This window comes from Manis pentadactyla, chromosome 13 (assembly GCF_030020395.1).
Source record: "Manis pentadactyla isolate mManPen7 chromosome 13, mManPen7.hap1, whole genome shotgun sequence".
Classification (NCBI taxonomy): Eukaryota; Metazoa; Chordata; class Mammalia; order Pholidota; family Manidae; genus Manis; species Manis pentadactyla.
Genome location: NC_080031.1, coordinates 54,210,856 through 54,282,944, shown reverse-complemented (window position 1 = coordinate 54,282,944; position 72,089 = coordinate 54,210,856). Strand labels below are relative to the sequence as shown.

Genomic DNA, 72,089 nt, shown 5'->3' with positions numbered 1-72,089 from the left:
TTATTTCTGAATTCTCCTTCCTTAGTTCTTGCATATTTCTCTGCAAGTCCATCAGCATGGTTATGACTTTTGTTTTGAATTCTTTTTCAGGAAGACTGGCTAAATCTATCTCCCCAGATTCCTTCTCAGGGGAAGATGTAGCAGATGCCGAAGCTGTCTGGGTTAGTCTTGTCTGAATCATATTTTTTTGCCTTTTCATGTTGACAGGTGCTATTGACTGTCAGCTGGGAGGGCCAAAATTTTCACTTGCTACTGGCCTTTCTTTACTGGGACAACTGCGACCCCTAGTGGCTTGTGTTGGGTAATTGCGTGTAGAGTGGGTCTTTGTGTCTTACCTGGCCGGAAGGGAGAAATTTCCCTTTCTGTGGGCGGAATTTGTCTCAGGCTGCTTCTCTGCTTTCGCAGCGCTTGGTGGGGTAATGGATGGGGGGGCTGCTTGACTGTTTACCTCCGTGAGGGGTCTCAGAGCTGTTGCCCAGGGGGTTAGTGCACCCAGTTTTCCCTGTAATTTCCAGCTGCTGTACTGTGACCTGTGTTGTTTCCGTCAAGCTTTTAAGTCCCTGTCCCTTTTAGACTTTCAAAAAGCCCCCGCTTTGCTTTGTTACATTGGCATCAGCTTCAGTACCGGCTCAGAGGTCTTACTCTCTGTTCCCCCAGTATGGAGGGCCCTCTGCCCACACACTGTGTCTGTGCTCTTTTGGGGGTGGCTGGGGCTGGGTGTTCAGCAGCCCTGTGCTCCGTCTCCCTCCCGCTCTGCCTATTCTTCTCCCACCGGGGGCTGGGGGGATGGGCGCTCGGGTCCCGCAGGGCTGGGGTTTGTATCTTACCCCTTTCACCAGTCGCTGGTGGTGTAGCTGCAGTCTGGCCACTGTCCTGTGTCTTCTGGTCTCTCTTTTAGGGCTAGTTGTGTTTGTTGTATTTTCAAAAGTATATATGTTTTTGGGAGGAGATTCCCACTGTCCTACTCACACCGCCATGTTGGCTCCGCCCGCACCTCCATAATTATCTTTTTAAAATAATTGCATCACTAGTAAAAAGGATGTCTCATTGGTACACATTGGTAAACAGGCAAGAACATTTAGCAACCTTACATTATCCTTTCCAGAGCATAAGCATTTACAGAAGATACTTTCTAAGTATATACCCAGTGTCATTAAGACTATAATATGCGAAACACCCAAGGAAGTCAGGCTCTGTCTTTATTTGAAATTTAATAGATCTACTGTTCATTTCATTACTCATTTTAGAAAATGTTCTTTACCCATGGAAATATTGCTGTTTAGAATATTCATTACTGGAGGAATTTCAAAATGTAGGATATGAAGAGCCAGAACCCAAGCTCCTACACACACATACACCAAATCTACTCCTACACACAGAGCAAATCATCATTAGGATGAAATGAGGCCTGTGTAGACACTTGAGCAATGTGGGATAAATGACCAAATAAAAAATGGCAGGAGAGATGGAGATACTACTAAGGGAGACCTATCTCCAAGGAAGCCCCTCAGTAAGGAGGCACAACACTGAGGGACTGGAGCACAGACTGGCCTTCCCTGGGCCAGGAAAAACTCACCATTTAGAGGGTTTAAGAGGCTAACACACTACTAGTGAAGGTAACAGATTTTTTATTAGAGTACGTGCCAAACGGTGGGGACCTGATAGAACGCTCCTCAGGACCAGAGGCTCTGGTGAGTGCCAGTGTTCATGTCACCCACACACATCATTGTTCTATCTCCAACACTCACTTGCTATTTTCTCTTAAATCCATTCTGAGCAGTCAATGTCCCAAATACTGCACCATACGTCTCTCATCAAGGCAGTTAATGACCTCCAAATTGTTAATTCTAGTAGTTGAGTTTCAGTCCACATCTTACCTGGTCAGCCACCATGAGAATATCAGCACCTCAGTTACTCCTATCACATTGAAATAGCTTCAGAAATTGTCTCCCAGAAAAACACATTCCTGATTTGTGAGACCTTGAAACCTTCAAATCACTTGCACTTAAATACTTGCAACTCAGGAATAGACAAATATCCAAATAAAGGTGGGAAAGGACTGGAAAACTCATCACAAAAAATAAGATGAGCAAAGCCTAATATGACAATAATCCCCCCAAAACTATAATTACATAATTAAAAATAAGATCAAGAATGCTGAATCTGGCAAGGGTGTGCTGCAATAAGAACTCTTATTTCCCTTTGGTGGCATTGTGAGAAGATGCCACAATATCTCTTTATATTAATGGCAGTTACTTACCAAATAAACATGCAGAGCAATTCTATTCTCAGGTATTGAGCAATGGAAAGGAGCCCATTTGAATACAAGGCTTCTAAAAGAATATTCATTAAATACTATTTTTTTGGTATCATTAATCTACAGTTACATGAAGAACATTATGTTTACTAGGCTCTCCCCTTCACCAAGTTCCCCACACAAACCCCATTACAGTCACTGTTTATCAGTGTAGTAAGATGCTGTAGAATCACCACCTGTCTTCTCTGTGTTGCACAGCCCTCCCTGTGCGCCACACGCACATTACACATGCTAATTGTAATTCCCGCTTTCTTTTTCCCTGCCCTTATCCATCCTTTCCCACCCATCCTCCTCAGTCTCTTTCCCTTTGGTAACTGTTAGTCCATTCTTGGATTCTGTGAGTCTGCTACTGTTTTGTTCCTTTAGATTTTCTTTTTTCGTATACTCCACATATGAGTGGAATAATTTGCTACTTGTCTCTCTCCACCTGGCTATTTCACAGAGCATAATACCCTCTAGCTCCATCTATGTTGTTGCAAATGGAAGGATTTGTTTTTTTCTTATGATTGAATAATATTCCATTGTGTATATGTACTACATCTTCTTTATCCATTCATCTACTGATGGGCACTTAGGTTTCTTCCATTTATTTGCTATTGTAAATAGTGCTGCTATAAACATAGGGGTGCATCTGTCTTTTTCAAACTGGGCTGCTGCAATCATAGGGTAAATTCCTAGAAGTGGAATTCCTGGGCCAATGGTATTTCTATTTTGAGCATTTTGAGGAATCTCCATACTGCTTACCACAATGGTTGAACTAATTTACTTTCCCACAAGCACTGTAGGACGGTTCCCTTTTCTGCCAACATTTGTTGTTGTTTGTCTTTTGGATGTTGGCCATCCTAAGTGGTGTGAGGAGATACCTCTTTGTGGTTTTAATTTGAATTTCTCTGATAATTAGTGATGTGGAGCATCTTTTCATGTGTCTGTTGGCCATCTGAATTTCTTCTTTAGAGAACTGTATATTCAGCTCCTCTGCCCATTTTTTAATTGGATTATTTGCTTTCTGTTTGTTGAGGTGCATGAGCTCTTTATATATTTTGGATGTCAGCCCTTTATCAGATCTGTCATTTATGAATATATTCTCCCATACTGTAGGATACCTTTTTGTTCTATTGATGGTGTCCTTTGCTGTACATAAGCTTTTCAGCTTGATATAGTCCCATTTGTTCATTTTTGCTTTTGTTTCGCTTGCTCAGGGAGATATGTTCATGAAGAAATTGGTCATGTTTATGTCCATGAAATTTTTGCCTATGTTTTTTCTAAGAGGTTTATGGTTTCATGACTTACATTCAGGTCTTTGATCCATTTTGAATTTACTATTGTGTATGGGGTTAGACAGTGCTCTAGTTTCTTTCTCTTACATGTAGCTGTATAGTTTTGCAAGCACCATCTGTTGAAGAGACTGTCATTTCCCAATTGTATATCCATGGCTCCTTTATCGTATATTAATTGGCCATATATGTTTGGTTTAATGTCTGGAGTCTCTATTCTGTTCCACTGGTCTGTGGCTCTGTTCTTGTGCCAGTACCAAATTGTCTTGATTACTGTGGCTTTGTAGTAGAGCTTGAAGTTCGGGACGAGATCCCCCGCACTTTTTTCTTACTTCTCAGGATTGCTTTGGCCATTCGGGGTCTTTGGTGGTTCCATATGAATTTTAGAACTATTTGTTGCAGTTTGTCGAAGAATGCTGTTGGTAATTTGATAGGGATTACATCAAATCTGTATATTGTTTTGAGCAGGATGGCCATTTTTATATTAATTCTTCCTAGTCAAGAGCATGGGATGACTTTCCATTTGCTAGTGTCCTCTTTAATTTCTCTGAAGAGTGTCTTGTAGTTTTCACGGTATAGGTCTTTCACTTCCTTCGTTAGGTCTATTCCTAGCTATTTTATTCTTTTTGATGCTATAGTGAATGGAATTGTTTTCCGGATTTCTCTTTCTATTAGTTCTTTGTTATTGTATAGGAAAGCCACAGATTTCTGTGTGTTAATTTTGTATCCTGCAACTTTGCTGTATTCCAATATCAGTTCTAGTAGTTTTGGATTGGAGTCTTTAGGTTTTTTTGTACAGTATCATGTCATCTGCAAATAGTGACAGTTTAACTTCTTCTTTACCAATTTGGATTCCTTGTACTTCTTTGTTTTGTCTAATTGCCATAGCTAGGACCTCCAGTACTATGTTGAATAACAGTGGGGAGAGTGGGCATCCCTGTCTTGTTCCTGAACCGCATCTCAGTGGTCAGTATGATGTTGGCTGTGGTTTTATAATATATGGCCTTTATTATGTTGAGGTACTTGCCCTCTATACTCATTTTGTTGAGAGTTTTTATTACGAATGGATGTTGAATTTTGTCAAATGCTTTTTCAGCATCTATGGAGATGATCATGAGGTTTTTGTCCTTCTTTTTGTTGATGTGGTGGATGATGTTGATGGATTTTTGAATGTTGTATCATCCTTGCATCCCTGGAATGAATCCTGCTTGGTCATGGTGTATGATCCTTTTGATGTATTTTTGAATTCGGTTTGCTAATATTTTGTTGAGTATTTTTTGCATCTACTTTCATCAGGGATATTGGTCTGTAATTTTCTTTATTGGTGGGGTCTTTGCCTGGTTTTATTATTATGGTGATGTTGGCTTCATAGAATGAATTTGGGAATATTCCCTCCTCTCCTATTTTTTTGGAAAACATTAAGATGGGTATTATATCTTCTCTGTATGTCTGATAAAATTCCAAGGTAAATCCATTTGGTCCAGGCGTTTTGTTCTTGGGTAGTTTATTTATTATTGATTCAATTTCTTTGCTGATAATTGGTTTGATTAGATTTTATGTTTCTTCCTTGGTCAGTCTTAGAAGGTTGTATTTCTCTAGGAAGTTGTCCATTTCTCCTAGGTTTTCCAGCTTGTTAGCATATAGGTTTCCATAGTATTCTCTAATAATTCTTTGTATTTCTGTGGGGTCCGTTCTGATGTTTCCTTTCTCATTTCTGATTCTGTTGATGTGTGTTGACTCTCTTTTATTCTTAATAAGTCTGTCTAGAGGCTTACCTATTTTGTTTATTTTCTCAAAGAACCAGCTCTTCATTTCATCGATTTTTTCTAATGTTTTATTCCTCTCAATTTTATTTATTTTTTCTCTGTTCTTTATTATGTCCCTCCTTCTGCTGACTTTTGGCCTCATTTGTTCTTCTTTTTCCAATTTCGACAATAGTGACCTTAGACCATTCATTTGAGATTGTTCTTCCTTCTTTAAATATGCCTAGATTGCTATATACTTTCCTCTTAAGACTGCTTTCACTGCATCCCACAGAAGTTGGGGCTTTGTGTTGTTGCCATTTGTTTCCATATATTGCTTGATCTTTTTTTTAATTTGGTCATTAATCCATTGATTTTTTAGGAGCATGTTGTTAAGGCTCCATGTGTTTGTGAGCCTTTTTGCTTTCTTTGTACAATTTAATTCTAATTTTATACCGTTGTGGTATGAAAAGTTGGTTGGTAGAATTTCAATCTTTTGGAATTTACTGAAGCTGTTTTTGTGTCCTAGTATGTGGTCTATTCTGGAGAATGTTCCATGTGAACTTGAAATGAATGTATATCCTTTTGCTTTTTCATGTAGAGTTCTATAGATGTCTATTAGGACCATTTGTTCTGTGTGTTGTTCAGTGCCTCTGTGTCCTTACTCATTTTCTGTCCTGTGGATCTATCCTTTGGAGTGAGTGGCATGTTGAAGTCTCCTAAAATGAATGCATTGCATTCTATTTCCTCCTTTAGTTCTATTAGTATTAGTTTCACATATGTTGGTGTTCCTGTGTTGGATGCATACATATTTATAATGGTTGTATCCTCTTGTTGGACTGAGCCCTATATCATTATGTAATTTCCTTCTTTACCTCATTACTTTCTTTGTTTTGAAGTAAATTTTGTCTGATTCTAGTACTGCAACACCTGCTTTTTTCTCCCTGTTTTTTGCATGAAATATCTTTTTCCATCCCTTGACTTTTAGTCTATGCATGTCTTTGGGTTTGAGATGTGTCTCTTGTAAGGAGCATATAGATAGGCCTTGCTTTTTTATCCATTCTATTACTCTGTGTCTTTTGATTGGTGCATTCAGTCTATATACATTTAGGGTGATTATTGAAAGATATGTACTTATTGCCATTGCAGGATTTAGATTCGTGGTTACCAAAGGTTCAAGGTTAGCTTCTTTAATATCTTACTGTCCAACTTAACTTGCTTATTGAGCTATTATAAACACTGTGTGATGATTCTTTATTTCTCTCCCTTCTTATTCCTCCTCCTCCATTCTTTATATGTTGGTTGTTTTATTATGTGCTCTTTTGTGTTTTCTTTGACTGCTTTTGTGGGTAGTTGATTTCATTTTCTGCCTTTAATTAGTATTTGGTTGGTCTGCGTACTTTGCTGTGATTTTATTTTCTCTGGTGACATCTATTTAGCCTTAGGAGTGCTTCCATCTAGAGCAGTCCCTCTAAAATATGCTGTAGAGGTGGTTTGTGGGAGGCAAATTCCCTCAACTTTTCCTTGTCTGAGAATTGTTTAATCCCTCCTTCATATTTAAATGGTAATACAGTATACTGGATACAGTATTCTTGATTCAAGGCCCTTCTGTTTCATTATATTAAATATATCATGCCATTCTCTTCTGGCCTGTAAGGTTTCTTTTGAGAAGTCTGATGATAGCCTGATGGGTTTTCCTATGTAGGTGACCTTTTCCTTCTCTCTAGTTTCCTTTAAAATTCTGTCTTTGTCCTTGAGGTTTTCCATTTTAATTTAATGTGTCTTTGTGTTGTCCTCTTTGGGTTCCTTCTGTTGGGGATTCTGTTTATGTGGTCTGAGTGACTATTTCCTCCCCCAGTCTCGGGAAGTTTTCAACAATTACTTGTTCAAATATACTTTCCATCCATTTCTCTCTCTCTTCTTCTTCTGGTACTCCTATAATGTGGATATTGCTCCTTTTGGATTGGTCACACAGTTCTCTTAATGTTGTTTCAATCCTGGAGTTCCTTTTGCCTCTCTCTGCATCAGTTTCTATGCATTCCTCTTCTCAGTTTCTATGCATTCCTGTTCTCTGGTTTCTAGTCCATCAATGGCCTCTTGTGTCTCATCCACTCTACTTTTAAATCCTTCCAGAGATTGTTTTATTTCTGTATTCTCCCTCCTTAGCTCCTGCATATTTCTCTGCAAGTCCATCAGCATGTTTATGACCTTACTTTTAAATTCCTTTTAAGGTAGTTTAGTTAGGTCTGTCACCCCAGATTCTTTTTCAGGGGAGACTGTCTGTCTTAATCTGGTCTGTATCAAGTTCTTCTGCCTTTTCATGGAGATAGAGATAATCACTTGTAGTTGGCACCTGTCAGCTGGGAGATCCACTCTTCTTGCTAGTTTGTGGCCTTCCTCTTCTGGGAGAACAGCAACCTCTAGTAGCTTATGCTGGGCATCTGCAGGCAGATGGAACCTCTACGTCTGGCCCTGGTGGCTGCTGTGGGCATGCCTGGCCTCAGGTTCCTGCTGTGCTATGGTGGAGGCATGCCAGAGGGGGAACCAGCAGGAGGCTCTTTATCACCGTGAGGGGCCTCAGAGCTGCTCTGCCACCCAAGGGGTTAGGGCACCCAGAGTTCCTTGGATTCACAGTTACTAAGCTGATTGAGCCCAGGTGCCTCTGTCCAGCTGTTGGGTCTCTGTCCCTTTAAGATTTTCAAAGGGCACTCACTTTTCTTTGTCCCAGGGGTGCCAGCTGCAGGGACCCACTCGCAGGTTTTACTGTCCTGTTTCCCTAGCATCCAGCACACCACGCACTGTGTGTCTGTGCTCCAGTGCAGATGGCTGGGCCTGGGTGTTAGCAGTCCTGGGCTTCTTCTGTCTCCCCACTCTGACTCCTTTTCTCCTGCTGGGAGATGGGGTGAGGGGCGCTTGGGTCCCGCTGGGCAGTGGTTTGTATCTTACCCCCTTCACGAGGCACTGGGTTTTCCCAGGTGTCGATGTAGTCTGGCTGTTGTCCTGTGTCTTCTGGTCTCTCTTTTAGGAATAGTTGTATTTGTTGTATTTTCATAAATATATATGTTTTTGGGAGATTTCCACTGCTCTACTCAAGGCACCATCTTGGCTCCACCCCCAAAATACTATTTTTTATAACCCCAAAATGTAAGCATCCCATGTGTCTTTTCTCAAAGAATCAACAAATTCTGGCAAATTCCCTCAGTGTCTTCCTACCAGCCACATTAACTAGGGAAACAAAAAGAAAACTCTACTGCCATCGGCAACAGTATCTGAGTATCAAAATGTTATTTGGACTAAAAAATCATATGGTGAAGCTCACATATATGAAAATAAGTTTAAACTATTCTGGAAAAGAATCCCTAACAGTTGTTGCTTATAAAGGGAAGATACAGAGGGTGACTGAGTTAGAGCATCAGGAATGATTTGTGAAACAATTTCCTAACATGGATTTGCACGGAAGATGTGTATATATTTTTAAAAATCCATCAAAAGTTAAACTTTTACTGTATGAAAATTAAATATTAATACAAAATTGGTGTTATACCAAATGTAAAACACAAGCTATAAATCTCCTGGAAGGTGTTTCATGATGACAGAGTAGGAAGAACTTAAGTTCACCTCCTCCCATATATATAGCAAATTCAGAGCTTCATATGGAATAATTATATACTGATAAAGACCTTAGAACTATATGAACCGCACCTCCACAGCAAAAGACAAAAGGGAGACATCAAGGTTAGGCGAGGCACAGACAAGACTTTTATGGAACCCCACTCAGATGCACAGACCCTGCACACCAAAGGGGTCCCAAATATGGCACTTTCAGTTGAAGGGATTGTGTTCCACATCAGACATCTTGACTCTGCAGATTACACCAGAAGGAGAAGTCCCTCATCTGTCTGGTTTTCTAAATCAACATGTATTGAGTCGAGGAAAATCATAGATCTATAGGAAAAAAGGATACTACCCCTAAAGGATTCATAAGCAGACCCTATCACCCTGAGGTCCAATGCCAACCAACAGAGTGAAAACTGTCAAGACAAAAATGCAAGGGAGATTCACTTACTCATTTTAAAGGCACTTTCAGAGAGGCAGGGAACTGCAGGATCTTCATCCAGGGATAGAATCCCTAGTAAACAATATATTCTCAGTCTCATTCCATAGATGGAGCTTACAGACACCAAAGTTACTAAAATAAAGGTTATAATAAAATCAGAGTGGAAATAAATGAAAACAGAGTAAAAAGATCAATGGGATGAGTTTCCACTTATTGGTATCTTCTTTAATTTCTCTCATGAGTGCCTTGTAGTTTTCTGAGTATAAGTGTTTCACTTTCTTGGTTAGGTTTATTCCTAGGTATTTTATTCTTTTTGATGCAATTGCAAATGGAATTGTTTTCCTGATTTCTCTCCCTGCTAGTTCATTGTTAGTGTATAGGAATGCCACAGATTTTTGTGTATTAATTTTGTATCCTGCAACTTTGCTGAATTCAGATATTAGATCTAGTCATTTTGGAGGGGATTCTTTAGGGTTTTTTAGTACAATATGATGTCATCTGTAAACAGACTGTTTGACTTCTTCCTTGCCAATCTGGATGCCTTTTATTTCTTTGTGTTGTCTGATTGCTGTGGCTAGGACCTCCAGTACTACGTTGAATAAAAGTGGGGAGAGTGGGCATCCTTGTCTTGTTCCCAATCTTAAAGGAAAAGCTTTCAGCTTCTTGCTGTTAAGTATAATGCTGGCTGTGGGTTTATCATATATGGCCTTTATGATGTTGAGGTTCTTGCTCTCTATACCCATTTTGTTGAGATTTTTTATCATAAATGGATAATGAATTTTGTCAAATGCTTTTTCAGCATCCATGGTGATGATTATGTGGTTTTTGTCCTTTTTATTGATGTGGTGGATGATATTGATGGATTTTTGAATGTTGTACCATCCTTGCAGCCCTGGCATAAATCCAACTTGATCATGATGGATGATCTTTCTGATAAATATTTTAATTTGGTGTGCTAATATTTTGTTGAGTACTTTTGCATCTATGTTCATCAGGGATATTGGTCTGTAATTTTCTTTATTTTGTGGTGTCTTTTCCTGGCTTTGCTATTAGAGTGATGCTGGCCTTATAGAATGAGTTTGGGAGAATTCCCTCCTCTTTTATTTTTAGAAAACTTTAAGGAGAATGGATATTAGGTGTTCACTAAATGTTTGATAAAATTCAGCAGTGAAGCCATCTCATACAGGAGTTTTGTTCTTAGGTAGGTTTCTGATTACCAGTTCAATTTCATTGCTGGTGATTGGTCTGTTAAGATTTTCTTTTCTTCCTTGGTCATCCTTGGAAGGTTGTATTTTTCTAGAAAGTTGTCCATTTCTTCAAGGTTCTCCAGTTTGTTTGCATATAATTTTTTATAGTATTCTCTAATAATTCTTTGCATTTCTGTGGTGTCTGTAGTGATTTTTCCATTCTCATTTTTGATTCTGTTTATGTGAGTAGACTCTCTTTTTCTCTTGATACGTCTGGCTAGGGGTTTATGTATTTTGTTTATTTTCTCAAAGAACCAGCTCTTGCTTTCATTGATTCTTTCTATTGTTTATTCTTCTCAATTTTATTTATTTCTGCTCTAACCTTAATTATATCCCTGTTTCTACTGACTTTGGACCTCACTTGCTCTTCTTTTTCTAGTTTCATTAATTGTGAGTTTAGACTGTTTATATGGGATTGTTCTTTCTTGACGTTGGCCTGTATTGCAACATACTTTCCTCTTAGCAAAGCCTTGCTGAGTCCCACAAATTTTGTGGTGTTGAATTATTGTTGTCATTTGTCTCCATATATTTCTTGATTTCTGTTTTTTATTTGGTCATTGATCCATTGGTTATTTAGGATCATGTTGTGAAGCCTCCATGTGTTTGGGGTATTTTTCATTTTCTTTGTGTAATTTATTTCTAGTTTCTTAGCTTGGTGATCTGAGAAACTGTTTGGTACAATTTCAATATTTTTGAATTTACTGAAGCTGTTTTTGTGGCCTAGTATATGATTTATTCTTGAAAATGTTCCATGTGCACTTGAGAATAATATGTATTCTGTTGTTTTTGGGTGTAGAGTTCTGTAGATTTCTGTTAGGTCCATCTGTTCTAGTGTGTTGTTCAGTGCCTCTGTCTCCTTACTTATCTTCTATCTGGTTGATCTGCCCTTCAGAGTGAGTGGAGTGTCAAAGTCTCCTAGAATGAAAGCATTACATTCTATTTCCCCTTTTAATTGTGTTAGTATTTGTTTCACATATGTGGGTTCTCTTGTGTTGAAAGCATAGATATTTATAATGATTATATCTTCTTGTTGGATTGATCATTATGTAATGTCCTTCTTTGTCTCTTGTTACTTTCTGTGTTTTGAAGTCTATTTTGTCTGATACAAGTATTGCAACTCCTGCTTTTTTCTCTCTGTTAGTTGCATGAAATATCTTTTTCCATCCCTTCACTTTTAGTCTGTGTATGTATTTGGGTTTAAAGTGAGACTATTGCAGGCAGCATATAGATTGTTCTTGTTTTTTTATCCATTCAGGGACTCTATGTCTTTTGATCGGTACATTCAGTCCCTTTACATTTAGGGTGATTATTGATAGGTATGTACTTATTGCCATTGCAGACTTTAGATTCGTAGTTACCAAAGGATCAAGGTTAATTTCCTTACTATCTAAGAATCTAATTTAACTCACTTAATATGCTGTTACAAAGACAATCTAAAGGTTATTCTCTTTTTCTCCTCCTTTTTCTTCCTCCTCCATTCTTTATATATTAGGTATCATTTTCTATATTATTTGTCCCTTGAATGTCTTTGGGGATAGTTGATTTAATTTTGCATTTGCTTAGTAATTAGTGGTTCTACTTTCTTTACTGTGGTTTTATTTCCTTTGGTGACAGCTATTAAACCTTAGGAACACTTCCATCTATAGCAGTCCCTCCAAAATAGACTGTAGAGATGGTTTGTGGGAGGTAAATTCTCTCAGCTTTTGCTTATCTGGAAATTGTTTAATCCCACCTTCAAATTCAAATGGTAATCTTGCTGGATAAAGTAATCTTGGTTCCAGGCCCTTCTGCTTCATTGCATTAAATACATCATGCCACTCCTTCCTGGCCTGTAAGATTTCTGCTGAGAAGTCTGATGTTAACCTGATGGGCTTTCCTTTGTATGTGATCTTATTTCTTTCTCTGGCTGTTTTTAATAGTCTGCCCTAATCCTTGATCTTTTCCAATTTTATTACTATATATCTTGGTGTTGTCTTCCTTGGGTCTCTTGTGTTGGGAGATCTGTGGATGTGCCATGGCCATCCACAGATCTCCCAACAGAGACTATCTCCTTCCCAAGCTGGGGAAGTTTTCAGCCACTACCTTCTCAAAGACACTTTCTATCACTTTCTCTTTCTCTTCTTCTGGTACCCCTATCATGCAAATATTGTTCCATTTGGATTAGTCAGACAATTCTCTCAGTACTCTTTCATTCTTAGAGATCCTTTTTTCTCTGTGCCTCAGCTTCTTCGTATTCCTCTTCTCTAGTTTCTATGTCATTTATCACCTTCTCCACGGTATCCAACCTAATTTTATTACCCTCCACCGTGCTCTTCAGTGATTGGATCTCTGAACTGAATTCATTCCTGAGTTCTTGGATATCTTTCTGTACCTCCATTAGCATGTTGATGCTTTTTATTTTGAACTCCCTTTAAGGAAGATTCATAAGGTCCATGTCATTTATATTTTTCTCTAGAATTATATTAATTTTACTCTGGTCCAGGTTTCTTTGGCATTTCATATTTGTATATGGCGCCCTCTAGTGTCCAGAAGTTCTACTTTGGAGCTGCTCAGCCCCTGAAGCAATGTCAGGGGTCTCAGGGGAGCGGTATTGTTGCCTGTGGGGAGGAATGAGCTGTTCCATGGTTTCCAGCTGCTATGCCTGTTTTCACTGCTTTTATCAGTGGGCCAAGCACACAGTTATAGCTTTTTTCCCAGAGCAGACGGATATGGATCCCTGCTTTCCACAAGCAGCTGGAATCTCAGTCTCTCCAGGAATTCTGCCTGTATTAACTTTCCAACCCAGCAGTCGTGTGAGTATCATGAAAGCAACATGAAATACAGGTTTGTGCTCCCACAGCAAATCTCCTGAGCTGGGTATTCAGCAGTTCCAGGCCTTCTACTCCCTCCCTGTTCCATTTCTCTTCCTCCTGCCAGTGAGCTGGGGTGGGGGAAGGGCTTGGTTCCTGTCAAGCCACAGCTTTGGTACGTTACCCTGTTCTTTGAGGTCTGCTCTTTTCTCCAGGTGCATGCAGTCTTTCGCCATCCTCTTTCCTGTTGCTCTCTCAGGATTAGTTGCTCCATCTATATTTTCTAATTATATCCAGTTTTAGGAGGAAGCCTCTGTCTCTTCTTTCACGCCACCATCTTTAATCCAGAGTCCTGATTCAGGCAGTTTTATAAGCATTTCCTACTCATTACTTATTTGCAATTACTACTCATTTTTCATCATGTTAAACAAAAGAAAACAGAAGATAACATGTAAAATAATAATAAGCACATCTATTCCAGCAGGAGGAAATAAAAATTACATCAAATTAATTATCCTTGCAGAAAACCTATGTCAATTTTCTCAGATTTTTAATATCAGTTCCTGTAACTATCACTACATCCCAATTTTAAAATATTAATATCTGTTTTTAATATAAATAAGTAGTCTTCTTAAAAACCCTACATAATATAATTTTTACTATAAATCCAAAGAAACATGCAGAATGAAGGCAGAAATTAGCTCAATGAATATATGTTGTGTAAGATAGACATTTTAAAGACCTAATATTTAACTTTTAATTATTCAAATTCTTATTCTAGACAACAGCTTTTTATAATGGCTCCTAGAAAAGGTTTTGCATTTATGGTACTGAGAAAATTAGTTTGTTAGATCAGCACTAGGCATTTTAATTCTCTCAGGGGTTTCCTAGCTTCATGCTGAACTGCTTTGCTAAGCTGGTCTTCTTTCACCAAGCAGCACCACCAAAGAAATGCTTTCCCCTGAAGCAGACCTGTGAGTTTATTCCCTGGTCTGATTCCCCAGGTCCCTGACTGTCAATTGCCCCTCCTGGTCTGCTCCCTCCTCCTCCCCTCCTGGGAGTTCCTGGAAGGACTCAGGGGAGACCCCAGAGCCTCAGAGCTGCAACCATATGCCATTTCTTAAGGATCCACAAGGTATTCAGTGAGAGGATAAGTGAGTTCCCCCTGTTCTGGGTGGGATGGAGGCCTAATACTACTTTTTATTACAAGAGGTTAGAAGAAATCTTCCTGGATGAAGAGAATATCTGAACATTGGAGAGTTCAAGTCACACATAAAATTGCTCTAATAAGGAAACTGTCTCTTTTATAGCAAATTTTTTCAGAGATTAATGCATGATCAAAATGTAAGTAACCTTTATTTATCACTTTTGGATAGGATAAAATACTCATTGTCTATAAAAAGGATTATTTTTCTAACATATTGTCCAATTGAATGGTTAGGTGTGATCCTTTCATCTGATATGTAGATATGTAGGCCCTGGTTCAAAACCTAATTTTACTCTAAAATGATGAGTTTCATTGAAAATTTCAAGTTTTCTTTTGTCTCAGATACAGTTAAAAGAGAAAAATCCCAGAATCAGAAACAAGACAGTTGTGAGCATAAGTAAAAGCAGACACACATGCATACACATGCGGGCTTGCTAAGGCACGCTCATATACACACCAATAGGAAAGTACACTTAAGATTGTGGTGTTTGGATGAAGCCATTTTTCAAAACATACACAGAAATAGAGTAAGTAGATTTCTCTGTCCCAATGATTTCAAAAATATAACAAAATATCACAAAGTTAAAAACCAGCACACCACTTACATCCTGCAGGAACCTATAGTTTTTGTACCTTTGCCTATGTATTCTTAAAACCATCTTCCAATTTCATTTTTGAGAATGAATTCTGTCAATATATTGCATTTAATTTATGATAAAGATAGTGAACATTTTAAATGAATATTATATATTCAAAGTATATTCTGATAAGTATTTTTTATTTGCATATTAAGTAACCCTACACATCGTTCTGTAAGCCAGAAAGGACAATGACTCATGAGCTCTTGCCAGTCATGATTAAATAATGATTAGAAGCATTTATCAAAATCATAATACAGGGGAAAGGGTTGCTCTGTGATTATTTATTTATCCAAGGCTCTCTTTAAAATAGATTTTGAGAGAAATATCTTGCTGTTCTAGAAATATGTTATAAAAGAATGTATCTGCCAAATGCATCCATATCTGAGGGATTTTCTCATGTGTGTTTTACAGCACCATCTCCATTACCAGAATATTATTCCTCTTTATCAGTGAGCAGTTGTGATATTTTAGCTCTGAAATTAGTTTTACATACAGAATTGCAGTGTGGCAGCTAAAACCTAGTGGTTTTATGTAGAGATGCCTCAGTATTTCTTCTGCCACCAAGAGGAGTGGTGCTCAGGACCCACTGAAAAGGGCAACAGCATTTTCACATCTCAGCACTCAGATGCTCCGGATCAGGCAGCTTCCAACCCCAGTAGACCACACAGACTGAGAGCGGCTGACCTGGGAGTGAGCCTGCCCACGATCTTCGGCAAATTCTGCATGACAGGACCGTCATGGTCTGGACCCCAGACCCAGTACAGTTTTCTAAGCCACAGAACAGTTGGTGCTGATGCATCAGACTAGGAGACTGAGTTACATATGCTGATTCATATACACATGCAGTCCAGGCTCAGATGGGATTTGGAAATCTATAAATGTCCTCAGGCCTTATCAGAAATGTTTCCAGCACTTTCTTCACTGGCTCCATTTCATGGCTGAATCCTTTGTTATTTGTTTGGACTTTATAAAGCCAGTTAAAGATGAGGAAACAATTGCTGTATTGTATCTTAGATAATTAAAACCGAGACACTGAACGAAAGTCAGGAACATCATCTTTCAATAATAGGCACTGGTATTTAAGGCCATGGCCAGAGGGGGAGGAAATGTAATTTTTGTTGAATCCTAGAATTTTGAATTAGAAGTTTTGCCATTCTTCCTATTGAATTCATAAAACTTCTTATTCATTGGAAAAAGCTGAAATTAGAGGTGGAGGATTCCATCATCTAGACCCAGGGTGAAGTATACAAATAATATGGGAAGAATATATCCTGAAAGTGTAAACACAAGTAGTCTGGGATGCATAACTAATTCTTATTAAAAAGCAGAACTGGAAGATTTAAAGATGCTCTAATTGAGACAATGTTCTCATTGCCGGCCCTTTATGCACCAGTATGTAAGTGTCCCAGCCACACGCACATATAAACACCCTTTCCATCAGCGAGGCTGGCAGTATCTAGGGGACGGAGTTGTTTGCACCACTCGAATGGCCTGGCTCTCATTTTCTGTTGGGTTAAAATTAAACTTATCTTTTATTGTTTTCTAAACTACATCTATTGCCTCCAGCCTGCCAAGATCTGCCTATTCTGTGTCTCTTCAAAGAACAGGGATCATAGAAATCAGTGAAAAACCTTCCTGTCTCATCTCTGCCATGTTACTTGCTGTGTGCCTTGGCCCTGGGGTGGGAGGTGGGGGAGCAATCAACCTGTCTGTGTCTTACTATCCTCAGTTGTGAAATGACAGTAGTATTGGCACCTTACTCTCTTGTTCACCGTGAAGACTAAAATTATTAAGAAATAACAACTTCAACATCTTCAACAATTCATTAGTGGTGATGACCATCACCTTTTCCAAAGTCATTTTATTTGTAAAATGCTTCAGAGATGTCTAAATATGTATTAAATAATTTAATACCTGAAACAGTCCTGCATCAAATCGATGACTTATGCACAGAGGGTTTAAATAACTTGAAATACATATAATGAGTAAGGAAAAATAAGGGACACACTCAAAAATGTGGGGAGCCCTGCTTGCAACCTCTACATTTGATTTTGCCTGATGCACAGTAAACACTAAATAAATGCCTATTATCAATGCCTAATAATAAATTATGATAATAAATAATAAATATATAATAATAAATACCTATCTTTTTCACTCTCATTTAGTAGCTGCTTATAGACATTGATGTTTACCTCATTCCAAACACTGTATAAACAATATGCCTATTCCTCTTAATAAACTTCTATGGGCTCCACATGTAATGTCTTGTTAGCTGTCATCAGACTTACTCACCCATAATGTCAAGCCAGTACTACAAGGTAATCCACCCCCTACATGGCAGACTCAGACTGAAAACAGGAAATTTTCTGATCCCTGTTCTGTCCTTTCTCCTATATTATAAGAACCTAACAGTCCTCATTATAAACTTATAAAGAATTCCCATTTTTTCCCCAAAATGAGCTGGCTAAAATTTAGAAATGGATTAAATTAATTTATTACCATCTGCACAAATCAGAAGTGTTCAACAAAATATCTGAGAAATGCTGAAAATTTGGCATATTTTTTTCTGCTGTGACTTTACAATAAGTCTAACATTTACCTTTCTTCAAACATTCACATCACAGGAATCCTTTTTAAGTGTTAGAAAACTTTTGTCCATCAATGTTAAATTATTTTTAACTGTTGTAAAACACAGGTAACAAATTTTCCATCTTGTCCACTGTTAAGTGTACAGTCAAGTGGTGGCAACTACAGTCACACACTTGGGCCACTATCCTCACACCCATCTCCAGAACTGTCTCTTTCTGCAAAACCAAAACACAGCATCCAAGAAGCAATAGCTCCAAGGCCCTCATCCCCTGGCCCTTCACACCATCAGTTAGTCTCTGTCTACATGACATGTTCCAGGCACCCTGTGCAAATGCAAACATACAGCATTTCTCATTTTGTGTCTGCATTATTTCAATGATCATAATGCACTCAAGGCTGACTTGTGTTTAAAGATAACAAATAAAACCAAGAAGCAATATTAAATATGTATGCACCTAATGAGAATGTTAAAATAAGTCTCCAGGAAGACCTTGGTCTTTGTTTGCAGTTGGGTTTTCTTCAGAACTCATTGATGCTCTGAGACAGTTTCCTGTAACAGCTTCAAGAGAAATTTGGGACATTCCTTCCTAGCTCAGTGTTACATATGGCACACTGGTGACTTATTGCAGCCATAATGGTGATAATAGCACCACTAGCTTCAGCAAACATTAAATGGACAATCCATCCAGCAATGCCAGTCACTTCTTAAACATTTAAGTGCCCATCACTATAATAGAAAATCAATGTATCTCTGAAGCTTGGATCCACTAAAGTTAATTACATTGCTAAAATTACAACCTTATCATCTTAACATTTTATTGAAATTATTCCCTTTATTTTGATTTCCTATTTTTTGACATTCTCAAATAAAATATATGTTTAATGTGTACAACTTATATAGAGATATACATAGTCATTATATATATAATTATACAAAGATTGTGAACTAATGACCACAAATAAGATACTTAATACACCCTTGAGCACAGCTAGATATTATTTTCCTTTGTCCAGATGATTTTCATTACAAAACACAGTTAATCTTGGGGACACTGAAACTGGATGAGATGTTCTATGGGCTTTCTGAGTTCCTTCTCCTGGGATTCTCTGAGGAACCAGCGATGCAGACCCTGAAGGGTGTCCTGTTCCTCATGGCATTCCTGGCAGCCCTGTTAGGAAAAGGACTCATCATCACGCTCATTACTTGGGACCCTCAGCTTCACACACCCATGTTCTTCTTGCTGAAGTACCTGTCATTCAGAGATCTCTGCTACATCTCTGTCACTGTTCCTAAATTTGTTCTCAAATCTCTGGTGAAAAGGAATTCAATATCCTTCCTTGGGTGTGTTTTACAGGTTTATTTTTTGGTAAATTTTGCTTCTGCTGAACTGACCGTCCTCACAGTGATGTCCTATGACCGCAACGTGGCCATCTAGGGTACGCTGCACTATGAGACCATCATGAACAAGGGGGCCTGTGGGCGGATGGCGGTGGTGTCATATGTCACTGTGGGGGTCTATGGAGCAATGCACACTGCCATGACTTTTTCCATGACTTTTAGTTCCAATAAGATCCATCATTACTTTTTTTGTTTCGTAGATAATTATTTTTTATTGAAGGGTAGTTGACACACAGTATTACATAAGTTACAGGTGTACAAAACAGTGGTTCATCATTTATATACATGATAACTCTAGGTACCAGCTATCACCATACAAAGTTGTTACAATATTTTGACTATATTCCTTATGCTATATATTACATCCCGGTTACTTATTTATTTTACAATTGGAAGTCTGTATTTTTTTTTTTGTGAGGGCATCTCTCATATTTATTGATCAAATGGTTGTAAACAACAATAAAAATAAAACACTGTATAGGGGGTCAATGATCAATGAACAATCATTAATCCACCCCAAGCATAATTTTTATCAGTCTCCAATCTTCTGAATCATAACGAACAAGTTCTTACATGGAGAACAAATTCTTACATAGTAAATAAGTTACATGGTGAACAGTACAAGGGCAGTCATCACAGAAACTTTCGGTTTTGCTCATGCATTATGAACTATAAACAATCAGTTCAAATATGAATATTCGTTTGATTTTTATACTTGATTTATATGTGGATACCACATTTCTCTCTTTATTGTTATTATTTTTAATAAAATCCTGAAGTGGTAGATAGACGCAAGATAAAGGTAGAAAACATAGTTTAGTGTTGTAAGAGAGCAAATGTAGATGATCAGGTGTGTGTCTGTACAATATGTGTTAATCCAAGCAAGACAAGGGCAATAAAAGATCCACAGATTCAGAAGATTTCTCTCAGAACAGGGGGGGTGAGGCTCTAAGCCTCACATCTGTTGATCCCCAATTTCGCACCTGATGGCCCTGTGCGACTGTGCCTGTCTTAGGTTGTTCCTCCCTTGAGGAATCTTACCCGTCTTTGTCTAACCAGTCATCTTCCAGGGCCCTACAGGGAAATGTAAAGTTGGGGAGAGAGAAGCCTTACTGTTTGAGAAGGTTAGGTTTTTACTTCTTTGCATATTTATGCCCTGTGGCTTCTATGCACAGCATTTGTCTTGAGGTATATTTACCACTTGGAAGAATTATGATACTCAGTAAATTCGATATGAGGCACGAATTCTATTTAAGGGTTGTAATTAGGAAGGAAGAAGAAAAGGTATAGAAGTAGCAGGTGGAAGAAAACATGGGAAGATTGATTATTTCTTTGACATATCTTCTTGTAGAGTAACTTCAGCATGTATAGGTTTTAAACTACTAATTAAATTGCACACACACATTAATATAGTAGGAGTATAGTTACATAACCAAAGCAGACCTATAATTACCAGCCATCTCCAGTGAAACCAAGAAAACCAGTAAGGCACCTTAGGCATTTGTGAAAACTTATCTATGATATGGTGGATATTGTCCAACCAAACTTGAACAGTATGAGAGAAATCAGACAAATTAAAACAACCCATTCCTCTGGACTTTTCACATTCCATATATTCTTTTAACAGAAGATAGTCTGTAGTTGTAAGAATTTGGAGCACTACAATTTGCATTTCTCCTAATTCTTGGTTGAGTTCCAACAGTATAGATCCAGTCAAATTTGTTGTTTTACTGTATGCACAGACCAGCTTAGGTATCTCCTTCTTCATTCCCATGGCAAGTCCAGGAACCGGTGGGATGAGTGCATCTACAGCTGTAGCAGCGCGAAGATATTTGTTTGGGTTTTTTGACAAACATCTTCTGGTATGAGTCTTCCAGAGAGTGCAGATGTTGGAAGTTCTTTTTCATATCATATCTTAGTTCATTTTCAGGGTAGCCAAATTAGGCTTTGATCCTCTGTATAAACACAAACAGACCCTTTGCCTACACTTTTATATGCCCTTTGTACCATTGTGTAGAACTCATTGGAGGACACTACACAGGAACTGCTTTGTTTTTCATCATTAATCTACACTTACATGAGGAATATTATGTTTACTAGGCTCTCCCCTATACCGGGTCCCCCCTATAAACCCCTTTACGATCACTGTCCATCAGCATAGCTAAATGTTGTAGAATCACTACTTGTCTTCTCTGTGTTGTACAGCCCTCTCCTTTGTGCCACACCCCCATGCATGCTAATTTTAAAACCCACTTCTTCTTCCCCCCCTTTATCCCTCCCTACCCACCCATCCTCCCCAGTCCCTTTCCCTTTGGTACCTGTTATTCCATTCTTGAGTTCTGTGATTCTGCTGCTGTTTTGTTCCTTCAGTTTTTCCTTTGTTCTTATACTCCACAGATGAGTGAAATCATTTGGTATTTCTCTTTCTCTGCTTGGCTTATTTCACTAAGCATAATACCCTCCAGCTCCATCCATGTTGCTGCAAATGGTAGGAATTGCCGTTTTCTTATTGCTGAGTAGTATTCCATTGTGTAAATGTACCACATCTTCTTTATCCATTCATCTATCGATGTTCATTTAGTTTGCTTCCAATTCTTGGCTATTGTAAATAGTGCTGCGATAAACATAGGGGTGCATCAGTCTTTCTCAAACTTGATTGCTGCATTTTTAGGGAAATTTCCTAAGAGTGGAATTCCTGGGTCAAACGGTAAGTCTGTTTTGAGCATTTTGATGTACCTCCGTACTGCATTCTACAAAGGTTGAACTAATTTACATTCCCACCAGCAGTGTAGGAGGGTTCCCCTTTCTCCACAACTTCGCCAACATTTGTTGTTGTTTGTCCTTTGGATGGTTGCCATCCTTACTGGTGTGAGGTGATACCTAATTGTAGTTTTAATTTGCATTTCTCTGATAATTAGAGAAGTGGAGCATCTTTTCATGTGTCTGTTGGCCATTTGTATTTCTTTTTTTGGAGAACTGTCTGTTCAGTTGTTCTGCCCATTTTTTAACTGGGTTATTTTTTGTTTGTTTGTTGAGGTGTGTGAGCTCTTTATATATTCTGGACGTCAAGCCTTTATCGGATCTGTCATTTTCATATATATTCTCCCATACTGTAGGGAACCTTTTTGTTCTATTGATGGTGTCTTTTGCTGTACAGAAGCTTTTCAGCTTAATATAGTCCCACTTGTTCATTTTGATGTTGTTTTCCTTGCCTGGGGAGATATGTTCAAGAAGAGGTCACTCATGTTTATGTCTAAGAGGTTTTTGCATATTTTGGTTTTCTTCTGAGAGTTTAATTGTTTCATGACTTACATTCAGGTCTTTGATCCATTTTGAATTTAACTTTGTATATGGGGTTAGACAATGGTCCAGTTTCATTCTCCTACATGTAGCTGTCCAGTTTTGCCAGCACCATCTGATGAAGAGACTGTCATTTTGCCATTGTATGTCCATGGCTCCTTTATTAAATATTAATTGACCATATATGTTTGGATTAATGTCTGGAATCTCTAGTCTGTTCCATTGGTCTGTGGCTCTGTTCTTGTGCCAGTACCAAGTTGTCTTGATAATATGGCTTTATAGAAGAGCTTGAAGTTGGGGAGTGACATCCCCCCTACTTTATTCTTCTTTATCAGGATTGCTTTGGCTATTCGGGGTCTTTGGTGTTTCCATATGAATTTTTGAATTATTTGTTCCAGTTCATTGAAGAATTTGCTGGTAGTTTCATAGGGATTGCATTAAATCTCTATATTGCTTTGAGCAGGATGGCCATTTTTACAATATTAATTCTTCCTAGCAACAAACATGGAATGAGTTTCCATCTGTTAGTGTCCCCTTTAATTTCTCTTAAGAGTGACTTGTAGTTTTCAGAGTATAAGTCTTTCACTTCTTTGGTTAGGTTTATTCCTAGGTATTTTTTTTTTTTTGATGCAATTGTGAATGGAGTTGTTTTCCTGATTTCTTTTTCTGTTGCTTCATTGTTAGTGTATAGGAAAGCCACAGATTTCTGTGTGTTGATTTTGTATCCTGCAACTTTGCTGTATTACGATATCAGTTCTACTAGTTTTGGGGAGGAGTCCTTAGGGTTTTTTATGTACAGTATCATGTCATCTGCAAATACTGACAGTTTAACTTCTTCTTTGCCAATCTGGATTCCTTGTATTTTTTTGTTTTGTCTGATTGCCGTGGCTAGGACCTCCAGTACTATGTTAAATAACAGTGGGGTGAGTGGGCATCCCTGTCTAGTTCCCAATCTCAGAGGAAATGCTTTCAGCTTCTCGCTGTTCAATATAATGTTGGCTGTGGGTTTATCATAGATGGCCTTTATTATGTTGAGGTAGTTGCCCTCTATTCACATTTTGCTGAGAGTTTTTATCATGAATGGATGTTGAACTTTTTCAAATGCTTTCTCAGCATCTATGGAGATGATCATGTGGTTTTTGTCTTTCTTTTTGTTGATGTGGTGGACGATGTTGATGGAGTTTAGAATTTTGTACCATCCTTGCATCCCTGTGATGAATCCCACTTGGTCATGGTGTACGATCCTTTTGATGTATTTTTGAGTTCGGTTTACCAATATTTTGTTGATTATTTTTTCATCTACATTCATCAGGGATATTGGTCTGTAGTTTTCTCTTTTGGTGTGGTCTTTCCCTGGTATTCGTATTATTGTAATATTGCCTTCATAGAATGAGTTTGGGAGTATACCCTCCTCTTCTATTTTTTGGAAAACTTTAAGGAGAATGGGTATTATGTCTTCCCTGTATGTCTGATAAAATCACGAGGTGAATCCATCTGGCCCGGGGGTTTTGTTCTTTGGTCGATTTTTTATTACAGCTTCAATTTCACTGCTGGTAATTGGACGGTTTAGATTTTTTGTTTCCTTCTGGGTCAATCTTGGAAGGTTGTATTTTTCTAGGAAGTTGTCCATTTCTCCTAGGTTTCCCAGCTTGTTAGCATATAGGTTTTCATTGTACTATCTAATAATTCTTTGTATTTCTGTGGGGTCCATTGTGATTTTTGATTTCGCCTTTCTGATACTGTTGATTTCTGTTGACCCTCTTTTCCTCTTAATAAGTCTGGCTAGAGCCTTATCAATTATGTTTATTTTCTCGAAGAACCAGCTCTTGGTTTCATTTATTTTTGCTATTGTTTTATTCTTCTCAATTTTATTTATTTCTTCTCTGATCTTTATTATGTGCCTCCTTCTGCTGACCTTAGGACTCATTTGTTCTTCTTTTTCCAATTTCGATAATTGTGACATTAGACCATTCATTTGGGATTGTTCTTCCTTTTTTAAATATGCTTGGATTGCTATATACTTTCCTCTTAAGACTGCTTTTGCTGTGTCCCACAGTAGTTGGGGCTTTGTGTTGTTGTTGTCATTTATTTCCATATATTGCTGGATCTCCATTTTTATTTGGTCATTGGTCCATTGGTTATTTAGGAGCATGTTGTTAAGGCTCCATGTGTTTGTGAGCCTTTTTCTTTCTTTGTACAGTTTATTTCTAGCTTTATGCCTTTGTGGTCTGAAAAGTTGGTTGGTAGGATTTCAGTCTTTTGGAATTTACTGATGCTCTTTTTTTGGCCTAGTATGTGGTCTATTCTTGAGAATATTCCATTTGCACTTGAGAAGAATGTGTATCCTGTTTCTTTTGGTTGTAGAGTTCTGTAGATGTCTATTAGGTCCATCTGTTCTAGTGTGTTGTTCAGTGCCTCTGTGTCCTTACTTATTTTCTGTCTGGTGGATCTGTCCTTTGGAGTGAGTGGTGTGTTGAAGTCTCCTAGAATGAATGCATTGCATTCTATTTCCTCCTTTAGTTCTGTTAGTATTTGTTTCAGGTATGTTGGTGCTCCTGTATTGGGTGCATATATATTTATAATGGATATATCCTCTTGTTGGACTGAGCCCTTTATCATTATGTAATGTCCTTCTTTGTCTTTTGTTACTTTCTTTATTTTGAAGTCTGTTTTTTCTGATACCAGTATTGCAACACTTGCTTTCTTCTCTCTGCTGTTTGCATGAAATATCTTTTCCCATCCCTTGACTTTAAGTCTTTGCATGTCTTTGGGTTTGAGGTGAGTCTCTTGTAAGCAGCATATGGATGGATCTTGCTTTTCTATCCGTTCTATTACTCTGTGTCTTTTGATTGGTTCATTCAGCCCATTTACATTTAGGGTGATTATTGAAAGATATGTATTTATTGCTATTGTAGGCTTTAAGTTTGTGGTTACCAAAGTTTCAGGGTTAGATTCTTTACTATCTTACTGTCTAACTTAACTCGCTTGTTGAGCTATTATTAACGTGGTCTGATGATTCTTTATTTCTCTCCCTTCTTATTCCTCCTCCTCCCTTCTTCATTTGTTTTGTGTTTTGTTCTGTGCTCTTTTTAGGAATGCTCCCATCTAGAGAAGTCCCTGTAGGATGCCCTGCAGAGGTTGTTTGTGGGAGTAAAATTCTGTCAACTTTTGCTTGTCTGGTAATTGTTTAATAGCTCCTTCATATTTAAGTGATAATCGTGCTGGATACAGTAGTCTTGGTTCGAGTCCCTTCTGTTTCATTGCATGAAATATATCATGCCATTCTCTTCTGGCCTGTAGGTTTTCTGTTGTGAAGTCTGATGATTGCCTGATGTTTTTTCCTTTGTAGGTAACCTTTTTTTTCTCTCTGGCTGCCTTTAATACTTTGTCATTGTCTTTGATCTTTGCCATTTTTATTATTCTGTGTCTTAGTGTTGCCCACCTTGGTTCCTTTGTCTTGGGAGTTCTGTGTACCTCTGTGCTCTGTGAGGTCATTTCTTCCCCTAGTTTGGAAAATTTTGGCAATTATTTCTGCAAAGACACTTTCTATCCCTTTTTCTCTCTCTTCTTCTTCTCGTACCGCTATAATGCGGATATTGTTCCATTTCAATTGGTCACTCAGCTCTCTTAGAATTCTTTCATTCCTGGAGATCCTTTTATCTCTCTCTGCATCAGCTTCTCTGCGTTAATGTTCTCTGTTTTCTTGTCCATTAATGGTCTCTTACATCCCATCCATTCTGTTTTGAAGTCCTTCCGGTGCTTGTTTTATTTCTGTATTCTCCTTCCTTAGTTATTGCATATTTCTCTGCAACTCCAGCAGCATGATTATGATTTTGTTTTGAATTCTTTTTCAGGAAGACTGGTTAAATCTATCTCCCCAGATTCCTTCTCAGGGGAAGATGTAGCAGATGCCGAAGCTGTCTGGGTTAGTCTTGTGTGGGTCATATTTTTTTGCCTTTTCATGTTGACAGGTTCTATTGACTGTCAGCTGGGAGGGCCAAACTTTTCACTTGCTACTGGCCTCTCTTTACTGGGACAACTGTGACCCCTAGTTGGTTGTGTTGGGTAATTGCGTATAGACTGGGTCTTTGTGTCTTGCCCAGCCGGAGTGGAGGAATCTCCCTTTCTGAGAGCGTTGTCTGCCTTAGGATGCTTCTTTGCTTTCACAGAGCCCAGAGGGATAATGGACAGGGGGTTGTTTGGCTGTTTACCTCCGTGAGGTGTCTCAGAGCTGTTGCCCAGGGAGTTAGTGCACCTGGTTTTCCCTGTAATTTCCAGCCACTGGGCTGTGACCTGTGTTGTTTCCGTCCAGCTGTTACATCTCTGTCCCTTTAAGTCTTTCAAAAAGCACTCGCCTTTGTTTGTCACAGGGGCATCAGCTTCGGAACCCGCTCAGAAGTCTTGCTGCCCTGTTTCCCTAGTTTCCAGCCCTCCACACATGCACTGTGTCGCGCTCTGTTGCGGGTGGCTGCGGCTGGGTGTTTAGCAGTCCTGGGCTCCCTCTCCCTCCCGCCGGGAGCTGGGCAGAGGCGTGCTCATGTCCTGCTAGGCCGGGGGTTGTATCTTACCCCTTTCACCAGGTGCTGGGCTCTCACACGTGTGCATGTAGTCTGGCTGTTGTCCTGTGTCTTCAGGTCTCTCTTTTAGGATTAGTTGTATTTGTTGTATTTTCAATAATATAATGTTTTTGGGAGGAGATTTCCACTGTCCCACTCATGCCACCATGTTGGCTCCACCTCAAGAGCCATCATTTCTTTTGTGATATCTCTCAGATTATTTTGATTTCAGAAACCAAAATGAATATAAATGAAGCATCAGTGACTGCTTTTGGTGTAAGCATCTCACTATCTTGTTTCCTCTTTATTTTATATTCCTATGTGCACATCTTCTCTGCTGTCTCAAGGATCTCCTCCCTGGAGGGCAGGTCCAAAGCCCTCTCCACCTGCCTCCTTCATCTGGTCATTGTGACTGTGTTTGTTTCAACAGGTGCCTTGGCCTACCTGAAGCCAGCCTCTGAGTTGAGGTCAAACCTCGATATCACTCTGTCTGTCTTTTACACAGTGGTGCCTCCGTCACTGAATCCCATTATCTACATCCTTAGAAAGAAGAACATAAAAGTAACTCTGGGAAAAGTACTTGGAATTGAACAATTTAAGTCAAACTAAATGTATTTTATTATTTTAGAGAGAGGTTCCTCCTTAGTTCCAAGATATATCATTTTCAAATTTTACCATTTAAATAATGGGGATATATCTTAAAATTATTGTAGTATTTTAGTCACTTGGGAGCAGTGATAGTGCTGACATTGCAGAATGTTCTTCAGACACATGGAAATAACACAGAGATATCAGTGGAACTCAACTATTATGGTATGTTTTGGGTAGTAGCTAACAAAATGTATTTAGCAATATTAATAAAAACATTTCAAAGTGATCTAGAATTCCTACCTGAAAAGCTAGCGTAAGAGGATATTAATAATATCATTTCTATTTAGTAAAATAGTTTTGAAAAGTATTGCATCAGTGATGTTTTTTATAAACACAACCCACTGTAACTAGTACATTCAGATCCTCCATGAGCCAGAATGATTCTACAATGTAGAAAATAATATTGTCCTATGTATTTCCTAGATTTGGGGTGCCCTTACTGCTGAACCAGTTCATGGCCAGTGAAGCATGGCCATCTGTTTGCAGAATGTCAGTGTGCACAGAGGGGCCCAGATATGGTGCTCTGGCCCTTGGCATTTAGACTATAAGTCTGAGAGATTCCACCTTATCTTTACCATATACTAATGAAGTCCTTCTACTCCTTTCCACTAGCAGTTTACTTTTTTTATTGAAGTATCACTGATAAACAATCTCATATTGGTTTCAAATGTACAACACAGTGGTTCACCAGTTACCCATGTTATTAAATCCTCTTCCTCACGACAACAGCCTGCTGCCCAAGGAGGCTTCTACACAAGAGGATGGGGCTGCAGGCCACCATATACTGTGCTCACTCACAGCTCCACATGCTCCTGACACTGCACGTCTTGATCTGCTTCACGTGCCACTTCTGCTGTGATTTCCTGTGCTCTTCATGACACTTTGTTTGTACAAAAAGCCTCCATTTCACCAATCTGTGAACATGTGTGTTCTGTTCAGTGTCAGAGGTGATGTGACATGACACTTGAGGGGCATGTCCTCATGGTCACGGAAATGGGGCTGTGGTGTGCAGTCCTGGGGGTCATGCCCATGAGCCTGGTGTCCTAATATTCACCTAACTGATGACAAAGCCATTATGTGAATTTTCAACAGGACCTGGCACTGTAACCTAATTGTGCTTTGAAATTCCTGGTCACAGAATTTGGATATAACAAACACTGGGGGAAAAAATCAAGAATTCTGTCCTTATTGTGTATACAGAAAATTTTAGGAAAATATTGTTCTACATTTAAAATGTAGGAAAACCTTCCAGTTTCAATAACATGGGTGCACCCAAGAGTCATTATGTTACATGAAATAAGCCAGATACAGACAAGTGTGTGATTTGAATTTTACAAAAAATCTAAAATAGTCAAACTCATTGAAGTAGAGAGTAAAATGGTGGTTCCCAGTGACTGAGAAAAGAGGAAAATGGGCAGGTTATGGTTAAAGTGGATAAACCATCAGCCATGAAAATGAATAATTCTGGGGACCCATTATAAAGCAGACTATATATAGCTAACAATATTGTATACTTAAATATTGCTAAGAGGGTAGATCTTACGTTAAATATTCTTACCAAAAAACTAATAATACTGAAAAGAGCATGATGAGATGTGGGGAAAATTACACAATTTCCAGAATCTCCTACCTGGCTTTAGTCCATTTACCTATCAAAAGGTGTTTACCGTGGCAGCTTCTAGCAGCTTCTGGGGCAAGGGGTGGAGAGATAGCGGCCATTCTCTTCTCCCGTCCATTCCTGGTACATAATGGGCCTGGTGTCTGTCACTCACCCAGGACATGCCAGTGGAGCTCCTCCTCCCTGAAGGGGAGGGCGGGAAGTAGAAGGGGCACTGTGTGGGCAGAGCATGAGCTGTAGCAGAGACAGAGGGAGGCAGTACTAGCCAGCGAATGTGAGCATGCTGTGAGCAATAAAAAAATGGTTCCTCCCAATTTAACGTTTCCCATGACTTATTTTGGTTTCAACTTTCATAGGTGATTTGCCCCAGGCCAGGAAAACCTTTACCCCAATAGCTACATCTGGCAGAGTTGGCAGGATCCAGTGTACCCAAAATCTGTCTTCCTAGTGCAAATTTTGAACAAGAAAGTAATTTTAGAATGTCATTATCCCACCACTTATCCAGAAGCTATTTGGGGGTTCTTGTTCTTTCCAAAGTTTTACCTATTTAAATCCCTTTCCTTAAAGTTTAAAAATCCCTATTTAAAGTTTATCTGTAAAATACCTACTGTCAATCTAATTCATCTCAGTGGATTGGAAAGACTTTCTATGGAAAACAAGGCACTGAAGGCCTGCAGGTTTTAAAAAGCCTGCTCTTAGCAGTTTCCCTGAGGCTTGTCAGATATCCAAGCACAGCAATGCCCTCCATAAAGAGATGAACATGCAATTCAGAGAAGCGTGTTGCACATTTATTCTTGTGGGTTTGGGTAAAAATGTCTGTGATAAAGGATTCTCTGGAATACATTCAACAAGAGGACTGAAGGGTAGTGATATTGGTCTGTAAATCATTGTGCCTTTGTGAGAGTAAATCAATGCAGCAAATTATATCCAGCAGACATTTCATTGTATAGGAGCATAGTTTGTACTTTCCATTTTGGTTTGTAGTATCATTTTCTTAGTTTATCCTTTGACTCCACAGAGAGACCTGGACAACTTCACCATCTGCACAGAATGTCTCTGACGAATCGCTCAAGCTGCCAGGAACTCCAAGTCTTTCAAGGCCTGTTGTTATTACTGATTTACATAGGGGCCCTGGCTGCAGACTTGATGGTCCCTCTCTTCAACTCCCAGTGTAGTTCCTTAAAGGCAATTTGTCCCAGCTAAGCTTTGGTTACATCTCAGTGTATGATCTCAAATCCATCATGAATTCTCTGATGGGCAGTGAATTGATTTTTTTCAAAGCATCTGCTGATTAGACCTTCCTGTTTATTTTCTTTGGATCCAGAATTCTTGCTCCTTGTGTTCATGCTCTATGACCACTCTGTTGTCATTTTCACCCTCTGCCCTATGGCCTCACCATGGCCCTATGTCTGTGCACACAGGTTACTGGTGTCCTATCTATAGCACTCACAGAAATTAACTCAAAATGCAGTAAATACTTAAATGGAATACCTGTCACCATGAAACTCATAGAAGAAAACAAAAAAGTTGGAATTCATCAAATTAAAAAGCTTCACTGCAAATACAGCTAAAAAAAATCCAACAAAGAAATATAAAAATTACATAAATAGGCAATTTTCCTAAGAAGATAGAAAAATGGGCAAAAGGTACATGAAAGATGCTATATAGTACTAGTAGTTAGGGAGATGCAAATCAAAACTACAGTCAGATATCGCCTCATTGCAGTTATAAGTGCCATACCAAAAAGACAAGGGACAAATATTGGCATGGATGTGAAGAAAGGGGACCATTTTGCACTTCTAGTGTTATTATAAATCACTGTAGCCACTATGGAAAACAGAATGGAGAATGCTCAAAAAAAGTAAAAAGAAATATCATATAATCTAGCAATTCCACTTCTGGGAATATGTGCATAGGAAATGAAAACACTAACTTGAAAGGTGTCTACATGTGTCTATTCATAACACCATTACTTACAAATGTCCAAGTGTGGATAAAATTGAGCTGTTTCCAGAATCTCACACCTGGCCTCAACCATCTCCACATCAATAGTTGTTTAGAAGGGGTGGAGTGAAGTAGTCCATCTCCACATCAGTAGGTTCTTACAAGGGTTGGGGAAGAATGTGCACCTGGACTGGAGAAGTTTATTTGCTTCTTCCCAACCAGGACATGAAGAGATTCAGGCATATGGGAATAGTGACTTATGTAAGCAATAAATGGGTTTTTCCCATTTGTTTATCCTTTTGATTTACTTCAACTTCAAATGTTTATTTACCCTAGGCTGGGGAAACACTTTTCCCCCAGAGTGATCACCAATATATGGAAGAAACCAAAGTGTCCATTAATAGACAAATGGATAAAGAAATTGTGGTATAAATACACAATGGAATGTTATTCAGCCACAAAAAAAAAAACAGCCAACCCTGCTCTTTCTGAAAACATGGATGGATCTTGAGGTTATTAAGTGAAATAAATCAGAGAAAGAGAAATGCTGCATGATTTCACTTATATATGAAAACCACAAACACACACACACATATAAGTGTGGGGAGTTGTGGAAAGGGGAATCAGTGGAAGGTGTTCAAAGGTAGAAACCTCTAAGTAAAATAAATATTAGGAATAATGTATGACATGATGACTACACTCCTGTAAGATACATTTGAAATAAGAGCTCTCATCACAGAGAGAATGTCATTTTCTTTCTCCTTTTCTTTTTATTGTATCTATATAAGATATTTTACCACTTATTATATATGCAGCAATCATTTTACAATATAGGTAGGTCAAATGATTTTGCTGTATACCTTTAACAGGTACATAAGTCAATTATATCTCATTAAGCAAGAAAAAATGGGGAAAATAGCTCACACTCTGAAAACCTTGTGGAGGGATCCCCACTCTAGTGAAGCACAAAACATCCTGTTCTAAGTGAGAGGGTTCCTGATACCACAGACTTGAGTTCTTATCACTACTCAGTAAGCTTTACAGGATTTCTTGTAGACTTTTCTCTTTGTCAACTTTAGAGTGGTTAAGTAGGGACTTCAGTATTTGACCTTTCATTTCCTTAGAGATTCCTCTCTCCACTATACTTTTCCCTGGAAGACGGTTGCTACTTAGAACCTTCAAAATATTGTCAAATTGTATTCTTTCCTAATAACTCCTTCTTTAGTTAGTATCTGAGGTATAATAACATTATAAGCCACATTCCATGTGTTAGGTTCCATCCCAAGCATATTTGGTGAAGTAAGGGTCTCATTATGTGACATAATTTATTTTTCTTGTACTAGTTTTCTTTTAAAAATCAATTTTAAAATTTTACCTATTTTTATTTAAAATAAAAGTGTGAGGGGGGAGCATTGTGTATTTCCCTCAGTTCTTGTACCCACAGCAACAAAGAATTGAAGGGTAGAGACACAGATGTGAAGCAAAGTAAAAGTTTTATTTAAATTTACTTAAAGAGAGAAAAAAGAGACCTCAGTAAGGAGAGGTGCCCTGAAAATTTGGAGAAAGTGTAGTTTAAGGCTATGCACTAGAAAGTGTGGGCAACCTCAGAGAGAGGTGCACACTGAAAGGTTTGGGGTTCCCCCTTTTAAGAACTCTTCAGGAATGCGACAAAGGGCTGGGGGTTCAGAATTGTTAAGTGGTCTCTGAATATTTAAAATTAACTTAACAGAAGAAATTTACTGCTCTGATTTCTCCCTGAGATACTGACCCTTGGTCTGGGAGCATATAAAACAAGACCGCTGCCCAGTCCCCAAGGCGGGCTGAGTTATTGTCTGTTTGATAAAGAGTAAGTCAAGAATCTTACTTCTTAATTCCTGGGTTTTAAAATGCAATCTTATCCTTAAAATGGAATCCTTCCTGCCTTTTACTATGTTGTTTAATGCTGGGCCTGCTTGCAAAATTAGTTGTCCAGGTTGCAAATTACTTGATTAGGACTGAAGGAGGAAGAACAGTATCCAGGTAAGGTTAAAAAATAAACTGATCCTGCATGATTAACACAATAAAGACATGTGCTATGCTGAGATACTTTCCTTTAACTGGGGAATAGTCAAACATTCCCATCCAAGTTGCTCCTGGCCTTTTGAGCTTTCACTAATTAACTCATTAACTCTGAGTCTTTGTTGGGTTTCCAGTTTTAACTGGTTAACTTCTGAGTCCCTTCTAGTGGGCTTTATGTCCTTATTCTCTCTCCATACCGCTTATATCTATTTTCCAGCCTAACAGAAGCAATTGGCTAATTGTTCATTTTAAAGAATATTTTAGGTTACTTTTAAATGAATATAATGCTTATTAATGCCATACTTTAAATCCAAAAATTGTAAGAAAATATAATTTTATTAGGAGTTACATGATTTTATGGACTTCCTGTCTTGTATTTAAACTGCTTTTGCAATGAGATGTGAACTTGAAACTTTGTTGGCTCGCCAGTGTCCAAGAAACCTTTCCAAGTGCTTTTCTTTGTTAATTCATACTAACACTTAAAAATTTTGCTAACCTTATTGCTCAGAAACAGTATTATAAATTTAATTAATCTCAGAAAGTGTGGCCAAAGAATCCTTAGTAATTAGGAGTTTGAGGAAAGCTGATCTTCTGGGAGGCTAAATGTTCCCCAGGGCTCCCCAGAGGGATCAGCCAGACAATTTCTTGCTAAAGAATCACCATGCTTATAAATAATGCAGAAGCAGAATTGTTTTGATTTATGAGCCTTAATATCTCTGAATTTTACTCACTGAAGAGACAGGATCATAAATTTTTTCAAGATCTTTATATTTCTAAAGTCAACATTCATGTTAAGGAGAGAAACCCATTTCACATCTTGGGTATTTTTGGTAAGTGTTAATTTACATGTTTCATTAAATTTACTAATTAATAAGTCAATGAAATAACTTTAATATGTCTCTAGATCATTATCATACATGGTTATTTCTGTTTCATGTGATAAATATACGCTCAAAACTCATAATTTTTTCTAATTTTATTTTAGGTGATTTGTTTTGGTTTTGAAAAATGGTCTCTGAAAATGTGTGATACACAGGTTGGGTCAAAAATTTATATCATAAAATTTCTTACAAAATGAAGTATGTAGGCACCATGGATGTCATCTCTTGAACTTTATTTCAAACACAACACAGAAATGTACAGGCAGAGCAGGTTTACCATGTAAGTTCATGGAAGCCAAACCACAAACTAAGATACTTCTTATAATATTGAAAGAAAAGTTGAGATATCCAGTGTAGTAACATATTTCTGAGAGAGCTGAGAGTCACTCATGCAGTTTGTTAAGTAAACACTTTCTAGAGCAGCTAGACACAAAAGAGGAGACATCAGAATTCATCCTAGTGCCCTTGTACACGAGAGTGTGTCTTTAGGACAGATTGTGGTGTTCCAACCCAAAGAACTGATACAGAGACCCTATAACCAATTATCACTTGGAAAAACAGTTTTTATTTAGAATGAAATTGTAAATATGTCACTGGATGTGTCCAGGTAGAATTAGAACTTTTCAAAGAAAATGTAAATGTGACTCAGAAATATTCTTGTTTCTGAGTGTATGTTTACTGAAACTTCTAATGGTATTTAGCATAGTTAGGAGGAAAAACAAATAACTATAATTATTACATTCATGCTATTTATAGATTATACAATTATTATGTATTATAAATAGATTAGTTATAAATATGTAATTTATAAATATAAATGTAAGTGTGTTCATTTCCTGTATCCATATTTCCTGCTAAAAAGCCATACAATGATACCTATAACTGCATTTGTTGATATTGTGGAGTATTTCCATTTAATCCATTACCACTTTATTTAACCACTTATTTTTTTAACCCCATGATAACTATAGCACATTATCCAACATGGAAAACCTCACCATCTTTACAGAATTCCTCCTCATGGATGTCTCAAGCTCTTGGGAACTTCGCATTTTGCAAGGCCTGCTGTTCCTATTGATTTATCTAGGAACTCTGGCTGGAAACCTACTCACCATTGCTGCCATCGTGACAGACCCACACCTTCACACGCCAATGTATTTTTTTATAAGCAACTTATCTCTCATAGACCTTTGCTGCATATCAGTCAGTGTTCCCAAACTGATTGTGAATTCCCTGACAGGCAGTATGTCCATCTCACTGAAAGAATGTGCTGCTCAGATTTTCCTATATATTTTCTTTGCATCCACTGAGATGGCTTACCTTGTGGTCATGTCCTATGACCGCTATGTTGCCATTTGCCACCCTCTGCACTATGGGCTCACCATCACCCCCTGGGTGTGCTCACAGGCAGCAGTGGGCTCATGGGGCAGTGGACTGGTCTTTTCTGCCATCCACACTGGGAATATGTTCAGACTTCCCTTCACCAAGTCCAATGTGATCAACCAATATTTTTGTGATGTACCTCAAGTTGTGAGAATATCATCTTCAGAAGTTCAGTTTTCTGAATCTGTGATGCTTGTATTAAGTACTTGCATTATCTTGATATGTTTTACTTGTCTGTTTGTGTCGTACATTAATATACTTTCAACGGTGCTTAAGATCCATTCAGCAGAAGCCCGCAACAAAGCCTTGTCCACCTGTACCCCACAGTTGCTAATTATTCTTATATTTATAATTTCTGGATTCATTGCAGTCTTAGGTCCCATTGCAAATAAAGTATCTCTTAAAAATCTGCTGACAGCCATGTTCTATAGCACAGTGCCCCAATTCATAAACCCCATCATCTACAGTCTGCGAAACAGGGAGATAAACATTGCTCTAGGCAGAATGTTCAACAAATCCTGAGTGCCTAAGTAGGCACTTTCTAAAATAAAAAAGTTCTTAAAAGCAAGTCAACTTGATAGAAGTTTAGATTATATTTCATATACATTCTTAAATCTATGAATTTTCTAGTGTTCAATGCCTTATATTTCTTTCTTGTCAAATGATGTGATAGTGAGTTACAAGCTTGCTATATATATAAGCTTTTCTTGCTCAAAATCATATTTACATAATGTATAAATAGTCCTTAGAAACACTACAGTCCTGGGCCATATTGTAAAATAGTTCTGGAAAACTTTTGGGATGATTTTGAGAAAGAACATCATTTGGGAAATCTGTACTTTATATATAAATACCTAGATACTGCTGACCTGGAAGATAATACCAAGCGGTTTGGGTCAGAAAAGCCTACTGACTACATTGCTCTTTTTGCTCTCACTCCTGTACAAATGCTGGAGTAAGTAACAAAACGGGCTGGAATGTAACTAAGTGATTTAAAGCACAATGAGTAGAGAGCACTGAAACCAGGGCTAAACCCTGGAAGCCAGCTTCTCACTGGTTCCTGGAAACTATGAAGGGTTGTTTCACTCAATGGAAGTGGTGTGACTCTGAAACGACTAGTCTTCCACCGTGACTTGGTTTTATAGATTTGTTCTCTCCATGGGCTCTGGATGCAAAAATGCAGGTCATGCTTGATGCATCCATACTTTCTTAACTACAAGAAAAAGGAATCAGTGGCTGTAGAGTGGACTGGGATGTATCAAGTACTGGTGTTAGATTTTACCCAGAGAAAACTAGGTATTTCTTGGACTATATAACACAGTTTTCTCAGTACATGTGACATAAAAATTAATCATCTAAAAATTGAAACAGTTTTATTTTCCTCATTTCCAAAGGCTAAAGCAGAATTTTGCTGGCTAAAGAAGAGTTTACCCTTCCTACATCTCAGAGTTGAACCCCACAGTGTCAGCCTTTCTTTCGAATCCCTACCTAGGAAAGGTCCAACATTTGGGAATAATGCTCAGATAGCTCCAGCTTGGAACTGGTACAAAGGCACTTCAGGTTTACTATGGTTCTGTATATACACTTCTGCACAGAAGCAAAAATAGAAGAAAGGCTACAAATCTCATGTGTACCAAACCCAATAATCCTCAAAAATTCTGAACCTTGGTGATGCTCATCAATGCCTTCAATGATCCTCCTAATTTCAGTATTGAATATCTGAGGACTCTATCATGTTTCTTTATATCATTTATTTGTACATTTCTGTTACTTGCACAAATGTTTCCTTGTAAAATACACTACTGCTCAATTTCACACTCATAATTGTTGAGGGTAAGATTTCTTAATTCATGTGTGAATATATTTCATTGTCATGTCTCATTTATATTTAAATATATATCACTAGGATAAATAACATATGACTTGTCAGAACAAGAACAACAAAATTACCCTGTAAATAAGTAGACATTTTCAAGAACTAAAAAGCCACTCATGCTGGGCCGCTCTGGTCCTAGTGGCTTCATGTACCATGGTTGGGCTCTAAGTTTTCAGTCATGCCAATACTTTACCAGACACCATTTTTCAAATATTGAGCTATTAGGAAAGCATGATCTTTTTCCCAAAGTGTAAGGACATTGCATATTTAATTTGATATACAAAAATAATAAAGCTGTAACTCTTCAGATGTAAGACCTGAGTAGATATTTTTCCAGAGAAGACACAAATAGCCAACAGCTGCATGAAAAGATACTAAGCATCAGCAGCCATTAGGAAAGGCACAACAAAATCACCATGAGATATCATTTCAAAATTTTGTGGTGAAAACATTTAAGATCTAGTCTCTTGACAACTTGCAAGTATACAACTCAATATTTGTTAACTGCAGTCACCATGCTGTACCTGCATAACTCCAGTCATGATGTTGGACATACCATCCCAGTATTTATTTATCTTATAACTGGAAATTTGTACCATTTGTCTAACTTCTACCAATTCATTTTATCTCTACCCTCTGCCCCAGGTAACTACAAGTCTGATCTCTATCTCTATAAGGTCTACTTGTTAGTTTCCACAAATAAGTGAAATCAAATTGTATTTTTCTTTATCTGACATTTCACTTACCATATTGCCTTCGAGATCCATCCATGTTTTTGAAAATGTCAGAATTCTTCATTTTTATGGTTGGATAAATTTATCACGATCTGTTCATCTGCCTACAGGCACTGAGGTTTTTTTTCATGTTTTGGTTACCATAAATAATGCTTCTATGAACCTGGGGTACAGATACCAATTAATGTTAGAGTAACTGATTCCCAGAAACAGAAGTATAAGTGGTTCTTTTTTTATTTCTTTGAAGATCCTCCAAACTGTTTTCATTGAAATGTACCTGTTCATAAGCCCACCCACAGTGCACAAACTTTCCTTTCCTCTACATCCTCATCAGAATTAATCTCTTGTCTAAAAGTTGATAGCCATTCTAACAGGTTCAAGGTGGAAAAATTGTGTTGCTAAAGTGCTAACTATCCTTATTGTGGTAAGAATTTCACCATGTACAGGTGAGTTGAATTATCACATTGTGCACCTTAAACTTGCAGTCAAAAGTCAAATATATCTCATTCAAGCTGGGAAAAATAATTACATATGTTAGTAAAAATAGGTTTTGTTTCTGACAGACTTTAGTGTTTGACAGACATTTTCTCAAAACTGAAGTAAAGATAATCCACAAACCGAGCTGCTCATGATAATATTTGAGTTTTAAGTTATAACTAGAATGTTAATGACTGTCTTCCCCATGAGCTTAACATTTTTCTAATACAGAAAGACCTTTCTAATGAAATTGGTAGTCATATTTAAGTCTTTATTTTGGCATATGATGAAATATATCATAGTTGTAATATTTACTTGTCTCTGGGAGCCATTACAGGTGATCAAGATGTTATGTTACAAAATCAGAATTGGTAAAATCCAAAGAGCTAGGTAGATTTAAATAAAAATATAAAAAGTTCGACATGCAGTTTTCAATTCCAAAACCAACTAATCTTCAATAAATCACTTGTTGAGTTTGGCCTGCTATCAATGATGAGTATTAACTATTATTTTAGTGATATCAATTCAGTGCTTCAAATTTCCAGTCATATATTTGGATGAGGACTTATTTTCCTTATATACATTAATCAATAAATTGCAACAGAGTGAGCAAAGATGCATATCTGAGAATAACCTATCTTCTATTAAGGCAGATGTCAAACAGATTTGTAAACATACAAGCTAATGCCTCTTTTCTTACTCATGTTTTTGGAAAACCACTTTTCAACAAAATGGGATATTAAATTAAAAACAAAATATTTTATTATTTTATTAAATTCAATATATGTAATAAAAACATATCATTTCAAATATGTTAAATACCAATGAATACATACGACTCAAGTAACTTTAAGCTTTGGTGTGATCAAATCTTTCAAAGAGTGAACTGTCCCAATAACAACAAAAATTGGAAACTGCTGAGTTATATAAATCATATTCCAAATTAGTGTCCTTAGTATTTCATGGAACAAAGTTCACTTTAGCATTTATTTTTCCTATCATTATTCTCTTTTGAGTATTATGATTTCATTAAAATAAAATTTTGAAAATTTATTTGTCATATGGTAATTGTGGGTAAATCTGCAATATTTCCAGAATCTCTCCCCTGGCCTTTGTCCATCTCCATATCAACAGGTGATTACAAGGGGGAGGGAGGGCACACCTGGACCAGAGAGTTTGGGTGAGGTCCATTGCAGCTGGGTCATGAGAGACACAGGCGATCAGAAGCAGACGACTGCTTATAAGCAATAAACAGCTTTCTCCTACTCTATTTCTCCCTTTGACTGATTTTGGTTTCAAAGGTTTATTTTCCCCAGCATGGGGACATAACTCCCACCCAGAGTTACCCCTGGTGGCAGTCCTCAGGACATCTGAACACAAAGTCTGTCATTATGGGTACAGTGCTTTGGCAGGCTGCTCCTAGGGAGGGTGGGGGATACTCAGATACCCCCATTTGGATGATGGGGCTGGGGGTGATGATTCACCAAGGAGCCCCCTTATTCATGGGACTTCCAGCTAGGGAGCCTGTAGTGGGTAACTGGTCAAGGGTAAAGCACCTTTAGAGGGGTGGGGCCTTCCCCAGAACTGGGGAAGTGTTGAGACAACAGAAGCTTTGGAATTAGCCCTCCGTGAGATGGAAGACCTCTTAGAGGCCCTGAGTGGCCATGTGGCAGCTGGGATTGTAGGATGCTTGTTTCTCAAGATTTTGTAAAGTTTTATTGAGGTAAAAGAGAGGGTTATTGAGGAAAGCGAGAGACTTCGGCAGGATAGATACACACTTCAGCATTCCTTGGAGGAGCTGGGCAATGATCAACAGGATGACTTTAAGAAAGAGAGACAGTTATTGAGAAGACAGATCATGCTTCTGGAAAATACATTAGCAGCAAGAGAGGAGGCAGCTGGAAGATCCATGGTGCAGGAGGCCATGGGTAGGGGGAACAGTGCCTCCAGCCCTGGAGATGGTAGAGGAGATGTTGGGAGAGGATGAAGGGGGGAGGCCAAGAGCCAATCTGTTGTCAAGGCGACCGCCAGAGTAAAGAGCCTCACAGGTATTAAAGGCCTGCCAAGTTGTAATTGAGAAAATGAAACCAAAACAACCATGGGCTCCTCAGGGGGAGGAGCCGCCCCCTCCCCAGGTTGTGGAGCACTCCATATACTACCCCTGTATACACAGGATAAGCTGGTGGACATCAGTATCCATTTCAGCAGAAGCCATCAGAACCTCGATCTGCATGGCTTTTGCAACTTTGTAATATGGAGGTGGAGAAATTGTTATGTTGGGTTCTGAAATGGGTGGACTGACTTCTTGGAGGACTCACATTTCCCTCTGGCAGTGGTTGGAAAGTGCCTGTCACACCCTAGGGAATCATGCACTTCAGGATTGGCTGACAACACCATTAGGAAAATTTGGCCTAATCAGGGTGATTTACCATACTTACCCACTAGATGGAAAACATATGCAGAGATCCAGCAGGTGTTACAAGAGTTCGGCATGAAAAATATCATCTATAATATGGGCTCCCAGGGCCCTGATGAGGAGTTGTTCACCAAAGGAATGAGAAATTTGGTGCTGCATACAGCTCCTCCATCTCTCTTTCGGTCCCTAGTGACTATTCTTGACCCCCACATAGGGTAAGTAATGTAAAGTGAGGCTACTTGAACTTTAGCAGATCTGAGGGAGGTTGCAACAATAAGAGCACAGAAGGAAATATGGGCTACCACTGAAAGGAGAGGTGCAAATAGACCCGCAAAGGTCTCAAGGACCTAGATCTGGGTTGATTTGATAAAGACTGGGGTAGTGAAAGAAAACTGATGGACAGCCCAACAGGATCTTGTTAGAACTGTGGCACCAATTAAAGCCAGAGCAGCAGTTCCAGTCACTGAGGTCCAGGACACAGAAGCTGGAGACAGAGTCCCATGTTGGGCCTGTGTTCCTGAAAAACTTCCTGGGGAATAGGACTCAGGATTCCCTTTGGCCCTCATCCCCACAGGAGGAATACTGGACATTGAGGTTTGACTGAGTGGGGGGTTAAATCCCCCACCTTGGAAGATGTCATGGGGATCAAAGGCCACTTGTAGAATTAGTAATTTATTGGTCCCCTGTGAAAGTACAAGATGTTCTGGTGCTGGTGGACACAGGAGCTGAATGTTCTCTGACTCATGGCAACCCTGAGTGTTTTCCTGGGACCCCTGCTGTGATAGATAGCTACTGGGGTAAGGCAATTAGAGTGAAGAAAGCCCAAATCCCATTGGTGATAGGGCGTTTACCCCCAAAGGAGTAAACTGTGTACATTTCTCCCATCTGTGAGCATATTTTGTGGCTGGATATCCTGCAGGGCCTGTGGTTACAGACCACTGTAGGTGAGTTCAAACTGGTGGTACATATAGTGAAGACAGTTGTGAGGGAACATGTGAAGCACCCACCTGTAGCTCTGCCTGTACCTTGGCAGACAACAACTACTGAAAAGTATAAATTGTCCTCGGGCACAGGGAAATTGGAGAAATTCTACAGGAGTTGGAGAAGTTGGGTATTATAAAGTCCACTCATAGTCTTTTTAACTCCCTGGTAGGGCTAGTGAAAAAGCCAGACAGCTCCTGGTGTACGACTGTGGATTACAGGATTACAGAAATGGAATAAATTCACAGTCCCTTTGCATGCTGCTGTCCCCTCTATAGCAGCCCTTATGAACACCCTAATTCATGAACGCGGGATGTATCATTACGTTTTGGACCTTGCTACTAACAATACTGACTAAATTCCCTGTGGAAGAATCTGATCTTAGCATATTTGGTGAGGTAAGTGTCCCAATATGTGCCATGATTTCTTTTTCTTGTACTTACTTTTAAAAATACACTCTTAATTGTCACTTAAGTTTCATTAAATTAGAAGCAATTATTCAATTGCTGGTTTTTAAAATATTTTAGTTAATTTAAACTGAATATGATTTTTCTTAATGCTGTAAATTAAATCCAAACCCTTAAGAAAGTATAATTTTATTAGGAGTCACATAATTTTATGGACTTTCTGTAACAGACACACTTGCCTAATTAGACGTGAACTTGAAAATGTCTTCGATCTCCAGCAACTTGGAAAACATTTTTGAAGTTATCTTTGGATGTGTCACACACATATTAAAAGATATGCTAATTTTATTGTTAAAAACACTTTACATATTTAATTTATTTCAAGTGGTGTGGACATAGAACCCTTAGTAATCAGGAGTTGGAGGGAAGCTGGCTTTCTTGAAGGCTGAGATCCCCTGCTCTGCAGGGCTCACCAGAGGTATGACCCAGACATTTGCATCCTAAAGAATCACCAAGCTTATAAATAATCCAAAAAATGAATTGCTTGTATGATATGTTGTAAGTGTGAGTATCTTTGAAATTAGCTCCTTGAATTTATCTCAGTGAAGAAGCAGGATCACAAATATCTCCAACCCTCTTTCAATGCACAAAAGAAATGTACATGTTAGAGAAGATAAGCTTATTGCCTCACTTCTGAAGTATTTCTTTCCGGTCATTGCAAATGAATTTCTGAAAGTTTTGATGTTTGTCTTTTTTTTAAGACTTTGCTTGCCAGTTCTTGATACAGAATTGTAAGCTACCCAACATCTTTCCCATAAACGTTTCTTTTCATTCACCAAATCATAATTTTAGCAAAATACCTAAATAATGCAGACTGACAATCTATATGCTCTTTACCTTCAGTTGATGTACTGTTGCATTGTTAAATATAAAATTAATTATAGTTTATATTATTTTTATCTTATTAGGTTTCATTTTTTAATATACTTGTTTTTAGAACAGTTTTAGGTACACAGAAAAACTGAATGGAAGAATACAGAAACCACCATGCCTTTGCCTCCACACAGTGCCTTGTACTATCCATACCCTGCACCAAACTGTACATTTGTTACAGTAATTGAACCTATACTGACACACTGCTATCACCTTAAGTCCATAGTTCACCATCGATTGTTGCACTTCCATAGATTTGACAAATGTATTATGACATGTATTCATGACCTATTTAGCCCTCCCTGACCTATTAAACCCTTGCAACAACTGAACCATTTACTGTCTCAGTATTTTTTTTCCAGAATGCCATATTATTGAAATCACACACTATGTAGCCTTTCCAAATTGGCTTCATTCATGTAATGATATGCATTTAAGTTTGTTCCTTGTAAATTCATAGCTTGATGGTTCATTTATTTTTATTGCTGAGTAATATTCTCTTGTCTGGATATGACAAAGTTTATTCACCTACTGAAGGGCATCTTTGTGGCTTCCAGGTTTGACCATTATGAATAAAAACACTAAACATATTTCTGTAAAAGATAATAAAAAGGTAAAACAACTGTAAATCAGATCAAAAACAATAAGCAAAATTGCAGTAAGTCATTTCTTATCAATAATCACATAAAATATATTGATTAAACTCTATCAAAAAGCTTGGAGTGGATGAATGGATTAAAAAATACCCAACTATATGCTGTCTGCATGACAGTTATTTCAGCATTAAGGACACACACACAGACTGAAAGTGAGGAGATAGGAAAATATGTTCCATGCAAATGGAAACCAAAAGAGCAGGAGCTGTTATACTTCTTTTAAATCATATAAGCTTTTTCAAGAACTGCCAAAGATACAAAGAAAGGGTCAAGTCATTGACAAAATATAACATCATAAATTACTTGTGTGTGTGCCAGGACATCCACTCTATAAGCAACCATATCTATTCATTTGTGGATGCACACTTAAGCTGTTCCTATGCCTGGGAGATTGTAAATAATGCTGGAATAATCATGTTGGTATAGCATATTTTCATGGTAGTTATTTAATTTTCTTTAGATATATGCCCAGAGTAGGATTGCCAGATCATATTGTAGTTCTAGTTTAATTGTGAAGGGAAATTCCATATTGTTTTTTATAATGGCCGAACCAATTTATATCCCCATCAACACTGTAAAAGGTACAGTTTTATCCACATCTACAGCAGCACTTATAATCTTTGAACTTTTCACATAGCCATCACAGTAGTTGTGAGATAATAACTCATTGTAGCTGTGATCTGCAACTGCCTAATGATAAATGTTATTAAGCAACTTTTCATAAAACTCTTGACTATTTGTATATCTTCTATAGAAAAATGTCAATTCAATTATTTGTCCATTTTTTATTAAACATGCTGTTTTGCTACTGAGTTGTAGGGGATTTTTTGTGTCTTTGGATGAAGCTTCCATGGGGAGCTTGTGTATTACTGTCTGCTCTAATGCTGGGTACAGAGGAGTATTTGTCTTGATGTCCCTTAAACGATTTTTTAAATTTTGTTGTCCTTAATCTACAATTACGTGAAGAACATTGTTTACTAGGGTCCCCCTTTCACCAAGTCCCCCCCACAAACCCTATTACAGTACTGTCCATCAGCATAGTAAGATTCTGTAGAATCACTACTTGTCTTCTCTGTGTTGCACAGCCCTCTCCATGATCCCCCACATTATACATGCTAATCGTAATACCCCCTTTCTTCTTCCCCACCCTTATCGCACCCTTCCCTCCCATTCTCCCCAGTCTCTTTCCCTTTGGTAACCGTTAGTCCATTCTTAGGTTCTGTGATTCTGCTGCCATTTTGTTCCTTCAGTCTTTCTTTGTTCCTATACTAAACATATGAGTGAATTCATTTGGTACTTGTCTTTCTCCACCTGGCTTATTTATACCCTCTAGCTCCATATGGATGGAGCTAGAGGGTATAAATATATTGATTAAACTCTATCAAAAGACTGGAGTGGATAATGGATTAAAAAATACCATGTTGCAAAAGGTAGGATTTTTATGGCTGAATAATATTCCATGTGTATATGTACCACATCTTCTTTATACATTCATCTACTAATGGACACTTAGGTTGCTTCCATTTCTTGGCTATTGTAAGTAGTGACTTTTGGATGTAGAATTCTATAGAGGTCTATTAGGTCCATCTGTTGTAGTGTGTTGTTCAGTGTCTCTGTGTACTTACTTATTTTTTATCTGGTGAATCTGTCCTTTGGAGTGAGTGGCATGTTGAAGTCTCCTAAAATGAATGCATTGCATTCTCTTTCCTCCTTTAATTCTTTTAGTATTTGTTTCACATATGTTGGTGCTCCTGTGCTCGGTGCATATTTATATATAATGGTTATATCCTCTTGCTGGACTGGGCCCTTTATGATTATGTAATGTTCTTCTTTATCTTTTGTTACTTTCTTTGTTTTGAGGTCTATTTTGTCTGACACTACTGCAACACCTGCTTTGTTCTCCCTGTTGTTTGCATGAAATGTCTTTTTCCATCCCTTGGCTTTTAGTCTGTGCATGTCTTTGGGTTTGAGGTGAGTCTCTTGTAAGCAGCATAGAGATGGGTCTTGCTTTTTTATCCATTCTATTATTCTGTCTTTTGATTGGTGTACTCAGTTCATTTACATTCAGGGTGATTATTGAAAGATACGTACTTACTGCCATTGCAGGCTTTAGATTCATGGTTACCAAAGGTTCAAAGTTAGCTTCTTTAATATCTTACTGTCCAACTTAACTTGCTTATTGAGCTATTATAAACACTGTCTGATGATTCTTTATTTCTCTCCCTTCTTATTCCTCCTCCTCCATTCTTTATATGTTAGTTGTTTTATTCTGTGCTCTTTTGTGTTTTCTTTGACTACTTTTGTGGATAGTTGATTTCATTTTCTGCCTTTAGTTAGTATTTGGTTGGTCTGCTTACTTTGCTGTGATTTTATTTTCTCTGGTGATATCTATTTAGCCTTAGGAGTGCTTCCATCTAGAGCAGTCCCTCTAAAATACCCTGTAGAGGTGGTTTGTGGGAGGCAAATTCCCTCAACTTTTGCTTGTCTGGGAATTGTTTAATCCCTCCTTCATATTTAAGTGATAATCGTGCTGGATACAGTATTCTTGGTTAAAGGCCCTTCTGTTTCATTGCATTAAATATATAATGCCATTCTCTTTTGGCCTGCAATATTTCTGTTGAGAAGTCTAATGATAGCCTGATGGGTTTTCCTTTGTAGGTGTCCTTTTTCCTCTCTCTAGCTATCTTTAAAACTCTGTCCTTGTCCTTTATCTTTGTCATTTTAATTATTATGTGTCTTGGTGTTTTCCTCCTTGGGTCCCTTCTGTTGGGGGTTCTGTCCACTTCTATGGTCTGATCGATTATTTTCTTCCCCATTTTGGGGAAGTTTTCAGCAATTATTTCTTCAAATACACTTTCCATCCCTTTTTCTCTCTCTTCTTCTTCTGGTACCCCTATAATGCAGATATTGTTCCTTTTGGATTGGTCACCCAGTTCTCTTAATATTGTTTCATTCTGGTGATACTTTTCTCTCTCTCTGCATCAGCTTCTATGCGTTCCTGTTCTCTGGTTTCTATTCCATCAATGGCCTCTTGCATCTTATCCATTCTGCTTATAAATCCTTCCAGAGATTGTTTCATTTCTGTAATCTTCCAGACATCATCCCTTAGCTCTTGCATATTTCTCTGCAGCTCCATCAGCATGGCTATGAGCTTTATTTTTAATTCTATTTCAGGGAAATTGGTGAGGTCTATCTCCTTCTAAGGGTTTGCCTTTGTGATCTTGGTCTGTATCAAATTCTTCTACCTTTTCATGGTGATAGAGGTATTTGTGGGTAGCTGGCGTGTGTGTTGGCTAAGAGAAAGTCCCTTCTTGCTAGTTTGTGCCCTTCGTCTCCCGGGAGAGCAGTGACCCCTAGTGGCTTCTGCTGGTTAGCAGTGTACAGATGGGGTTTCTAATTCTTGCACAGCCGCTGTGGATCTCCACAGTTGTTGTTGGTGTGGCCACCCTCAGGCTCTTTCTCCAATATGGCGGAGCAGTGTCAGAGGGGGAACAGGCGGGAGGCTGTTTATCACTGTGAGGGGCCTCCGAGCTGTGCTACCGCCCAGGGGGTTAGGGCACCCGGAGTTCCCTGAGATTCCCAGTTGCTGGGCTAAGTGTCCCTGGATGCTTCCATCCAGCTGTGGGGTCCCTGTCCCTTTAAGACTTTCAAAAAGCACTCTCTTTTCTTTGTCCTGGGTGTGCCCACTGTGCGGACCCACTCAGGTCTTACTGTCTTGTTTCCCTAGTTTCTAGCACCCCACTCACACACTGTGTGTCTGCACTCTGGGTGCAGATGGCTAGGGCTAGGTGTTAAGCAGTCCTGGGCTACCTCTACCTTCCTGCTCTGACTCCTCTCCTCCCTCCAGGAGCTGGGGTGGGGGTCGTTCAGATCCCGCTGGGCCGTAGCTTATATCTTACCCCCTTCATGATGCACTGGGTTCTCATAGGTGTAGATGTAGTCTGGCTGTTGTCCTGTATCTTCTGGTCTCTCTTTTAGGAATAGTTATGTTTGTTGTATTTTCAAAAATATATATGGTTTTGGGAGGATATTCCCACTGCTTTACTCACACCACCATCTTGGTTCTCTTCCCTTTAATGATTTTTATAGAATGAGCTTTAATTGAATTATTCCACTTCCCACTCACTCACATGACTCCATGGATGGCCACCTCAGCCATCACCAGAAACAAACACCACTCCCTGGTCCATGGGTTTAATCAGCATTTGGAACACCCTTAGTTTCAAAGCCACATCCACCCCTGGACTCTGGTCTCCAATCACACCCCACCTGGTGGTGCATCCTCAAAAATAAGTCACTTGTAGAAGGTGTTGCACTGATTCTCTGTTCACATCTTCAGCCTGAAGGTGAAGCACAACTCAGATCTGCTTGTATTTCCATCCTAGTACAAGGGGGTGTGTCTCCATTCTGAGGCTGTCATACAAATGTAACTGTATTTTTTTTTTAGGACTTAAAGGAACTATATGGAACAATGCTCTCTTACCCACATATAAAAGGGACTCTGATGTGATAAAAAGGAAGCAATTATATTAATTTTTATCCAATACAGCCTAAACTGACACATAGTCACCACATTATTATAAACATCCCAAGATGATACAGAGGGAAACTGTGGCCATTGCCACAAAATATTTATTAAAATTTCTTGACTCTGTTTCACTGCCCATGAGAGCTTCTTGACACCATGGGCTGTAATTAGAATTGTGAAGATTTTAAGGTTCCACACTATCTCAAAATGGTATTAGAATCCCAGAGTATGAAACAGCTGTGCTAATTAAGAAGTACAAGGAAACATATTTAAAAAATTTTCAAAATTATGTGTGAAACTGTCATGCGTTCATTTACATAAATATGGCAAAATTTATGTTAAATATATCGTACATGATGACATATATGATTAATAGTAAACTAAGAGAATGCAATTTAGTGCTAAACACTGATATAAAATATTTCAAAGATAAAATTTCTGGGAAATAAAAATGCTAAAATTTTTGATATACTTAAACCTAATTGTTCACTCATATGCTTTATTGAACAAATATCTATGGCTACCTTCTTTGTGTCTGGTTTTAATTATTGGTAGCATATCAAAAAGTAAACATTGCACTCTATTTGAAGTGCAAATGTATTAATAGACTAAATAGAAAAATAAAATGTTTGGTAAATGGTATGTTAATGACTGTCAAAAATGCAAATGAAATACAAATAAGTAGGTTATGAGGCTGTTTGGGAAAACATTTTAGATCAAATGTAAATATTGGAATCATGTAATGATATCTGCACCCCCATGTTTACTGTGCCATTATTCACAATAGCCAAGAAATGGAAATGACCTAAATATCTACTGATGGCTAAAAGAATAAAGAAAATGTGTCACATACACACAATGAAATATTAATCAGCCTTTAAAATAAATGATATCCTAGCATTTGCAATAGCACAGATGAATATTAAGCAAAGTGGAGGATATTAAGCAAAGTGAAGTAAGCCAGTCACAGAAGGAAAAATATGTGAGTCCACTTACATAAGGTATCAGAACAGTCAGTCTCATACAAGCCAGGAACACACTGATGATTGCCAGGAGCTGGAGGAGGGGGAAATGGGTTCTTGCTATTCATTGGGTATAAAGTTTCAGTTAGGCAAGGTGAGTTATTTCCGCAGACCTGCTGTACAGTGTCCTGCCTGTAATGATCATTACTGCACTGTGCACTTAGAAAGCTTTTGGAGGTAAGAGCTAATGTTAGGTGTTCATACTGCAAGAAAAGTAAAAGAAATACTAGATGAGGTATCACCGAAAACACTTTTGTGAGCAGAGATGGGAAAGAAGTGACGGGTGAGCACACAGGAGCGTGGGAAAGAGCAGGTGCCCCCAGACATCCTGGCACAGAGGGAAGACTGAGCTCTGTGTGACTCTGGGAGAGGACACACGGTGTGACCAAGGAAGTCTGAGAAGGTGGCGGAGGGGAGTGGAAGGCTGATTAGGCCTGGACCTATGAAATGTGTGGATTTGATTTTAAACTGTTATCCTCATCATTTATGAATGTTAATGTAGTTTACTCATATTTATCACTTTGCCAAGACTTCACACCACATGCAAAATATTCAAATTCCTATTATTTGCCAGCGTCATTAAAAACAAAGACCAAACTGAAAATTCTCATCATTCATGAACTCAAAGTAAAATTATTTTAATGAGGTACAGAAAATGAAAAATGTTTATAACTATCTTTATTACATAATTATGCACAAAGGAAAAATGACATAGCTACTGATATTTCTAGCAGAGTTCAAGACATTATCTATATTTCTAGATTCCTCCTACTGCCCATCAGTTTTTTTAGAAATTCTGTCTTTACACAGCAAATTTTATTTTTCTAAAATAATCATTACATACATAGTGTAAACATGAATGATATTCTACCATATAGCAAATCTTTATAGCCTTAAAATTTAAATGTATGTACCCATTAAACTCTACAGGTTAATAATTGTTATTCATGTTTTAAAATTTTAATATATTTATATTGTTTTATAGTTTATTTTTTTTCTGAATCCCCAAGAAATACTGAGGCACTTGTCTTTAAGCCTAATGCACAGGTAATTTTAAAACTACAAAATGAGCTAGAGCCATTAACAACTTATACCATATAATTTCACTTATATGTAGGATCTAAAAACAAAATAAAATTTAAAAAGCAGTAGTCTAATAGACATGGAAAAGTGACTGGATGTTTCTTTGTGCCATGCTAGTGTGAGGTTGGCAGCTTTGCCCATGGAGGCCTGCCAGGTGGAGCCTTGTAATTGTCTATGGCTGGCTTGGCAGATCACACGTAGGCATTTGAGCAGGAGCCTGACTTCAAAACTACTGGCAGTCATCCATTTGAAACACAAAATTCTCAATCATAATATAAGTTGGTCACGGGGATGGAAGTGTGACATGGAGAACATAATCAATGTTCTAATATCCTCTGTGCTGACCGATAGTCACTGCACTATGGGGGAGGATTCAATAATAATGTAACTACTAATCACTGTAATGTATACTTGAAACCAGTATAATATTTTATATCAGCTGTACTTCAAAATACTCTTAATAAAAAATAAAGGTAGTAAAATATATACACAAGGAAAGTAGATTGCATATTATAACCCAGTATAACCTAGAGATAAATGGTGTAACTCCAAGGCTTACAAAATGGACTTGAGCAATTTGTTTTATTCTGATCTCAGTCTTAAATTTTCTTAACCACTTAATTGTTAAGTAAGGCTCTTATGGGGAATAAAGAAGTTAAAATCCATAAAAAATAATTAACTATCATTATCAAACAAGCAATTATTTTGAAGAATTAACATAATATCATATTTTAATATTCATACAATTTTAGGGGTGGATAATATTGTTCACATTTAGGAAACAAGGCTTTGATTTCATGTCTTTTGCATTCCAACGTTTGCTCCAGTTTAGCTTCTGATTTATGTACTTTCTCAGTTTTACTTGTTTACAGAAAAATATACAATTTTAAGCAAACTACAGCTTCCAGACTTGTAGAAATAATTGTACATACTATTGAAATAAATTCAGTATTTTAGTATATTACTCTGAATCCAGTAAATCAAGTTGACAGAAATTTAAAAAAAGTTTAAAAAATTATAACAACGAAGTTACCAATTTTGATGTTTTTTATATATAAAGTGAGAGATTGAGAGAATAGTCTGAATGTGGCCAAGTGAGTGTTGCATTCATGCAGGCTGCCAACGTACTCATGAAGACAACAGTCCGTTTCTGAAGATGTGCCCGGTGATGCCCATCCTCGTACCTTACCCCAAGATCTCCTCCTCATGTGTTCCCACTCTTAGGTTACAGAGCTTCACAATGTCGTCCTTGCCAAGAAGATAGTAAATTTCATCACAGTTTCTGACAAGCTGAAACAAAGAAGAATGGACATCAGCTGACCCCAAGAACTCAGACACTTATGTGACCAGCTGGAAAATCTTTCCAGATATATGAACAATAGGCCTTGTTTAACAATGAAGCCTAAACACATTCCACTTAAACTTCCTCATCCCCTGGTCCTCATTGTGATGACCGAGAATGACGCATCCTCAGCAGCCTGCCATTCCTAGATGTTCCCCAATAGCTAACTTCTCAATAATTACTTTTCATTATCAGGTGTTCTTTTGCTCAAGTTAAAAAATACATTGATTTCTCCCATCCATTTAGGCTGTATTTTATATTTTATAAGGGATACATCAGGTTATCTTCAGGTGATATAGGTAAAAACAGAAACTGTGGATCCCTTTATGTTTATTCTATAACCAATAATATCTTATCAATATTAATTTGAAGTTTCTGTTGAATACTAAATATAGTTGAATTCAAATAATCAATTTTAAGGGGAAAAATAGTGTTCTCTTTGGCAGCTGATTATTTAGTTTTGCTTAATTTGCCTGATAATTGAATAGATTATTATGTTATGGTTCTTTTTTTAAAAGAAAGTATTCTAGATAAACCAGAAATTCCAAAAAGTGCAGATAGTAAGCAAAGCACAAATGTTTCAGTTAGTGAAAATGTCTTTACATGTTCTTGGAAGGAAGGGAAGCCAGTCCCATAGAATATTCTAAAGTAGACAATTCTCAAATTTGTATACAAAATGAGGATGTGTGGGGATATATCCCAATTTAATTTTATATTATTATTTTGGCATAATGGTGATATTCTCCTTAGTTCCATTACCATGCACAGTGCTGTGAATTTTCCAAATATACAGTAAATAAAGTAAATTTGAAAAAGGAATTTTGAATCAATAGAAACAGCACAGAGAAAAGTTATCACCATGCTTCATTTTCTACGTTGGAATTTGGTCTACCATACAGCCTGATATTACTATTGTGGCATTTGATAACACAGAAATTACTGTAAAATAACCTAAAAGAATTCTCTGTGCCTACTAATGTCTTCAAATATTACATTATTCATTTACTTAATTAATGAACTTATTGTTCAATGAAAATATTAAGTTGGAGTGTTGAATTAATATGTCTACCCATAATTTCAAAAAAAATCTTATGTCCATTTGAGAAAATAAAAATCCATAGTGAATAAAAAATGTATGAGTTAATCATGGTATAAAGAAGACTGGAGGGGGTGGGAGACCTTAAGAATAACAGCAACCGTGACCACAGATTACTCACTTTTGAAAATTGTAGTTTTCTTTTCTTAACTTGAATGTTGTATTTTTTGACCTTGGAAAGAGGGGAACAATGGCTTTTGCTGTGAGTGTCTCTAATCAAGGCATTAAAGGTGGTTTAACCAAGTTTCCCTGTTCAGACCAGTTTTGAGAATGTCTTCTGGTGGACACAGCGCCATTCTCATGACATGTAAAGAGGTCAGTGGTGCTCTGCTTTATCCATGTGACCATCATCACAGCCTCTGGGGATGCAGACCTTTCTTCCCAATGAGAGCTGGTGGCCCAGGGGTGACTCTGCAGTCACCTCCAGAGTACAGGAAAAGGGGACCCAACTAAAACACAAAGAGTGGGCACAAAATTAGAACAACTAGACATATTATCTGTGAATACATGTACTTGATTATTAAATCAATGAACTAATAAGTTCATGAAACAAATTGACCTTTACCATTCAAAGGATTCATTCAGGGCATCTGTGTGGGTCTCAGACAGGAGAGCCTGTAACCCAAGGAGCTCGGATGGCATGCGTCGGCCCTGGCTTGGGCAGGCAGCATCACCCACAAAGGTACAATAATGGCATTATTGAGTACATTTATTTAAACATGTCATGTTCAGCCCTGAGAGAAACTGAAGGAAAGACTGGCAGTCCCCCTTCTGAAAGCTCTAAAAACTGAAATTTCCTCATTAGGAATTCAGGTTTGAAATGATTGTCACATAGGCCAATATGCCTTATAGATTAATGGTGTCGTTCCCTCGGACAGTTTTTCACTGGTTTCAAACACCAGGTCTCACACCAGTTGTATGGGCTTAAGTTTTTTTTTTTTCCTAAGTCTACATTTCTAGTTGATTAAGGCTCTTATGGGAAGTGTCTGACGTAAATCTATACGTGATGGGTAACTGAAATTAGAATGACCAAGTGTGAAGTATTCTTTAATATGTGTAGGCTGATGCTAGTTAAACTTTACGGGATATTATTGTTCCTACCTTTAATGAGAATGAGACACAGGTGTTTGAGGTCAGCAGGTCAGCTGAAGAGCAGAGAAGGGGAAGGGAGCAGGGCTGGCTTTGGACCCGGACTTCTCTGACCCGGGCACTCACTTCACTGCAGCCTCCACCTTACCTCCTTCCCTGGCTTCATTTACTACGTGGAGGACCTGCATGCTTCAGCCAAACTCCAGTTACCAGAATGGCAGAGATGATTGGAGACACTGTTAACATTTATCCCGTATTTTAATGCACTGCTCTGCTTATCCAGTAGGTTAAACTGGTGACAATAAGCAAATTGTCTAAAAGCTCGTAACTATGCTTACTAAAGTTGACACATATTATATTAAAGAGAGACAAGGAGATTGAGAACAAATTCAAAATCTGGCAAATAAAAAGGATGTAGTCTATTTCTTTCAAATATCTCCATATTCTTAAGAAGTGTATAGATGCATATGTATATATATTATATATATATATATATTCTCTGCATTCAACTATCATTCTTTTTCTGCTTTGCAATTTATATCCAGCACCTCTCTACCCATCTTTCTATCATCTATTTATCAATATTGGTCAGTCTTTAATCACTCTCATCTTCCCTCCAGATTAGTAACTATTATTCAAGGTTTTTGGAAGGCTTTCCTTATTCTGTCCTACATAACATACCTCAAACAGCAAATTCTTACAGAATGTTTTAAAATTTCCAATATATTGGCTTATTGCTTTCTGCAATTTTGTCAGTTATGCTATACTCAAATCATCAGTCACAGAAATAAATTTTTATATTACATGTGAAAATTCATTCTTCTAAGAACATGAGTTAAAAATGCTAAATAATTGTGATGCTGAGAATTAAACCAGATTGTTTTATATTACTATTCAAATCTCTGAAGACTTATAATATAAATGATTTATTCACTCAAGTAATGTGTATCCAGATACATGCTATTGGGAGTAAAATGAATAATTTTCAAATGTGGAAATGACTATTATTACAATTCCATGAGAAGGAAAAGTCACCTTGAATAATTATACAGAGACTGAAAATGGAATAATTCACCTGTATTTGGTGAATTACTTTTATGTATTTTAATCGACCTACTTACTTTTTTTTATTGAAGTGTAGTTGTATACAACCTGACATTGACTCCAAGTATACAACACAGTGGTTCAATAGTTTCCCATATTGTTAAATCCTCACCCACTCTATTGTAGTTACTATCTGTCAACACAGGAAGATGTTAAAGTATCATTGGTAATACTCTTCAAGCTGTGCTACATCACATGACCAACATGTGTCATTGAGAGTTTCATGCCCTTTATCTCCCTCAGCCTCTCCAGACACCCACACAAACCCTCCCCCATGGTAACCACCCATCACTTCTCAGAGTCTAAGAGTGCATTGCTGTTTTGTTTCTTCTGCTTTGTTTTTAAGTTCCACATATAAGTAAACATATATGGTATTTGTGTTTCTCTGCCAGGCTTATTTCACTTAGCATAATACCCTCTAGATCCATTCATGTTATCACAAATGGTAGGATTTCTTTCATTTTTATCACTGAACAATATTTCATTGTGTATAGGTACCACATCTCCTTCCTCCATTCATATACTGATGGACACTTTGGTTGCTTCCATATTTTGGCTATTTTAAATAATATGGCAATAAACATGGGGGTGCATATATCTTTTTGAATCAGGAATTTTTGTTTTCTTCAGGTAAATTCCTAGAAGTGAAATTACTGGGTCATACAGAATTTCTATAATGTGCTCTTTAGATTATATCGTGTGAGATATAATGGATTTCCACTTGTGGACTTTTTAAATGATTGGATATCAGAGATTGATTTAGGTTTCATATGTCATTGATTATTCCTAGTAATCACTTACATACATTTAGATTTCTAACTTGTGTCCAGGATTGTCTTTTAATTGTGTCCTACTCATCTTGTTCTGGAGACTATTACATGCCTGAAATTACCCTTGGGCCACCAGCTGCCACTGGATGGTGAGGACTATTCCCAGAGGTCCCAGGAAATGGCATGGGTATGCCCACATTTTTAGAGGAAGCAGAGTATGATTGACCTGTGGACAGAAGACTGAGGCTCTTTAGAATGTTGTGAAGATATTCTCAAACCTTGTTCTCATAAGAGGTCAAAGCATTTTTAAGACCTTGAATTGGAGAAGCTAAGAAGAAAAAATGTCATTCATCTCCACAGGCTGTAAGAAGTGAGTCCTTTGTGGCTACTGTTGTTGACAGTGCTTTCCCGTACCTATTCCTCTTCTTCATGTTATATTTTCCATCAAATCCTTCATCTCACATTTTCTCTTAGGCTTTGAAGAGAAATGGAAAAGGGAATGCATAGAAATTATTTAATGGTGTCAAACCAGTAAAACCCAATTTATTTATTTTCTGTAAAAGAGGTAACAATTTCAGTAGAAGGAAAATCATTGAAGTCAATGATTTAATTAAATTAATGGTCAAACCATTTTTGTGAAAATCGGCAGAGAACACAAGCACATAAACAAGCCTGCAGCTCTAGGCAGAACTGCTATCCCGGGAAGTTTCGGTGGGCTTCATGTCTGACCTGTGAAAATAAACCATGCCTGGTGATGGCTGTATCTGACAAGTTGCTTTTTATTGCTGCTTTCAAAATAGATATTTTGGTCTTATTTTACACAATGTGACTCTTCATGATGTCTGTGTGAATATCTCCTGATTATCAGCCTATTTTGGGTTCCTTAATTAGTGAATCTGTATGTTAATTTCCCTCCCCGGACTTGGGGAAATTTCTGCGATTGTTTCTTTAAATAATCTTTGTGTTGTTTTCTCTCTTTGCTCCCTCTGGATCTCATAAAATATGCATATTATTTCACTCAGTGATTTCCTACAACTAAAATAGAATTAAAAAAAATATTTTGTTTGTTTGTTTGACTGGATAATTTCAAAATATGTGTCTTAGAGTTGACAGATTCTTTCTTTGGCTTGATTGTATCTGCTGGAGAAGCTGTCTATTAAATTTTTAGTTCAGTAATTATATTCTACAGCTTCAGAATTTTTAAATGGTTTAATACCTTTGTTTAACTTATCATCTTGTTAATGCATTTTTTCTTGATTTTGTTTAATTGTCTATCAATATTCTCTTGCAGTGCAGTGATTTTCTTTAATATGATTATTTTGATTTCTTTATAAGGCTATTCATAGATCTCCATTTCCTTGGGGTCAGCCACTGGAATATTATTTTGTTCTTTTGGTGGGGTTATGTTTCCATGATTCCTCATGGTCCTTGAAGTCTTTTTTTGCTTTTTTACATTTAAATAATTAGTCTACTTCTCTAGTCCTTGATTGACTTCAGGATAGAAAGATCTTTACCAGTCAGACCTACTAGAGAAAAGGTATCTAATTCCTTTTCAGTGGATATGAAATCTCCACTCCTCTTTGTACTTATTGGGGTAGGGGTGGGGGTGCCAAGTTTTGTGTGCCTTCTTTCAACCCCACACAGCCAGGTTGGGTACTAATATCCTTTAACTTATTTTCCTCAGGTCAGTGCCCTGTAAGATTTAAGATTGCATGTCTCCTCCAAATCACAGAATTGGGCTAGATGATGATATCTGTGTATTGTCGGAGCAAGCTTGTATGCCATCTGTTGGAGTGCATGCATGTTATCTGTGGAGGCTAACATGCCAAACATGGAGGCAACTATCAGCCCATTGAAGGGGCTGCAAGTGAGTCCGTCCACAGGATTCACAGGTGGGCCTCTTGGAAGTGTCCCAAACCAGTTAGTAATAACTCAAGCTGGTTTTTGAGATCTGTGAGGTGGTTGCTGTAAATTCTCACCCCTTTTCCCTATTTCCAACAGCCCAGAATATTCAGCCATGTTTATCATCTCAGTAATCTAAGTAAGTCAAAGAATAAATGGACCTTTTATGCAATGATGTGCTGCGAGACTGGGGAAGCCATATTCTCACTCTGTTTTCCCTGTGCCTAATGGAATATTTTCAAGCCATGTGGATCTCTCTTGGTGCTGAGATGTGTCCCCTCAGGGGAAGGGTGTCATGGGTAAAATGTAGTTGTTCTTCTTAATCTATTCTGTCTATATTCTTGGATTTCTTGGCTTGTTGAGGGTGCTAGAGTCTATCCTATCTCTCATAAAAACTACGTGGCTTATTCCCTTTATCTGAAGCCTTGGGAAGATGTCTTCATCAGGTGGCTTTGCCGAGACCTCCTTATGGGAGGGGAAGGGTACACGTGAAGACCCTTCCTTACTTAAACTCAATATTGCATATGTTTCTACTCCTAGCCTTTCATCCTTCAACAATCCCCTCAAACCAAGAGTCCATAAAATAATTTCATAAAGTGGATTTAATCCAATTATTTGACATTAGTAATGTTTTCTTACATTTCTGACAGGATTAATAATTGTAATTGCATTTGTATGTGTTTTTCAGATAAAAGTATGCAACTAATATGGGTGTGTCTGACAGGAAAAATCCTAAACAATCTCCTATGATCTCCATTACCTGGTGTTATTCCCATGATTAGATTATATAATAAGTGAAGAAGATTGTGCATCTTTAATTAAGAACACTTTGCGTAATCTAAGGGAGATGATTTGGGATTGGAAACAATCAGCTGGAAGTCTTTATGAGAGTATTTAGATCTTCCTTGAGACAGACTCTCCATATGTTATTCAGTTGCATACAAATAAATTACTTCAACAACCGTGTGAGTTTGAAATATGACCACAAGCCTCAGATAAAACTGTATAGTACCAGCCTACACCTTGATGTTACATTGTGAATCTTGAGAATATCAAGGTTAGCCATCCTGGGACTCCTGACCAATCCAAACTGTCACATAATAAATTATTGTTATTTAGAGGTGCTAAATTTGTGGTAATTTATTAGGCAACAAAGAAGACTAACATATTGGGAATGTTGCAATATGTGTGTAAATATATATATACAATTTATATATAAACTTTTATACAAATTATTACATATCATAGCTTGGCTATTATCATTACAAAAATATCGATAGAAATTTCACACATGATATTTCTTGAAAATATGCAGACTACAGAAAACCAACATTTCTCCACTAAATATACCACATTCTCATAGAATTACAATATATTACCTGTACAAGGATCAGGATTTCTAAGGATGAAAAATCCAGACTTTGAGGATTCATACTCACATTTCAGTCTCCCATTTATAAGGTTGATGTATGCATAAGAAGAAAATTTGGGCATTTCCCAGTCCTTTGATATACCTGAATGAGGACAATGTCCACTACAATAAAGTTTAGTGTACCTATACCTCAATATTTTCTCTATTCAGTTAAGACAAATTCATTTTCATAATGATCTCAAATTCATAGCTATAATATATAGCTATACAATGAGCTTTCAAAAAATGATCAATTCAAATTATGATATTAGTCTTTGTAGAATTCTCTTTTTTTGCCAACATTAAATCTATGACACATTAAAACACACACTAATTTTAATCAGCATAATCAAACTATGGAGTATTTTGATGGGAAAATACCTATAATTTGTTAACCAGTAATATTTTTGAAAAGATATAAACTGTGTATTTTTGTTTGCTATAATACACATCCAACAGCCATATCATGAAATTGACCATAAAAAGTATTAAATATTTGAAAAATATGCAAATAGGTTTCAGTTTATAAATCTTATATTGTTGCCTATAAAGCTGCAAAGGTGTGTACATATTAAGTACTAAATGATATTGGTGGAATACATAAATTTAAGCATAAATTTCCAAAAGTTAATACATAAATTTAATAAAGCAAAGAATCTATTATAGAAAGCAAAGCATAAAGATTATTAAGGGATTCACTCTCCAGACGTGCCCCTCCCCAACACCTTTCTGACCCTGGCCACTTCCTTGCTGTGGAGGCTGAGGGGATTCAGCTTCGTTGTGAGGACTTTGTAGAAGGCTGACACCGTCTTGTCCTGGGTGGGGGAACGATCTGATGCGGGCCGCAGGTATATGAACATGGCAGCTCCGTAGTACATTCCCACCACCACGAGGTGGGAGGAGCAGGTGGCAAAAGCTTTGCGGCGACTCTCCCCAGATTCCATGTGAATGACGGCCAGGAGAACACGAGCACTGGAGGCAGTGATGACTGCTACGGGGAAGAGAAGCATAACACAGCATATGAATATCATTCTTTCAAACAGCAATGTGTTAGCACATGAGAATGTGAGAAGGGCAGGGATATCTCAGAAAAAATGGTGTATTTCCTGGGCACCACAATAAAGGAAAGACAGTGCAACCGCAACTTCAATTATACCATCAAGAGAGACAAGAATCCAAGAAGAAGCTGCCATAAGACCACGGATTTTCTGGCTCTTGGGAGCTGAGGACCGTAATGGGTGGCAAATGGCCACATAGCAGTCATAGGCTATTGAAGCCAACAGGGAACATTCGGCTCCAAGCAGGGACACATAGAAGAATATCTGGGCTCCACAGCCGGCCAGAGAGATGGATTTCCTACATGACAAGTAGTTGAAGGTCATCTTGGGGACAGTGGTGCAGATGAGCATGAGGTCCATGAGGGACAGCTGGCTGAGGAGGAAGTACATGGGGGTGTGGAGGTGTGTGTCCAGGTAGATGAGGAGAATCATGGCAGTGTTTCCCATGAAGGCCTCTGAGAAGATGCCCAGGACCAGCGAGAAGAGGAAGATGTGGTTGGGGCTGTAATCGAAGGTGCCCAGCAGGATGAAGTTGGAGTTGAAGGTCTGATTCTCCCATGTCATGATGGGTATGCCCACTGTGGAGAGTCCAACACAGAGTGGCCAAGATTGTGTTGTGGAAATATCAAGGACTTCCCACCTGTGTCACCACATCTACCCAATTGTCTAAGCATGGGAAGATTGATTCTATGACCATTGATTTTGGTTTTTTTTTTTTTTAGATTAGGAATATTTCATCTTATTTTTGGTTGAAGTATTTTTTAAATATAAAATGCATTGCTAACATGCATAGTGAGTTAATAATAAAATAATGCAAATTTTATCATATCGTATTATCAAGTTAGAGCAACAAGTCAATTCATATGAACAGTTTAGATCATTCCTTCAAATTACTTTGTGATCAGGAAAGATTCATGGATTTCTGGGAAGTCAATGTCAACTCCATTATGTTTTCCATGGAACTCAGCATATCACACAATAATGCAAGTACAAATTCTGTTTGTCAAAGTGCAGAGGGAACCATGTACTCATATTAATGATTTAGGTTTAGTGAAATGTTAGGTAAACAGAAGACACTGAGAAATCAACAATCAGAGGTCAATTAAGTCATAGTTATTCTAATAATGGTGATTTGTAGTGGAAGTAGTTCCTTGTCTATGAGACATGCCCTGTACCTTACTCCATCTCCAAAAATAGGGTGTCCATGAGGCAGTCTAATATATGTCATTTTGCTCCTAAAGCAGGATAGAGTAGAGTGCAAGAACATGTTTACTTGGCCTGTTACAGATTATTTTATCTTTGTGATTTTAGGCAATTAAATGCTCCCATCTTATTTTTCACTCTACACTTTGTATATTTACAGCATCTATTTATAGGATATTATTAAAACTAAAATAGATCATATTTATAAAGTATGAATATTACTAGGAATATAGTTTTACCATAAAAGCATTTAAAAAATAATTACTATATGAAGGGAAAGGTACTATTACTACTTTACATCTAGACAAGTTTATATAAAATTAATTTCTTCCATTTTCTTAACAAGACTTTTTAAGGAGAATTATTTGGCTACATACTAATATATTTATAATTCTCTATTGTCACATCCATTCCTTTTCCTCTATTTACTTCCAACTGGAAGGGACAAGATGCACTTTTACTTTCTCCTCTAATATCCTTTAAACAAAATTTGGACATAGGATGCCTCTTCCCCCTTTGGGTCATAATCACTTATTCTATGTACAAAACAGCATTTCAGTTAAAACTCAGGTGTTCACTACCTCCTAAATTTTTGATCAGTTATAAATTCTCTTTACCTAACCTTTTTTTACATTGATGATGTTCATCAAGAAAGTCTACCACCACTATGAGAATAAGTTAAACCTATGCTCCTTGAATTTTTCAGTGTTTTTTATTCTTCCACTTTTCTTATATACAATTGCTAATTTAATCTTTCTAAAACAGTCTTCTAACCTTGTACTGTTTTACCATTATACAAACCACAGAAAATCCTTCAAACATTGCTGACTGCTGAAAGCTGCCTGTGATTTTTCATGTTTCCTGATTGAAATTTATTGCCCAATAGAATATTACCCCATCACTTAGTGTAATTTCAATCCTTGTATTTTCTATTCTGGTTTCACATGTTGTTATATTCATGTGGAATTCTGTCTTCCTACGTTTTGAAATATCAATAGTAATACTTATGGAAAACCCAACATACACCAACTCATCTCCTGAGAATTTGCCGCTTTTTCCCCTTGTTCAAAGCAATGTCTCAATCAACTGGGCCCATCCTGGAATGACCCCACAGCAGCAGAGCCCACTTCCTTCAGTTTGGATCTGAAGTGCATGATGAACTGCTCCGTAAGTCAGGGTGATAGGAGTGTCACGAAAGCTGGGGAATCCCACTGACCATGTACTTTGACCTGTATTTTGTTTTCTTTTTTTTCTTTCTGTTCAACCAAGGCCATGTACTGGTGGCATTGAGCCTCACTTCTACTCACAGACCTGGGATCATCTGAGGAAACTGTGTGCCATCCAGCAGGTTGTCATCTGTCCAAACATCAAAATCAAATTAAATTTCTTTGGACTAGTTCTTAAAAGAGAAATTGCTTAAGGAAGTGTTATGATCATTTAACACTGTGATATCCTTGTCCCCATTATTAGCTAATGATAACACCTGACTCTATAATTAGGCATCAGTTTTGTTCCTGAATGTTTTTCATGATTCATGTCTTAACAACAAACTACAGAATGTCTTAAATCTATGTCTCTTCACATTATGTACACATCTATAAAATTGTCCATTCACTTTTGTCCATAGTAGGACCTTCTGTAAGAACAGCACTGTGGGGATAGGAGAACTTCCCGAGGTTAGCTGATGTCTGTTAATGGCAGAAGATCTTGATCAAGTTGAGTTGCAGAACAGTATTAAGTTGTTCATTCCCAGTGGGGAAATGCAATATTTACAATGTGGTAGGTAGAGAGGTTTAGCCTATATATTCCTGTGTTTTTTCCATGTTTAAGTTTTCAAGGTGGACATGTATAGAAGAAAAAGTTTTATATCATATCATATCATATCATCATTACGTGTAACCCAATCCCATAAGCTCTCGTTCCTTTTACTGCTCTATCACAGGAAACTGCTGTGAACACTTCATGATTGTCAAGACGCTTATTTCTGAGCCCAGTCAACTCAGGTTCCTCCACATCAACCTCATGAAAGCAATGTCTTAGTGGAAGTCAGTTATGTGATGTTAATAAGAATGTGTTTACTGATGAATATAATAGCATGAAAAATTGTTATAGACACTAGAGCTATGGACTTAAAAACATAATTCGTGCTATTTGTATGCTTTATTAAAAGAATAATAATTGATTAAAAGACTATCCAAACCATACATTCTCATCAAATCCTGCACGGTTCAGAAATAACAAACTTTGTTCCCCAAATACTTAAAAAATAGCCTATCATACAATTTTAGATAAAAAGTTAGTTCATGTTTGTAATAATTGTACTCACAGGCCACAGGGAGTGAGATATTCTTAGGACAGGGTGTCTGGGAGTGCGGCCGTGCTGGCCGGGTCAAGGCCGCTCCCACCCGCAGAGCGTGACACACAGTGCAGGGGAAGGAAGCGCCGCCGGCGCCGCGGGGAAGCCTCGGAGGAGCCCCGAGCACGGGAGAGGACAGCCGGACGGGAGCGCGGGCTGGGTGCGCCCGGCGTCTCGGAGCCCCCACAGGTGCCCGGAGAGCTTCGTTCTGTCATGGGACACCTCACACCCCCACCTCCCACCAAAGGCAGAAAGCAGTGTTTATGGATAAGATGGCATGCACAGACTGCCCTTGCTGAGGCCTAGAAACTACTCACATGATCCATCTCTCGCCTTCAGACAGAATCTCCAAATCATCTCACAAAAGGATTGCTGGTGTCTATTGAAACAGTTAATCTGTACTTCTAAAAATCCCTCTTATTTGCATCTGCACCTACTGATGTTATGGATAAGACTAACTTTCTATTCTCACTTCACCCAGCACACTACTATAGATTTTCTAAAAGCACCAAAAAGGTTAAATTCTCAATTGATTGAAATTATCTTCAGAACAATTCTCACCTCCTTACTGATCTTGTGGAGCACTGAAGAAAGTCATCAAACCTCTCTTTTAAGTCACCTTTCCTCCATTTCCCAATACAAACCCCGTGCATTTCTTTCACAGGTCCCAAAAGTACAATACATAAATCTGAGCCTAGGCGTTTGCACAGGAGGTTATTTTTTCTCTGAATGTCTTTTCTCTTCCACAAACTTTTACCTTTGAAAATCATAGCTGTCCTTCAAGTTCCAACATACATGAATCTTTTTTCACGCCTCTTCATTCTGCAGATAGCAAGCTCTGTCTATATTGAATTTACAGAAGATACGTGGTCTCTGCTTACATTCTGTACAAAAGGCTAACCTCATAGACCTTCAAATCAGACAAATCTGGGTTTGCAATCTTGCTCAACATCAACAACAACTCAGGTGTCACCAGGCAGGTCGACTAATGTTTTCTAGATTATTTTTTTAATTCCTTCCATCTTTCACAGGGTTGTTGCAAAGACAGAACTAATTCCTTAAAATTACTCATCAAGATGTTTTGAATTTTTCAGCCGTGCATTACAGCCATTGCACACCCTGTTGTCACACCTTACTTGTTTTTATTTTTGTTATATTGCAGTAAGACCCACTGCTATTCACCTGTGATTATTTTTGAAAATATTCTGCTTTTTTAACTAGATCATTGTTTCCTGATTGGTAAGCTAATATGCTTCTTTCAGATACTCTTAATCAAATAGAGGTTTTCACAGAGATGGAGATCATAAGACTCCCATACCTGACTGGAGGCATGAACACATAGCCTAGATCCACTGGGGAGTCTTGCACTGGTTCTTAACTTTGCATATTTTATGTTATCCTAGATCGCCCTTATTTAGGATCATCACAGGTATCATTTAATACTCAAAGATGTGAAAAATACCAGAGCACATTAATTTTACCGAGAATATGAAGGGAAACATTTCAGACCAACATAAAAATTACTTCCATAAATAAGTAATTTTAAATATCAAAATTCATTATATATATATATATACACATATATATATATATATATATACACACACACACATATATATATGTGTGTATATATATATGTTTTGGATAAAACATGTTTCCATTTGGTTAAACTCCAGAATGCCTTACGTATTTTGCAATATCATCTTACCTTCTAGAGTTAGTAACAAGATATGACACTGATACAGTAAATGAAAAACCTTTAAATTCCCAGAGAAAATAACTGCCACACATCTTTTCTAAGTCATATATGACTCAGTCCCTGCAGGGAATTCAGTCTCCTGTCTTCAATTAGAGTAATGTGCATTATCATCCACTTCTCCTAGGTCCTCATGTAGAATTAGTTTCCAACTTGAAAATATGAATTTTACTGATATGAAGAATCAAATAGAAAGTTAGGTCACCTTGATTCATAACGTAAACTCCCTCCAGTTTTTCCTCTGTCTCCTGGCTCATTCATATGTTAATGACACCATTTTCACTCTCTTTTTAAAATCACTCATGTTTTCACACTCTATTAACTCTATAGATTGAGAACAACAGGCAGTTGAATTTCTCATTTTCAAATAAAATGAAGAGTTCTTCATTGCCATTGGACCTCAGTGCCAGTTCACTAATACTTTGCAACTGGCCAATCAAGTGGTCGTATTTTCGGCATCAGTTGATTTGAGATTTCCATGTGTGAGATTCCACTGCTATTGCAAATTATTCCTGGAAAGCTCGCCACTTGTGGTTACTCTTCTCTTATCCTGCTGCTAGTTCTCTGATCCTCCAATGGACTGTTTTTTTTTCTTGGGATAATTTGATCCTCAAGATTTTCAGACAAGTGCTCATTTATTCACACTTGTGATGGCTCCGCCTGTGTTTCCGGCCAGTTCTCTTTTCTTCGGGACTGTGGATGTCTCCAAAAGCCTGCCCGCCGTGTTCGCTGTGACGTGCCTTTCGTGCTTCATACGCACCAAGCCAAACTCTGAACCTTCATCTTCCAGGGTCCGTCGCTTTTTAGAAAAGTGTTTCAGCTTGTAAGTCGCCTTCTGTCTCATTAATCATGTCTTTTTCCCAACTATATAATATGTAATAATATCCTAGAAGGTAAACATATGTGTTTTCAACCATATGTTGAATTCCTCCAATTGCATGCAAGAATTCTTGAGCTATTTAAGTACTCAGTAGCTATGGTAACAGAAAGACCAACTTACTTTATTATGTTCTCATTAGCTAACTGTTGATTTTTAATACATTTTATTAATTGACTGTCATTGATATACAATCATATTAGTTTCAAGTATACAACACAGTGGCTCAACAGGGATAACTCAATTTTTAAAAAACTTTTGTTAATTATTCATTGAGAAATGGTTTCTCCGGCACTATTATGTTTTTTCCCTTACTGTTCTGTGTAGGTGTCTCATGTTTTTATTCACTATTTGTATTTCCTATGCAATGAATTGTGTTTAAAAACTAAATCACAATTAATATTTTTGTGAAAGCAAAGAGATAAGAATATAATTTCATATTTTTATATAGAATGCTGGTTTTCATAAAATTGTGTCAGGTTGGATCTTCATTTTGCACTGATTTACAGTGCTATTATAATTTACTAAATTTTCATAATAAACATTCTGATTCTGGACTCTTTAAGAGGATTTTTTATTAGACTATTACTATAGCTAAAAACAAATGTATACGTCAATGATGATTTCATCTCATTATTCTGTTTTTTTAAGATTTATTAAGTATTCTTTCAACTTTGTTTTCCATATTAATCAGGATCAGGTTTTTTCACATTTTTTCAAAAATTATTGTTATTTTTATTGTAATTCTAGCACTTGTAGTTTCCTGAAGATCTTGAGGAAACTACGTTGTCCTAAAACTGCCCAAATCCAGATTTTAAAAGGAAAAAATGAAAGATTTTGTGTTTCAGTTACATATGAAGTCTCATATATTAGACCACCTGTTATACATAGCTAAAAACTAATTCTAAATTACTTGGGTAATTTCATAGTTCTGGATAATATAATTAAAATCTGCTTAGTATTAATAGCCCTGAAAAAATTTCTGACTTCCAATTTATGTGCAGACATAAATTAAATACCATTAGGTTGCTTTCCCAGATGCCAATATTAGAACATGTTTTCAACTGCAGTTCTGAGAATTTTTATCTGACCCCACATTTGTCATTATTTAGCATTATCCAGCCCATGAAAGTTTTCTAGCCTATTGAGTAAAAGTGATTTTTCATCATTGATAAATTGCATTAGTCTGATTATTAGTGAAAGTATGCATCCTTTTCCAGATGAATGCTACTTTGTTTTGTTTCGCAAATTTTTAATATGTGGTGGTTACTTGAATATTTTAGTTCTTAGTACTTTCTTGGTTTTAGACATGGAAAATATCTTCTTTCTATCTATTTCAGTGCGTTAACTTTGGCCATGTCCTTTACTAGATTAATATTCTTAATATTCAAGTAATTAAATGGCATTAATAATTTGTTGTTAACTAAATGTGTTTCTTTCTGTTTATATGAAATAAGTTATTTTATATTCTGTTCAAATAATTCTGTTATATTACATTACACAAATTTAAGTATTTAACTAATTCGGAGTCCAGCTTATATATACATTCAAGTAAGAGTCTAAATTTGTTTTTCTTTGTATAATAAGGAAGCTTTCTCCATAACACATACAATTATTTGTTGCCATTTGTACACGGAATATTTCCTGAATCACATACTAAGTTTATGTATACTGTAAGTTGGGTTTTGAGATCTCTTTGGTGTCTCACTGGTCTCTTTATATTTTATTATGCTTACATTGAGATAGCTTTGTAAATATGTCTTTGTGATACAAGTAAATATATATTAAGAAAATTGCAATGACAAATACAGTCACAGAAATGACACTCTGGGACATCTAAGGCCAGACTGTGACTATACTATGTATTTTACTTTATTCTTGTGAGAATACTTGTTTCTGGACATTTCAGCCATGTTATAAACAATCTACTTCCACAATACAGATGAGAACAATCTAGCCATGTATGGAAACTGTCTGGAGAGAAAAAGTGAGATCCTCAGGCAACTCCCGACCGCTTCAGAACCCTGCTCCTCCGGGTCTGCTGAGAGCCCAGCTGCTCCGGGGTCGACCACCATATCACCGTACGGGAATCCGAGCTGAGATCTTCCAAATTAAGTCTTCTTGAATTCCTAACTCAGGAACAGGACAGAAAATAAGACTATCAAGTTCAGTAAAGCCACTAAGTTTGGGGATGCTTGTTATGCAACAGTGGATAATTGGAATGGGAATATTTAATTCTTGACTCTAGCATTTGTTTTGCTTATTTTCATATATATATACTTTTTTCATATATCTTTATTATTTGTTAATTTTTTGAGAATTCAGAAAGCCAAATATTTGTGAAGATATTATTTTGCATTTTAGATACCAACGTTTGTCCTACCTAATGAGACTACTTGGCAACTATTGTGTCTTAAAATTATTTGAAGTTTTATAAATGTCTACTGAATAGAAATTTGCACATACCTATGAAGCATCCTGTTCTATGTTTCTTCATTTTTAGTAGATTTTTAATGATAATTTAATTTATGATTTTATGTTATATTATATATTATATATATTTTACATATCTTATGTATTATATTTCATGAATTGCCATATATGTGTGAGGCAGTTTGGGTCACTAAATCATTCTAATGTTTTATAGTCTATTAGTAGCAAAGTTTTCACAATATGCTTTTTTTAAATCACTATTTTTACTGTGCTTTTCCTATATCCCATCTTCCATTTTAACATATTATTGTTCTTAGTGAATTTAAGCATATTGAATTTAAAATACTTAGAATGCTTTTAGTTTGTTTTTTCTCTTTTCACTGAATCTATTATTACTATTCTACATTTAACAAATGAAAAATATCAAAAAGTATTTCAGACAAATCGAAATGCAAGTCAAGTTATTGCCATAAGATAGCTAAAGAACTCATTAAACTTTGAAACATAATAATCCGAATATATATTTTTTCTTAGTGGAAAATATGCATGAAAAAAATGAAATAAAAAACTACTTCAGAAAGTCATAATGGCAGTGATGCAGTTATTCCACCAGTTCAGTGAGTTTTGAAGGATGAATAAAATAAGCATGCAGCTTTTTGAGTGGACAAAAGATTTCAACTCTTTGAGATAAATATGAAGGAGCTCAGCTGATGGACTGTATGGTCAGAGTATTTTAGCTTCATAAGAAATTTGTGAAATTGTGCCAAATTGTCTTCCAAAGTGGATCTACCATGTTGTATTCCACCAGAACTGGATTTCCAGTAGATCCACGTCCTCCCAGTGTCCTCCCATTCCGCAAATGGTAAGAGTGGTTAGCTCTGCCTTTTGTTGAAAAGACTTTTGAGGAAATAGTTCCTAATGTCCTTTAAGAAATGGACTGGAGAGGGTGGAGCCAAGATGGTGGCATGAGTAAGACAGTGGGAATCTCCTCCCAAAAACATATATATTTTTGAAAATACAACAAATACAACTAATCCTAAAAGATTGACCAGAAGACACAGGACAAGAACCAGACTACATCCACACCTGTGAGAACCTAGCGCCTGGTGAAAGGGGTAAGATACAAGCCACAGCCCAACGGGACCCAAGCGCCCCTCACCCCAGGTCCTTGAGGGAGGAGACGAGTCAGAGCAGGGAGGGAGAGGGAGCCCAGGACTGCTAAACACCAAGCCCTAGCCATCCGCACCAGAGCACAGACACAGTGCATGTGTGGGATGCTGGAAACTAGGGAAGAAGGACAGTAGGACCTGTGAGCAAGTCCCGAAGCTGGCACCCCTGTGACAAAGAAAAGCGAGTGCTTTTAGAAAGTCTTAAAGGGACAGGGACCCCACAGCTGGACGGAAGCACACCAGGTCACAGTCCAGCAGCTGGAAATTCCAGGGAACTCTGGGTGCACTAACTCTCTGGGCAACAGCTCTGAAACCCCTCATGAAGGTAAACAGTCAAACAGACCCCATCCATTACCCCTCCAGGGCCCAGTCATAGCAGAGCAGCAGCATGAGGTTGGTCATGCCCTCCACAAGGGAGCTTGCTCCATACCAGCCGGGCAAGATACAAAGACCCAGTCTACACAACATTGCCCAACACAAGCCAATAGGGGTGGCAGTTGTTCCAGTAAAGAAAGGCCAGGAGCCAAGTGGAAAGAGGCTTGACTCTCCCAGCTGATAGACACATCAATAGCACTCCACTGCACCTATCAACATGAAAAGGCAAAAACATTTGATCCAGATAAGACTAACCCAGACAGCTTCGAAATCTTCTACATTTTCCCCTGAGAAGGAACCTGGGGAGATAGATTTAACCAGTCTTCCTGAAAAAGAATTCAATACAAAAGTCATAACCATGCTGATGGACTTGCAGAGAAATATTCAAGAATTAAGGAGGGAGAATACAGAAATAAAACAAGCTCTGTAAATACTTCAAAAGAGAATGGACGAGATGCAAGAGACCATTACTGGACTAGAAAACAGAGAACAGGAATGCAGAGAAGCTGATGCAGAGAGAGATAAAAGGATCTCCAGGAATAAAAGAATTTTAAGAGAACTGTGTGACCAATCAAATGGAACAATATCTGCATTAAAGGGGTACCAGAAGAAGAAGAGAGATAAAAAGGGATAGAAAGAGTCTTTGAAGAAATAATTGCTGAAAACTTCCCCAAAGTAGAGGAGGAAATGGCCTGTCAGACCACAGAGGTACACAGAACTCCCATGACAAGGGATCCAAGGAGGGCAACACCAAGACACATAATAATTAAAATCACAAAGATCAAAGACAAGGACAAAGTATTAAAGGCAGCCAGAAAAAAGAAAAGGTCTCCTACAAAGGAAAACCCATCAGGATATCATCAGACTTCTCAACAGAAAAACCTACAGGCTAGAAGAGAATGGCATGATATGCATAATGTAATGAAACAGAAGGGCCTCGAACCAAGACTACTGTATCCAGCATGATTATCATTTAAATATGAAGGAGGGATTAAACAAGTCCCAGACAAGCAAAAACTGGGGGAATTTGCCTTCCACAAACTATCTCTACAGGGCATCTTACAGGGCAGGCTCTAGATGGGAGCACTCCATAAAGAGCACAGAGTAAAACACCCAACATATGAAGAAGGGACGAGAAGGAATAAGAAGGGAGAGAAATAAAGAATCATCAGACCACATTTATAATAGCTCAACAAGCAAGTTAAGATAGACAGTAAGATAGTAAAGAATCTAACCCTGAAACTTTGGTAACCACAAACTTAAAGCCTACAATAGCAATAAGTACATATCTTTCAATAATCACCCTAAATGTAAATGGGCTGAATGAACCAATAAAAAGACATAGAGTCACTGAATGGATAAAAAGACAAGATCCATCT

The 72,089-nt window shown here is 37.6% G+C and overlaps 1 protein-coding gene and 1 pseudogene across 1 annotated transcript; one reads left to right on the top strand and one right to left on the bottom strand.

Moving 5' to 3' along the window:
• The first annotated feature begins 35,257 nt into the window (after positions 1–35,257).
• On the top strand, positions 35,258–36,178 carry LOC130680202 (olfactory receptor 14I1-like). Its single transcript, XM_057490473.1, has one exon. The coding sequence runs from the start codon at positions 35,258–35,260 to the stop codon at positions 36,176–36,178; it is 921 nt and encodes a 306-aa protein (XP_057346456.1).
• A 24,000-nt stretch (positions 36,179–60,178) lies between these two features.
• LOC130680358 (olfactory receptor 2M3-like) lies at positions 60,179–61,114 on the bottom strand (annotated as a pseudogene).
• Between the last annotated feature and the right edge of the window lie 10,975 nt (positions 61,115–72,089).

Excerpts from the sequence above, each read along its gene's own strand:
- LOC130680202 (XM_057490473.1), top strand. The coding sequence starts at position 35,258 with ATGGAAAACCTCACCATCTTTACAGAATTCCTCCTCATGGATGTCTCA.